Genomic DNA, 66,492 nt, shown 5'->3' with positions numbered 1-66,492 from the left:
TATGCGTGTGACTGCGCGTCTGTGTGCGTGTCCGTGTGCATGCGCGTCTGCTGTTGGGGGGGACGGTTATGTAAGCTAAAACCCACGGCCACCTTGAGTGACAGCCAGCCGCTGAGGCCCAGGCCTCCTCCACTCTCTCTAATTGACTTGTGGGAGAGCTGCGTCAGCCTGTTGGAGGTGCAATCAGACGCACAGCGCACAGCAGGCTTTTACACCCGCCCTGCTGCTGGCCCAGCTTTCCAGCTTCCCGAACAATGCCAAAATCCAACCTTCCAGCTCGCTGACCTGCATCCCCTGGCTGTTTTTTTGTATTTGCATTTTCTGTTCAAACAGTCCTCTTAAGCTGCCGACAATGGAAAGTCATTTGAAATAGCTGTGTGGGCTTTGACTGGAGCAGGTGTTTGGAGACACCGGCTGAGCCTGGCTGAATTATTAAAAGGTTATTACTGTGCCATAGGTTTGCTGGTCCTTTTCAGTATGGAGGAGTGAGATTAGAAATTCTCAGCATTGAATGATTTGGAGGGCCCCTGTGTCGTGGAGTGTGATGCTGTAGGAGGGAGGCCAGGTGCTTTAGTGGAGGTTGCTGAAGACCTGAATGCTGAAGGACTTTCTGCGAAGTCGATTAAAATTTCCAAACCAATAGTGGCCTTCGAGTGTGGTGCGGGCTGGGAGTCTCCTAGCAACAGCGGAATGGCCCCGCGTGTGCCCGCGTGTCTCCGCGCGTGTGACCGCCTGTACTCTCGCCCCGCAGTGCCGGCCGCCCTGACGCTGGACCCCATCACGGCGCACCAGAGGCTCATCCTGTCGGACGACTGCACCATCGTGGCGTACGGGAACCTGCACCCCCAGCCGCTGCAGGACTCGCCGCGCCGCTTCGACGTGGAGGTGTCGGTGCTGGGGGCCGAGGGCTTCGGGTCGGGCGCCCACTACTGGGAGGTGATGGTGTCGGAGAAGACCCAGTGGATGATCGGCGTGGCCAGCGAGGCGGTCGCCCGCAAGGGCAGCATCCAGATCCAGCCCAGCCGCGGCTTCTACTGCATCGTCATGCACGACGGCAACCAGTACAGCGCCTGCACCGAGCCCTGGACCCGCCTCAACGTCAAGAGCAAGCTGGAGAAGGTGGGCGTCTACCTGGACTACCCCAAGGGCCTGCTGGTCTTCTACAACGCGGAGGACATGTCCTGGCTCTACACCTACAGGGAGAAGTTCCCGGCCAAGCTCTTCCCCTACTTCAGCCCGGGACAGAGCCACGCCAACGGCAAGAACGTGCAGCCGCTGAGGATCAACACGGTCCGCCTGTGAGCGGCGGGGGGGCATGGGTGGGGAGGGAGGGGGGGTGGGGGGTGGGTGGGGCGCTAGCTATACGGTCATATAATCTATGGGATCTGTGCCTCGTAATAGACAAAACCTAAAATTGATGTCACAATCTAAACTGCGCAAAAGAGAAAAAAAACAGGAAATCTTTTCTTTCAGTGCTACTAAGAGATTGATTTATTCTTTTTGCAGTGTAAGGCTAGCAAGGTGTGCTGGACTCGGCTGCCTTGAATGTGTGAAATCCTGGCTGTTCTGGTTAGCACTGTGGTCCCCATGCCCTGTGTGAGTTACACCTCAGACACTGTGGTCTCCAGGGCCCCGTGTGAGTTATACCCCAGCGCTGTGTTCCCCAGGCCCTGTGTGAGTTATACCCCAGCGCTGTGTTCCCCAGGCCCTGTGTGAGTTATGCTTCAGTGCTGTGGTCCCCGTGCCCTGTGTGTCCCCATGCCCACTGTGGTCCCCAGGGCACTATTTAACTGACGGGACCCCTGCAGAACTTTATCTGAAGCTGGTTATTTCAGCCTGCCTCTTGTTGGCAGACGGTGTTGTGCATTGTCAGTGATTATTGGGTGGACCTTGAATTTGAACTCGCAAGCATTTCAGGGGAAAATGGTGTTTAACCACGGTGCCAAGCTGGGCCCTGTCATGGAAAAGTGCTCCTTGTGTCGATGTAGTGACTTAAGAGGACAGTGGAGAGAAGTATATAAGAAAAATTGCTGCTTTCAGAAAGAGAGATGTTCTTGCTTCGCTCAGACACAAGTGGTTGAGAAGTAGTGGCTGCTGTTGGCATCCAGGGGGCTAAATGTCCTGTCTTTTGCACTTGTCCTCAGCGAGTCAGTTCATGAAAGGGTATAGCTACTGACTCTCATTATCCAATAAGCTTCTCTCTCCTAGGCAGTAATCAACGATTGGTTCAATCAAGTTGCTGATAACACATGGTGAGTCTGCCTTTATCTGGGCTTCAGGAAGTCTTCTTTGCATCACTGCTGGTCATGTCATGTCTTTGTGTGTGTGGTTTTAAGGGAGTGAAAGCCAGTGTCTGGATGTCCTTATTATGTGCTGCTACGGGGGCTGAGGTTTCTTGTTCAAATATTACATGTATTCATAAAAAATTTTAAGAGGTGCATCAATTTTTTTACTTAACCATTTATTACTCTTTCTTTCAATGTTTGTCAATCATTTCAATGGAATTTTGTGCTTTCTCTTCTTGACACTTGTATGACAGTGTCTAATTTATACTGAATCTCATAAGATTTACTCCCACTGTGGCTCATATAGATTTATAGTTCTGTGGCCTCTAGGCATTGTTCAAATTTTGATCTATTCCAGATACTTTCCCTTGCATGTAGCCTAATGCTATCGGTGTTGATGCAAGTTGCCAGAGCATTCATGAGGCTGTGCTCAGCATCCTGAAAACCAGGGAGTATGAACAGAAACGGTTTGTCATTGCTATAAGGACATGGTTACCTTTCAGTCTAATTAATGAGACCACTCTGGGTACATCTCCCACTAATTAAAGACATTATTCTTTCCCTGTTCCCATCTTCATTTAAAATGCATTGCAGGTTCTGCCACCTCAAAAGATTATGCCAAATAAATGTATGTCATTTTGTATTCTTATCTAAATCTTTGCCACATACTGCCCCCCCTCCCTGCCCATATTCCACTTAATCAATCTCTTGTCGATTAAAGAAAATAATTTTAGGAAATTCTCCATTAACATCATGTTTTAAGTTTAGGTACTTTATTTCCATTCAGTAAAATTCAAAATAAAAAGTTTGTTACTGGGAGTTTTGAAAAAGATCCTTTGTCAGCTTTATGGTTGGGTAAGTTCTGTCTGCAATATGCCTCACTCTTGAAAGGGGAAGTGATAATCTACCAAAAATATATCAGTCATCATTCTTGTAGTGAGCCTGTCGGGCGCTCCACAGTTTAATCTTGTGTGTGTGTCTGTGTGTGTGTGTGTGTGTGGTTTTGTGTAGTGAATTCTAAGGGCTGTCATTTCCATTTAGCATATTGGAGCTGGCTGCCACACTCTGCCAAAAGAGATACAGAGAAACAGCACACCTCCTCTTGCCTATCAGTCCGTATAACAGTGTGTCAGTTTCCCGTTTTGAAAAAGGCGAAGCCGGCTGTGTCATCGATGTTAGTTGTTATACTTCCTTGCAGTGCTCGGTTTTTCAGCCAGAGATTCTGTTTCTGTCTCTTCCCTTTCTGGCTCGGACATATCACTACACGCGTGTGAACTTTGCCCTCTGGTGTGGCAGGAGGCTAATGAAAATGTTCAATTTTAATGTACAAATAAAATTATTGTAAAACTTGTCCGTTGTGCTTGGCGTGTGTGTGTTGTCTGAAATAATTATGTTTTCCTCTCCCTTTCTCCCTCACCGTTATATTGAAGGATCAGAATTTAATTTGGTGATTGTGGATCTGTCAGGCAGTGCATCTATCTGAAGTGTCCATTCTCACTCCAGCCTCCCTCTCTCGCCGCCTCGTTTGATATAGGTTTTCCACTCTAGGATGCCTTCAGCTGTGATGAAATGGAGGTAGCTTGTTCTCTGAGCAAAATGTTGTTTGTTCTTTTACTTACTTTGAAAAGGTTAAAATTGCCCTTGCTGACAGAGATGTGTCCAGCAGGTAAGATGTTCTTTCTCCTCTCCTGTGTATGGCCTATATATATATATATATTATTTTTATTTTTTATTTTTTTTGGAGGCATGTGATGGCACAGGTACCTTTACTGCACTAGCTACGTTGCCTCTGCTGGAACATAGCAGTCTCTCCATTGATGGAACAAGCTGGCAGGTGGGGCTGGATTGCTACTCTGTGCAGAAGGAGTTTCATTACTGAAAGGAATGATGGCTTGAATAGTGCAGAATTCATTTTCTTGGCGTCTTGTGAAAAGGCATTCGAATGCGTGGGCGCTGAGGGACACGTTTTTGGGCCTGGAGGTGCAGTGGCAGGAGCGTGTGATGGTGACAGAGGGCCGTAAATTAGCCCGCATCGTTAGGAAACGAAAGTCCCGTTTCCCACCCGCTGCGTGGCTTCCGTTTCGCGGCGCTCGTTTGCGCGCACCTGATTAATGCGCGTCGCGTTACCGCCGCCTCGCAGGCATCCTAACGGAGGAGCTCTCGCACGGCGCATTCTGCCATAGATCGGTCTCGAGATTTGTTTTTCCTCTTTCCTTCTATCACCGTCACCACGTGTTTACCTTCACGTGCGGTTTCCCTCTAAAGCGGGTTTTCCTCAGAAGCAAAACAAAGCTAACGCCTGGGGAAACTGTCTGCTCATCCGACTGTACATCTTTCCTGTATGGTCTCGTATTTTTAAACCAGTATTTAAACCCAGCTTTGAACATTTTTCTTTGAACAATTTGGAGTGAGTAGTTATAATCATAGACCCCCCCCAACATTCTCTGTCAGTAATGGAGAGAGCAGACCAGAATGCACTTCTCCTCTGAAAGGCATAACTCCAGGGTCTATTCTGTCTGCAGTCCACCATCTGAGTTGCACTGTCCTCTCATCAGTAGAGTACACACCATGCGCAGCCAGTGTAGGAGCAGACTTCTGCTGCCCGATTGGCTGGGAGTCCTTGATCCTTCCCACTTGTAAATGAAATCCCTCCAGTGATGCACCTCAGGGCCTGTGTTCAGGCCACAGTGTGTGAGAGGCCAGTGTGTGCACCAGAGGCACAGCAGGCAGGCTCCAGCACTCCTCAGTGTTAACACCACCCACCACTAGGGGTCTCTCTCTCTCAGAAAGGGACAGCACTCCACTCACAAAGGTGTGGGCTGTGTCCGAATCCACTTATTTGACTTCTATTGAGTACACTAGTTGTCTGAAACTTGTATACTCAGTAGTAGGCCAGTAAGCTATTTCAGACAGCCCTGGGCTCTCGCATCTTGATTCTGTAGGGCTGGAGTATTCAGTGGATATATGTGTGTGTATATATATACACACACACATATATATAAACATATACACCCTCACTCCATTAAACATTGGTGCATTTTTTAGCTCTGGAATGAAGTGACTTTTAATATGTTTATGTAGCCTTACAGCTGTTTATTCTGTTTATGAGCTTGTTTTTTTTTTACCCTGAGAAACTAACAGCTTGCAATAAAGTAACTGACAGATGCTGCAAGAGCAGAGTAATCGTTTGCTTCGTGCTGCAGTTTGATGGGTCAGCTGGTTTTAAGATTGCTTTCAATGAGAAGAAGTGCCCCCCCACCCCCACTCTCCCCCTCCCACTTTGAAATTTAAGTGGAAATGCATTGCAAACAACATAAAAACTGGGCCAAAGAATTATTTTTCATTTTGAGAGGCAGAAAATGTATCTGCTTTATAAAGGGCATGTTTTGGCAGCGTCCTTGGGTTTACGTATTTGATCTGTATGGTGCTTAAAATGATTTATCCAAGCCAAGTATTGAATTGCATGCAACAAATGGAAAAGATGGAGTGTGCTGGAAATTTATTGTCGCCTTTCGATTTATTATTGTGCGTTTGTGTTTGTTTTATCGCTCAGGGGCCCGGCGATGTGGAAACGTCTGCCACACTAGGCAGATGACACAAATAGACATGGTTGTGTAACCCTCCCACACTGTGCCAGCTGCAGTCACTGCCTGTCTGTGTATGGGAATCTGACACATGCTCCGGGGAAAGAACCCTTAAAAAGGCATCCCCCCCCCCCCCTTTTACGTTTGAAATGCTGTTTCATATTGTGATTATATGTGATATGTGTTGGCGTTTGTGTATGACAGCCATGGCACACGTGTGCCTGTCAGCTCTGCACAAATCGGGTGAATTTGGGTTTGACGACAGGAGGTAAATGGGACGTCTCACGGTGTGGGAGGGGGAAGGAGGAGGGGGTCAGTAAACAAAGATCCCTCAGCACCACTTGCAAAATGATGGCCCGAGGCAGCTTTTGAGCATGTCTTTTTATTGCCATGTGTAAATAAGACACTTGTGTGTTTACCCACATTTAACATCAGCCTTCCCTGCTTCTGGACTGTAACGCTGTCATCCACCCACACCCTGTCAAAACTGAATTAACAACCACCCCGTCTCCGCATCCGTGCTCGTGTGCTGTCATCCTTTATTCTGTCTCTTTTGTCTTCCCCTCAGTCTTCAGCGCTTTGTTCTCAGCGCGACGCGGGCAGGACGCGTCTCAGGCTCCACTCTGCGAGCCTCTCCACGCTCCTGATCAGCATGCCGTTAATGGCCATCGTCGGGGGAAACAGGCAGAGCAGTGCGGTACAGACCAGCCCGAACAGCACGCTTCCTTGGTCCCGCCCCCCTCGCCGGCCCCCGCCGCAGGGGTGCGGCTGACCGTGCGGACTGGCAGCGGAGCAAGCTGAGCAGCGTGGCGCGCTCGAGAGCCGTGTGCCCATCTCGGGGATCGCGAGGAGTACGTAACCGTGTGGGGCGCCCCGGCAGGACAGGGCTGCGGCCTCGCTCTTGCCGCATGGTCCCTGCCTGCCGTCGCTGTGCGGCGGTAAACAGTGGCCTGCGCTGGTGAGCATTGTTGGCGATGTTGGCAGCGTGTGCCCGTCCTCTGCCCTGCTGTGGACAGCCACACCAGAGGAGGTGTAGGCAGTGTGTGCAGCGTGAGTCTTTACGCCATGGCGGACGGACGCAGGGACCGCCAGCCCCACTGGTCCTGCATCGGGGGTGTCCGTGTCCTCTTTGCGCTTGTCCGTCTGAGCGCGGGGGCCTCCCTGGCCCCACCCTCCTCTGAGCACCCCCATGGTCAAAGCCAGGACCAGGGAGAGGGCGAAGGTGGCCAGGGGTCGAGACGGACTGCCCAGCGTCTGCAGCGCTACGGTGAGCAGGTCGGGGAGGCAGGAGGAGAGCGAGCCGCCGGCCTGCAGGCAGGCTCCCACCAGCCGTCCCTCTGCGCTCCAGTCCCGCTCCCCACTGCAGCCGCAGAAGCTCCAGACCAGCAGGCTGCACAGGAAGCCAGGCAGGTGCATGAGCGAGCCGCTCTGTCCGTGCCCCGCCCCCTCCGCCCCCGTCTCTGAATCGCAGCTCGCCCCCGTGCTGCGATCCTGCGGGCACTCAGAGTTCAGAGGAACGGGGTCACCCGCATGGACACCCCCCTCACCCCACTTCTCACTCTCCAATGGCCACCACAGCCTGCAGGCTGTATCCACAGCAATGAGAGGTGCGGTCAGCAGCATCGCTGCCCCATAGGTGTGGTCCAGGAACAGCAGGAGACGGGGGACGATGACATCACTGGACGCCCAGGAATGAGGTTGCCAGGGCTTAGCCAACCACAGAAAAGTGAGGAAGGCTGAACACAACAGAGAGAGAAAGGTTACCATGCGCTCAGACGGATGTGGTCTCAGAAAGACAACAGAGAGAGAGAGAGATACTGACTTTTTGTACAAGTTTTTAGTACACCCACCCAACCACACACAATCAAACGTGGTCACATTTCGTCACCCAGCTGAAAGACTGAGAGCGAGAGAGAGAGAGAGAGAGAGAAACAACAGAGAGAGCGAGACATCATCCCACCTCAGCCCTCACCTGTGACGAGGAGATCGGTGAAGATCAGCAGACAGCTACAACAAAAGCCCACGGGATTGAAGGGGCCTCTGAGAGCAGGAAAACACAAAAGACTGCAGACGATCTTCATCAAGCCCAGAGTCACTGCTGCCTCCAGAACCCCAAAATCCATAACTGAAAAAGAGGGGGAGAGAACGGAATTGAGAAGGACTGAAAGGAAGGTATGAAGACATCACAGGATATTAAACAAACTGCATTTTACTGTCTACTGTCAGTCACGGCCTGCCTGTACTTCCACCAAACAGTCAACTACAGTGGCCTCCAAAAGTATGGTAGCTGTGGAGTGAACTGTGTTATTTTTGCAATATACCCAAGGCATTTGGATTTGAGAGACGATCTGCTCTTATGTCATGATATTTACATGTGTATATGTTTTACCATTCTATAGAAGCTGAAAATGGGGATCACAACACAAAAACAGTTGTTTTTGTAAAATGGTAAAACACAGATGTGGTAAAATAGCATGAAATAAAAGCCGATTGAATGTACTTCGGTCTGAAATTCATCATCTGATCTAAAATCCAAATGCCTTAAGTATACACAATTCACTCTACAGACCCCATACTTTTGGAGGGCACTGTATGGTACTTTTTTTTAATAAATTCTTTTGGCAGTTACCAATAGCCAATACACTCAACATGTCATTCCAGTCCAAAATGCCCTTTCACATATTTATTTCTTTATTTAAAATGTTCTTTTTCTTCTTTGGAGCATAGAGGTGCTTCTATTAAACAATCTTAATATAAATACAGTATGTGTATTTATGCATATCTAAAGGACGGTATATCACAGATAGTATGTCTTTTTGATTAAAGGTAGGTAAAGTCAAAAAAAATTACAGTCCAGCCTAATAACCTGGAATATTTAGAGTTTCAAAAAAATAATGAATGTCCATCCACAGTCATCAGGCATGCATGCACACACACCCTAACATTTTCTGCAGAACTTGAGCCAAAGTTACTGCAACAGTGAATTTTGAGAAATCAGGAAGTACGCCTACAATCTGGTGCAAACTCCTTTGCACACCCTGCTGTGCTGTTCCATAGAATGGTACTGTGTCCTTTGAGGAGCTGCACAGAGCATGGCAGCTTACTACATCACATATGCATTTACTCACTTTACATTTACTTTGTGCCATTTAGGCCACAGTGGTTTACCGGCTACAACGGCACTAGACCTAGAAAATCTGTTGAGTTGCAAACACATCTGGAACCAGATTCCAGACTCTGACCACTGACCTATTTTTTTTAAAATGCCCAAACGGCTCGAGAACATTACAATATAAATTATATATAAACCATATTCAAGATTAATTTTCGGTAGCAGTCAGTCCCACCTGCGGTTCTCAGCGTGGCTCCTTCCACACAAGCATGCAGTCAGTTTTGTTTAACCATCCCATCTTTTAGTCTGCTGTTGGGCGCAGTGAACGAGCGGCAGCCGCCGTAATAAGGAAGAGGACCACCTTTGCGCGTGTTGAGTAATGCGTGTGGATATGTGTGGTAAGTTCTTTTGTAATATTTTCATGTCATTGGTTGTTTGGTTGGTAGTGGCTTTTTACTGGCAAGTGGCCATCATTTCGCTGAGCATTACCACCACCTACTGAACTGAAGTGGATCGGCATCTAGATCTGATGAAATAATCCTTTCTTTCAAATAGGTGGATACACTATTAAAAACTTAATTTCCAGAATACTGGCTGACAAGTGTAGTGAAACATATTCCCTTCATTCTGCCCCTTTGTAATTCTTCATAAAAATCTTTCTCTCTTCCTAAAATAACTGGTTTTTTTTTTTTTTTTTTTTTTTTTACATTCTCCTGTTGGATGTTTTTTTTTTTTTCAATAATTGTAAAGATGTATTTAGTCTTGTGTGTCCAAATCTTAATCTGCTGTCCACATCTGGATTTAAAAGACCTCATACTTATTAGTACTGAATTTGTATCAGAGCAAATGATCACTCTTAAAGGTTGCACTTCTACCCACTGCAATACCAGGAGGATAGCATAATCCCAGGAGGATAGCAGATCTTCAATGATCTGATTCTTTACATGATTATTTTATATACACATTTAAGGCTGATACACTAAAGGCATATACCATATTCATCCTGTTACAGGGTTTTTAGGTCCAGTTGTACAGTATATATTCGAAAATATGGACTATATGTAAAATAGTTTATACAGTTTCAACCCAATTCTCCTCTCAAACACATTTAATGCAGTATGCTAAAAATCTACTGATGGCTGAGGTAAAATCCATTTAATTTAATTTACAAAACTTTATAATAATGTTTAGGTTGCATTATTCATGAACAGAGAGTACGTGGTGTGTATTGCTCAGGAATGTTCTCAGGTGAGGCTAATTGTGGGCCTATTTAAGGTCAGCTGTGCTAACTAATGGGCTCATCTTGTAGTAGGATTGGGCAGTGTGTAATCCAAGTGGTTTCTCACTTTGCCTAAATTTCTAAATAAATAAAAAAAGAAATCTAACCGCAAATTCAATTAAGTGTTTGGTGATGGTGATGTGGCGGAATGAGAAACTTTTTTTAGCCCCGTTGACATTCTGACATTTTAAATTATCCTACATTTCCTAAACCCGGAAGTTCACTGAAACCTGTTTAATATACTGCACACAAGGTTTTGCTTAGCACAGTGGGGAAAAACACTCTTGGCCTTTTTACATTTCAGATTAAGAAAGTACATAGGCACACTCAGAAGTATTTGTAATTGTTGAATTGACATAACAATGTAGCTGCGGTATACTGATTGTACATGACACCAGATATATTACCATTTTCATGCAATTGTTAATCTGCTCCATAATTTAATAATAATGTAACTATGTTTTTATTCCACAAATATTGACAAAGAGGATATTATGATTATCTGACTATAACATTACTGTACCTTAAAGTTGTTGTAGACATTAATGTTGTTAAATGGGACTTGTGGGGTTTTAAAACATTCACATTTATCTGAGGAAGTAAGTACTCTCTTGGGGGGGAGAAGTATCTGGACTACCTGGGGAAGTAAAAATAATCTTTGAATAATGCAAAAATAAAAAATAAAATAAATTAAAAAAAGACCAACAGTTTACAGCTACATCCACCTGCTCTTGAAGGAGCTACATTACAGCACAGGTCAAACCTTTTTAGGCTGCCAAATGGCATCAACATAACTACAGGATGTGGTTTTTTGGCACATGCAAAAGAAAAAGTACCCATAGCTCACCAAGTCTGCACTGAATCTACAAAATATATTATGATTTCAAATCATATGGAATTACCCTTTTAATGTTCGTTGATAATTGCATGCCATTGTGTGACTCCCATAACTAAATCATAAGAACAATATACAAAACATCAACACGAGTAATAATACTATCACCATCCAATATCATATATGATAGCATATACAAATTATGAATAATTGTCGAGAGAGAGAGAGAGAGAGAGAGACCTCTGTCAGCACTTTATTTATTTGGCTTATTCATTGCGCGTCATGTACAGAACCAGTAAAACCGCACTCGTGAACGAAAAAATTAAGAACAGCAGTGAAATAGACAAGCGAATCTAAGGCAAACTGAACCTTACCTGTCCACACGGGAACCTGCAGCTCTTCTGAATGAGTCAACACTTTTCACTCTTATTTTCACCCTGCTCTCGTGGTGTTTCCTTTCATCTTTTCGGGCGTGTCCCGACCCCTCGCCCCTCACTCCTCACCTGTGTATGTGAATGCTAATTTGCATATGTCCGGGGCTGTTTCAATCGTGGACCAACTCGTTTGGCAACGTACCGCTCTAGACTGGAGACGTTGACACACCTGCGATTATCCACAAACGTAGGCCTACTTCTTTGTTGAGAATAGGCAGACAGGGTGACAAGTGCGGGGAGATTTGTATTGACAGTTAATGATCTTATTATATAACAGTACGTACCTAAACACCAATCCAGATAGTTTTTAACAGTGACAAATATCAAATGCGGTGGCTTTTGAACTTTTTTTTTTCATTTTCATAATGACAGCATTTGCCCAAACATGTCAACAGGAATTTTCTAACAAATTGGCTAGGCCTAGGCCTACTGCCATCTGCTGTTTAAAACTGTAGCCTATCTACATATCTGTACTAACAAAAGATAGTGAATTTTTGAAATCGTTTAATTCACTCTTGTTACTTGTGCCATATCTCAGTAGCCTAGGTTAAATCAATATGATATAGTAGAGCGGTGATTTATTGGTGACCGTACACGATTTAACAAGACTTCCGACGATTTAAGTTAAACTGACGAAATAAAAGATTTTGATGACCAACCACATATAAAACCTTCTCTTAAAAAATGCTTATTTCATGAGGGGAATGGCCAACATTTCAGATTCTCGACTAGCTGACTGGGGCATTTAAAAAAGAAAGATTCGCCTGTTTGAGATTTCATTACAAAGTAATAGCCTAAACTACTATTTATTTCACACGCACACACGCGATACATCTGAGATAGGCTACTAAATAGCGATTCACAGTAATTTTGCACACATAGGCTAATTTTACTTTTTCCAAAAGAGACGGAACTGTTTTAAAATTGTTTGCTACATCGAATCAAAGAAAACAAAATTGTGAAAACAAATCGCCATGATTTGTAGCATTGTCTACTCAAGATGGTAAATATATAGTCTGACATAGCCTATATCCCCGGTTGAAGCACAATCCGAACAGGCATAAAATAGCATATAGTTTCTCGTCACAGTAGCCTACGTGCCGTAGCCCACTGGCTATTGGTTGGAATCAGTGTGTGATGTTGATACGCTTAACATATGCACGCGAACACAAATAGGAAAGGTTAGAGACTTTCTTTTTCTAATAAAATTTAAAACGGCATTCTTTCACTTGTTTGGAATATGTAATCTTTTTCAGGCGAACCACGGTAAATAAAGACGGTAATGAAATCATATGTCTGCCTGCAGAACCCAGAAGTGAACAGTAGGCGACCCGGAAGGTCTGAACTCAAGCAGAAGGCAGGCAGAAAGAACATCAACCTTTTTAATATATTTTTGCGAGAAAAATCTGCAATCGGGGCACCAGGTCTGTATGCAATTCGTCATTTATTTTTTAAAGCAACTTCTGCTAGATTCGCGGCACTTTGTTTGATTTAAATGAGTTGTTTCGGTCATTTGAGTCCCTAAAAAGTTGCAAATCAGAGAAATCACTAAAGCAAGCGCATGTTTGTAAAAGGAAACCAATGTATGCTATTGTGAAATATTTTACAATGTGTGGTACGTATAATGAAAGAAGAAAATGCTCGACGGTGGCTTATTTGATAGTGAATTTAGCGAAAATCCAGCGTCTTACCAAATGCAGCGCAATTCTGCAAGGCATGATTGTTGTAGGAAGTGTCTAGTTTTTTTTTTTTTTTTTTTTTTTTTTTTTGAGCCGGGCTATTCAAACCTGCAATTCTTCGTAAACAATCATTCGAGCACTTAATGCAAATACACTGGTGGCATTTACAATCACCTCTATTTATCTTTTGGTTTAAAAAAAACGAAATGTGACTAAATTTGGGGTCTGCAGAATATGGCGTCCTGTCCTTATAAAAATAAAGAGAGGCTGCCATTTTTGTTTTTCTTTTGTCTGAAAATTTTAATAAAACTGTCTGAGAATGTGGGAGAGGCGCTGGAGAGAGGCACTGAGGGGGATTAGAGTTTCGCCGACAACGAACGAATTGCTTTTGGTGTGTAAGAATTTTACACGTTAACAAGTAAACTATAAATGTGAAACAAACGTATGAACCCGGCAGCAAGCCCGATAGAATATAATCAAAAGTTGGGCAACTTTTGTTTAAGTTTTAAAGTGTGAGATTTTGCATAGAAAAATCAATTTGAATGTATAATGAAATAATCACCTTATTTTTATAAGGTATATTGCTGACGTTATTTTGTGAACATAAGCAGAGATCATATGCGCTGTAATTTTGCTCAGAGCGTACAAGGAAATATGCGCTCGCGCATTCAGCTCTTCAAATTTAGGCTATGTCCCGTTCCTTTTTTTTGAACGTATGTGGTATACATACAATCCGTGTATGCTGTTATAGAATGGAATTACGACCCCATTTTGTTACTGTACGTTTCTTTAGCTACTGAATAGGCTACAATGAATTGCGCGTGCGTTTCCTGCAGACTAGACTTGCCTGGAAGAAAAGGTAGAATGGCTCAGAATGCAATGCATTACTCTGAAGGTAAAACGGCACGGCAATCGGGACATGTTGCTCCTTGCTTGGTAATCCGGTTGTAGGTGGAAATATATTTAAATTCGGACTCGTGGAAGTGGATACAGAACCTTCTGGGAAAAGTTCATCAGTTTAGAAGTTTGTCAATATATCTATGTTTGTTGTTAAATGCAGCCATGTTTGGGAAAATGTCACTGGTAAAGAATATTTGCATATGGGCTGCGCTGAACAGATAAATGGGAAAACTGAGGACGTGCACCAAAATGGTTATGGGAATTGTCCAACAAATTTAGCCTATAGCACGATCAGCTCAAATATAACTTCACATTTTTGATCACTATTTTCCTTATTCGTGAAACTGGATGCTCTGTTCTTTACATTTTGGCCGATAAAGATGGTTTACATTCTGCTTATTTTAACGAAATAATAATATTTTGTTTAATCGTGAAACAGGCCTCCTTCGTATTGTTATTTTAGTTTTTCCCCAATAGAGTGTAGTAGAGTGTCTGGTTACTGTGGAACCGATTCTGATCTAAAGATAACAAGGCCCATTGTTTTACATTTTGTTCTTTGTGTGGGTGCTTCTGACGTTTCGTTTTTTAATGCCAATGCTTCACCAGTGTTGTTTTCTTCATGCGCAGGTGATTTGTTTCAAAAAGTAGGGCCTCCTCTGTTTTTTTTTTATTTATTTTTTTAAGCAAAGGTAAAACAACTTATTCCAGCTGAATTGTGTCACTGACGATTACTCGTTATTTTCTTGTGTTTTTGTGGAGAAATGTATCTCTTGTATCAGTCTGGTTGCCTTTGCAAGAAGGCCTACGGCAGCTGTTATTGGTCATGGTCTTTGGTCTGTAAGTTGAAATATATGCATTTCACTTCAACTTTCTTAATGTGACAGTTTTCTACATATTTTGGCGCAGTGGTCCCATGCAGTCTGTGAGCCTTGGCTAAATGCATGTGGGTCTGACAGAAAAAAAACACAAACTACCTTTCTTGGCATATGAAACTAAATATATGAAAAAGATACATCACGGTCTTAACACAGACATAGGAACATTATGTCCAGCCTCTGGGGGGGACTCAGTGTCCTCTCTTGTCCAAACTGGAGGGCTTTGTTTTCCTTTGTTTTCCCTTTTGATTTCTTTTGGGTTTTTTTTTTTTTTTTTTTTTAAGATGACAACCTGCCTTTTCACTTTTTGAAGCCTTGTGTGTTTTTTTTTTTTTGGCTGGACCGCAACAGTGGGACCCAGCCCTATAAACACGAATGTCTGTGAATGAGTGACTGAGTGATGAAGTTACACCATTGGTTGGCCGAGTTATGAAGTTACACCATTGGTTGGCCGGTCCAGCCATATACTAGGTTTTGACCTGGTCTTGTTTTTCTTTTTCTTCTCACAAGTAATTGGCAAAGCAAACAAGTTTGGTTTCATACCCTTGCCTTTGATCATGGATGCTTTAATCGTTGGTGTGCTGCTTCTGAAAGACATCAGGGAAAATAAATATTGGCTAATTGTTTTTTGAGGCGGTGCTGAGTGGTTGGAGGGGTAGGTTTGATTGGACGGTTTTGGTTGATGATGTTGGGTAATGTTACAAACTGCTCCGTGCTCCGCCTTTCAAAATCTGCTCAAGGATCAGCACTAGAGCATGAACAACATGCCTCCTGACACTTGCTTAATCGCTGCTGTAACAAGTGTGTAGTATACTGTACATTCCTCTAAGAAAGAGGATGGGTGGGACACGTGTTGTCTGCACTGCAATGCGTCTCCTGCCCTGAAGCGTTCAACCACAGCCCCGAAGCAATCTAACACTTTTAAACGATCCATTTTCAATATTGGGGTGGGGGGTGGGGGGGGGGGGGGATGTGCTTTGCATAAACCAAGCAGGTCTTGATGTGGTTTTTACTGGTGATTAAAACAGAGGCAGGAACGCTGATGTGTTCCGAAAAGACCTCTTTGTTCTTCTTTTGGGGTGACATTACTGATCTAGATTTTTGTGCCAAAATGAGTGTACAGGGCACTCTGCGTTTTTGACATGATTGTACATTGTGTTCCATATACCACAGTTCTTTCTTTAGATGACAGTGTAGCTGCAATGTAGCTGTAAGTGTTTAGAGAAGCGGTACTGGAGTTAATGCAGATGAGCTAAGATTTCAGTGTCATACTTGGAGGGGTCATATTCTGCTTTTGGGGGTAATAATGGCCACCTTTCTCTCTTTAAAAAAAAAATTGTTTCTTTCAGAATGCTTTCATGTTTGGAAAAAGGTGACTGCAGTCAAGTCAAGATTTGTATTTGTCAGACATTTTGACTAGTGCAGGGATATTGCACTTTTTTAATGTGCAGTCTGGTGTTATTTTCGTTCCTCTGGAGCCTCTGGTGTTAGTCTGGATATTTCACACAGCCCTCCTGTGGAAATGTCTTCCTGAGTGGGAGTCTGTTCCACGTCTGTCTGTGGCCAGAATCTTCACACACACACACACACACACACGCGCACACATACACATACACACACGCGCACACACACACACTCTCCTCCATTCTAATCTCTCCCTGTTCCCTTCATCCGTTGCCTGTCTCTGGGTCAGCTGCTGTGGTCAGCCCGTTTAAACTGGACTGCTTTGTTTTGTTTGGTGAATTGTGTTTTGAGCGATACCAGGGAGCTCCACAGTTCTGACGGGATTACAGTGTGAAATATTTTGGGTTGACAGACACGTGATCCCACTGTTCAGTTGTAGCAAAAGATACGGGCTGGCACTTAACTTAACCTGTGTCTCCCAGGTAAGGTGGCCCGTAAGCCTGTGTTTGAAACACCACTCTGACCATCTATCAGTGACCTTCAACTTCTTTGACTCATTAGGGAACAAACTAAAGCAGATTCTTGGCAACAGTATTTTTAAACAATCTTATCTATGCAGAAAAATTAATGAATAGCTTTTTAATAAAAAAATAAAGGTTTTTAATGCAAGAATTCCCTCTGTGTGTGAAGAATGGAGTGGTGAGGTTTGAAAAACTTGGAAACCAGTCTTACTGCGAGTTAAGAAAAGAAAACAACAATCTCTCTCGGTCATTTCCGTCTCCAGTGAGACATGGTGACTCACAGCACCTTCTGTGAAAAGGTTCTGCTGTATCAAGCAGAGGGAAACTTTAAAGCCACGTTTCTCTCGTGGTTTTGCGCTCTGCTTGCCTCAGAAACGTTTAGCGTGTCGTATGCGGTCAGAAGATGTATGCTTGAGCGGTTGGGGATGTCCCTGTTTCTGTGATGAAGGGACAAAAAAAAAAAAAATGCAAAAGAAATGTGAGGGCGATTTGTTTTGCGGTGGGGAAAAATGTTTTGTTTGAATGTGTGATGCTGCGCTTACTAGGGCTGTCAAAAATATTCTAAGTTCGAAAACTATTTGAAATTCTTTTTTTTAAGTTCGAACCTAAATTTGAGAATTCAAATATTAGTTTTGGATCCCGCGTTTTGTAATTAACATGAATATACAGGCTTTAATTTCATGCGGCGAATCATGTTCATGCACGCAAAGTTCATTTCCTGTGCTAACGTTACTTCCTCTGTCAACAAAAAACGTTCTGCCCTGGATCCAGAGCAAGTGGATCGTCTGGTTTTCCTTGCCAATAACCGTGATACTTTCAGCTCCATGGACACCTAACGTTACTGGTCAGCTAGCCTCGCAAAGTTGATCTAAAATACGTTTTATAAATGAGGCCCCAGATGTAGTAACCTAGTATGAAAGTTCGCCGATGTCCTCTATTCTACTGCCCGCTTGTGGAAAATAACGCGCAGGCCAGTTTGGAGGGAGCGTCCACGTGCATATTGCGCCCGACACTAAGCAGCTTATTTTTGTGAATTATAGGCAAATGATATTCGAACTCTAATTACAAAAGATAATATTCGAACTCAATTTCATGGCACTTTTGACAGCCTTAGCGCTTACTGTAACATACAAGCTTCTTATTGAACTGTATTCAGCGTGCCTTGGTGAACTTGGTGAAATATGGCCAGCTGCTTAAGAATGAACTCCAGGTAGAAATGTGATTGACACTTATTGTTCCCTCATACATGTCCTGTGTTCGTATTTGTTGTGTAACAATGATTTCCCCCTGTGTACAGGGGTCATAACAAGGAAAGAGGTCCACCCTTGAAATTGGATGGATGTGCAATACAACTGAAAACTGGAAATAGTCATTTTAATTAATTTACTGAATTGCCTCCACCCATACTATGGGTCATGTTTCTTAAAGAGGCGCCGCTCCAAAGAGTGTTGTGGTTCTGTGCATCAGTATATAGCATTTCTCATTGGAATATTTCTGAAATGTTTTTGTTTTTTTAGGCTGCTTGAAGCAGTTGAAATTGAATTGTTTTATTGTCATTGAATGCCTCTTTCTTTGCTCTCATGAAATGAGGCCTGTCTGCTAAACTACAGTAAAGAGGTCCCAGTCTGTGCTTTGCTTTTCCTTTACCGTGCAATGGAATCTGGGATCCCCGCGCCAAGAAAAACAGAGCTTTTAACAAAGTTAAAGTTTTGAGGGGTGGGGGGTGGGGGGGTAGGGGGGGGGGCGGGGGGATGGAATTAGCCAATGCGCTGCAGCAGCAGGATGAAGAAAGCCCTCAATCCGAGAGAGAGCTAAGCCGACAACATTTCAGCTTGCGGCTACACCCACGCACCCCCTCCATGACTGAGCACTGTATAATCCTTGTTTGTTTTGTCTCAGGAGGATGGCCGAGCCTCGGTTTAATAACCCCTATTTCTGGCCACCACCTCCATCCATGCCTGGCCAGGTAAGAACGTCCACCATCGCTCAGGTTTTTATCCGTCTGACAAATGAAAGCTTGACAGTCATCGCGGCTGCAGCGCTTCTTGTGTCCCAGGGAGAGGAGGGGAGGGGAGGAGGGTGGGGTGGGGTTGGTCGCAGCTCTCTGTTTTTGGGCTCGCTGTCGTACTCATCTGGATGCTGCACCCCACCCAAACTGCCTTCTCAGTCCTGCATTTGACTCGCATGTTTGGGGTCAGAATCATCTCCTCCTTTGCACTGAGGGCTGTCTTGGTCCCTCAGGAACCGATTCCTGGCATCAATTTACTATCCGGTTAATCACATTTTAAATTATGTACACATGCGCACACACAATCACATACTGTATAATTATGGAGGGTGAAATGGGTGTAGTAGTTTTTATTTTGATAATTTATACAGGTGAATCATGGAAAGGATTGCCAAATCAGCTTTAATATAGAAAGTAATCTCCTGTTGCTTTTGGTCCTATTCACTGTGTAAATTAATTCAAGGTGCCATATTAACACAATTTGCCTTCAGCATTTCCATGTTCCTTAAACAGGTGAAACTCCAAACACCTGAAGCCTGTTTCCCATCAGGTCTCTTGTAATTTTTTTCCCCCCACTTTCCACGCTTCAGAATGTGGAAACCAATTTATTTTCAATTCACGCTCCAGAATGTGCCAGGTCACAGCTTTTTGGGAAACCCTTATGTATTGTGAAGGGGCAGGTGGTGATTTAGTGTGTTAATATTGGGGGGGTCCCCAGGTCCTGGACACTGCCTGAATCCTAAATTATGGTCACACGTCCACTTTTCACCTCTGTGACGGTGTGGCACAGCGCCCTCTGCTGTATCCTGAAGGGAGTGCCATGCATGTGCCATGCCTCTTCTGTGGCAGCAGCTCCTGCAGTAACTGTGGGACCGAATACAGACAAGAGGAGGAAGTTAAACTAGGTCAGGACACTCAGGCTGGTGATGCCCTTACTACAAAGACCTTTGAAGCTTGACTTAGTTAATTGGAGCATGTCATGCTACCAACTCATTTACCCGAACATTTGATTATAATTAAGGAAATTGCCGCTACACGTGTGATACACACTACATTTTACTTTTAGAAAGGCAAAGCGTACTGTCTGTGGGAATCAGCAATGGGACAAAGACATTTTTTTTGTAAAGTAGACTTTGTTGTGAGAAGCAGTGAGAACCAGGTGGCGAAGCGTACGATAGATGCAGTGGTTGTGGTTTCTTTATAAGATGAAAGCTGCATAGCAATTTGAATAGGGGAAAATCATTATCTGTTATCTGAATTTTTTTGTTTTTTTTGTGGTCATTCTTGGAACTCGCGTGTGATTTTTGGCCTGCTTTTGATTGACACTGGAGCGGAGTTTGGGCCCATACAGCTGACACATCAGCGTTTTGAGACTTGACTGTCATAAGCTGACTGACTAGGACTTTAAAGACACCGGGTCACAGTTTTAAAGTTTTTTTTTTTTTTTTTGAAAGAGTGGCTATGGCTCCTTGACTTACTGCTGCGTGAGTTTCTCCTCCAGTGTGTCGGACGCCAACACACAAGCCGCTTGTTTCCGGGAGAGCTTTGCTTCTCCAGCATGCGTTTTCTCTGCTGTTGGTGGCCTGTGGTGTGGAAAATAGTTGTCTCCTCAGAACTCTGTGTGCCTGAGCTGCACTTCTCCGGGGGGAGTGGGGTAAGGGAGGGTTGGATCAACAGTAAATTCTGAATCACAATTGGCAATTCCAAACTTGGGGTAGAGGAAAACCAACTTTCTCACACACACACACACACACACACACACGTATGCAGCAAAGTATTTTAAACCTAAATTTTGTTTCAGAATCTTTGTTGAAATCTAACTTGAAGCCAGCGGCAACTCCTCTTAACAATAGGCCTACCTGACAATATAGCAGTAAATATGATCGAAATTCTTTCGACGGCTTTAGTTGTTCTCTGTATTCTGCAAGCCTTTTCAGAATCAGTTCAACAGGTGAAATGCTTAAATGGCGATTTCAGAAAGAGTTTCAGTCTTACTACAGTACTTCTAGCAGGTGTAATTTTTGTTCTGGCCACTAGAGGGAGGCAAGAACGCACATATTCGAAAGAACACTGAATACCGTGTGCTTGGAATATATTATGAAGTACTATGAGGGGTAATGATTTAATCATTCAGGGGTTTTTATCCACTCTAACCGCAGAATAAAACATAAAATGGTACCTGCAACATGTCAACTTTCATGCCTTTATTAAAAGTCTACTTGAAGGGAACATATAGGCTATGGCTTATTTTTCATTATGGAGATATGGCTGTGTCACAAGTCTCCACCACTCTTTACAGTCACACCTCCTGTGACGGCAAAGCTTTCTTACAACAAGCAGTAGAGCAGCGCAGTAGAGGCCCTGGGATGAATCACTGTGAGACTGTGACATCTTTTTTTGTGTGTGTTTTGGAGCAGAGAATTGTTCTCCTCCGCCGTCTGCAAAGGGTCACAGTACAGCACCGTGAGGGAATAAACACGCCAGAGGGATGCCGCTGAGTAGGTCTGAGCCAGCAGACTGTAGCAAGGAATGTGTGGATGGTCATTATTCATAGACTCGGTACACTGACTTAAAGCATGGGAAAATGTAACGCATAAGTTTATATGGCAGAGCCAAGTGTGGGGAGCCTGTAATTATGTGTGCAGTTTCTTTTGATATGAGATTCAGGGGGAACTGTCTGTATTCATACTTATGAAGTATATATACATATTAATAACGTTCATACTTCACAGTCTCAGAGACCTTATTTCAAACACTGAATACACTAAATCAACAGTTTCCTTCTCTTGCATGTTTTGGTTCATCTGGCCCACAGCATCATTTTTTCCCCTTTAGTTTTAAAAATAGATTTGGCATAGCTGCCTTCCCCACAGCGAGTACTGCTCCAAGGAAGGCATTCAGCAGCTAGATATGTTACTAAAGATAAGGGTCTTTTAGAGGCTTGCTGTGAGCAGTGCGTTTAGTCATGCAAGCAGATTTAGGTAAATATGAGTTTACAAATGTCGTTGCCAAGACAGCGTGTACTGTTTCATCCATTATATGTCGTGAAGCTTATTTTAATATTTCTAAAGATTATTATTCATTTATTTTTATTTATTTTATTTTTTTGAATTGATTTTGGCAAACAGAATTTTGCTTACTCTCTAGGCATTTGATTAATTTATTTTGTTGCAATATTGAATCATGTTTTCCAAGTGCACAGCTTCCATTATGATGTTATTCAGCGAATTATCCCAAACCACAGAAAAGGCAATGAACCCTCCAAGGGCGCTTGTTAAAAAAAGGAAGGAAAACTGGCCATGTCGGTGTGTGGCAGGGTAACATGGGAATTGGGGGAAACTTTCCTTTCTGCTGTATTTTGTACAGGAGTACGCATGACAAGGGTAATGGCACACATTCCTTCAGATACTTCTGCCTTTAAGCAATAATCGCATGAGGAGTCTTTATTTTACCCAGGTCTGCCTGAAAACATTGAACTGCAAATGTATTACTTCTTGTGCACGTTCCATCAATCCTGGCCTCAGTTTGGGAATATCGTACAGTCACAGTTGTTCGCTGGGTCTTTGAAAAGCAGTAGAGTTTGTGTTTTAGAGGCTGTGCTTTCTGACCCGGTCTTAACAGACTTGACCCCACTGGATTCGCCTCATTAAATTGGACACTGTTCTGGACTCTTGCAGCTGGATAACCTGGTGCTGATTAACAAGATCAAAGAGCAGCTGATGGCGGAGAAGATTCGGCCCCCGCACCTGCCCCCCACCACGGTGCACTCCCAGCAGCCCCTGCTGATGAGCCCGTCGCCCTCGGAGAGTGGGCAGCAGGTGATGTCCATCCCCAAACTGCAGCACGTGTCTGGACTCCATTCACACAGCCCGTCCCAACCCGACATCGCCCTGCACGCCCGGCCCGCGTCCAGCATGGTGGCAGGTAGCGTACCGCTCCAATATCGGAGAGAGACACCTGCACACACACACATACGCACGCACGTACACACACACACTCACAAACGCAGACGCGCACACATGCACACTTGCATTCACACACAAACGCGCACACACGCATACATTCACATGCACTCTCACACACAGACACACACAGGGACTAGTGATGCACAAGAAAAATCAGATAAACTTCATCCATGGCTTAGGTTTTAAATGAGAATTTCACAGAATTGATTCAAACGATTTTCTCTGGTGGATGCTTGTGTTTTTGCAGTTGTGTTTTTTGCATGGTTGATACCTCTCCCTTTGGTGGTGAGATACTTGCATTTCTGAATGTTAGTTCCCGTCAGTGCAGTTTTTGTCTGTGGATGGGAGCTTTGGGTGCTGTCTGTGTCTGTAAACTCATAGGTCCCTAAGCTGGAAACATTTTCTCCCTTCTCCACAACTTCCAGTTTTGTCCATTTCCTTTGCTGGCTGGTATTTGCTGTGAATGTCAGTTTTCTTTCTGCGCGTCCTTGATAGGCCACATTCTTGGTGACGTCAACATGAATCTGGATGACAAGTCGGCGGTAAAGGCTAAGGGGTTGTGGGAGGACTGGCGTCTGCGTCAAATAATCGACCACCCTTCTAGATCAAACCACCTTTCCGGTAATAATCCTCCGTTCTTTGCCATGGCACTTGATTTTTATGAAAAGCCTGAGTGCCATTTCCTGCTATAATAATAAAAACACACATTTTTGTGACAGATTTGTACCAAAGATAAGCCAGGAAGGAACTGAGGAAAGGGAAACCGACATTTTAATTCATGGCATGCTTTATTCAGAAGTGCAGTAATTTCAATAGAATTTTACATGCTGTAAATAATGGAATTAAGAGCTGTAGTACCACAACGTTCTTTACCTGTATCAGAACAGCTGTAGGGGGAGTCACTTGAAAGGCCCAAAGTTTATTCCGCAGATTTAAACATAAAATCGAGTTACTCCAGCTCTTAATCGATAGGCTGTCTTCTAGCTTTAGCGCCAATCACATTCCTCTGAACTGTGTTAAAACTTTAATGGCCTTTGGAGTTATAGAAGACGTTTGTGTGGGAACCCTGTTGCCCGCCCTGCCTGTGCCCCGCAGGTCTGGCCCTGTCGTCCCGCTCGATGAACCCCGGCGTCTCAGACGCCGTCACCCCCACCACGCCCACCTCCGGCAGCCAAAACCGGCTGGGTGGCGCCCCATCTCCAAACATCGTCTCAGGATTGGCCAGTGCCCCCAGTATGGAGCAAATTAGGAGCGGGGGTCTGTCCGGGCTTTTGGGGCCACCTCCAAAGATGGAACGGGGTCGTAAGAAAATCAAGGCGGAGAACACGTCTGGCCCCCTGCTGGTGGTTCCCTACCCTATCCTGGCCTCTGGCCATGACCAGTCCGGAATCACCATCACAGCCAAAGAGGGAAAAACCTACAGGTCAGTCACGGCTACAGAGAACAACGGGCTGGTTTCACTACTTATGATTTTATTTGAAGTAATATTAGTCTTCTCATAATTGCTCATTACATTTTGTATAATGAAGTTATGCTTAGGGTGTGTGTGTACGTGAGTGTGTACGTTTTGTGCAAGTGTAAATCATATATTGGTGAGTTGTGTAGCCCTGTTTCCAATTCCGGTGTAAATCGTGTTTGCGGATTGTGTGGGTGTGTGTGCGCTTTATAGGTGTAAAGAGAGTATATATTGGACATGTGTGAAGTGTGTTTACATTGTACAGTGGTAAAGAGTATGTGTGCGTGTGTGTGTATTGTATAGGTGTAAAGGGAGTATATATTGCACGTGTGAAGTGTTTTTCTATTGAACAGGTGTAAAGTGTGTGTGTATTGTACAGGTGTAAGTTGAGTGAATGTGTTTTGTACAAGTGCAAGGTGTGTATGTATTGTACATGTGTCAAGGGTCCAAGGTATCAAATGTGTCTCAAACCACCGTGCTGCTGCCAGATATACAGTAGATACTACAAGCATTGTTTCTCCTGATTCATTTTCCTTTTGAACTCAATGGAAAAAATATTCAGGAGAAACCATGCTTGTAGTATCTACCGCATATCTGGCAGCAGCACGGTGGTTTGAGGCTCATTTGATACCTTGGACCCTTGAAGACTTAAAGCCATTTAGCCAACAAATGTGTTCCATACTATATCAGCATAATTTACAGCTGAATCTAGTCCCACCCCCCAATTCCCATAGAGATCCATTCAAATGCAGAGAGTTTTTGTATAGCTTGTAGGACAACCTGAATATAAGATATCCAGACTGATGATGTTGATAGGTCACAGACAGCAGGAAGTCATGGCATGCAAATGATATGCAAACAAATACAAAACATCACTCTTATTTTACATTATGTTAATTTGTCGACTGTACAAGTGAATTTGCTCACTGCAGCAAAAGTAAACATTACATTCATTTGGCAGATGCTTTTATCCAAAGCGACGTACAAAAGTGCATTTCATGGTCGTAGACAACTGCTAAACACGGGTTCAGTAAGGTACAATACTTATTTTGTACAGCTATTTCTAGCCGAGAACAGTGAACACTATTCTGGCCTAACATCTGCAAAGCCAACTAGGCAGAAGAATAAGCTACAGTATTAGGACAAATACAAATTACCAAGAGGTGTTGGGATGGGTGTTTTTTTTTTTTTGTTTTTTTTTTAAATAAAAAAGTGAAATATACAGCGTGGTGGTGGTTAGTCTAGGTATAGTCTGAAGAGATGAGTCTTCAGGCCACGGCGGAAGATGGGTAGTGAGGGGGAGGTTCGGAGAGGGACGGGGAGTTCGTTCCACCACTGGGGAGCTAGGGTGGAGAAGCTCTGTGATCCCTTTGGGCAGGTGGGAGGGGTTACAAGGCGCCCTGCTGCCGCAGAGCGGAGTGGTCGAGCAGGCACATAGAATTGAGTCATGTCCTGCAAGTAGATGGGGGCTGTCCTGTTGGCAGCAGTGTAGGCAAGGGTCAGGACTTTGACCCGGATCCTGGCGGCGACCGGTAGCCAGTGAAGTGATCGCAGCAGAGGAGTGATGTGGGAGAATTTGGGGAGGTTGTAGATGAGTCGGGCAGCGGCATTCTGAATCATCTGTAGTGGCTGTATGGCACAAGCTGGTGGTTGCACGATGAGAGGTGATGAGTTGTAATACATCGGAGTCCTCCAGCATTTCAAAGGAGGTCAGTGTGGCTGTGGGTTTGTCCCGGGGGGTTGGGGGGCTCACTGGATGGGCGAAGGAGTTCCGGATTGTAGCCACCTTTCCTTCAAAGGCGGCCAGAAAGGCATCTGCGGAGAGGGAAGAGGGAGGTGGGGGTGGAGGAGGAATGAGGAGGGAAGAGAAGGTGGAGAATAGTTTGCGTGGATTAGAGACACATGCACTGACTGAGCAAATGGTGGCACCGGAGGTCTCAGGAGTGCATTTGTTTAATTCTTGCTAATTTTCTGACCAATGATTTGTTGCTAAGACCATTAAAAGCTTAATATTTTGCCATTTTGGGCTTGGCCCATTTTTTTGCCCTGGAGTGTATATATTGTACAGGTCAAAGATGTGTGTATTGTACAGGTGTAAAGTGTGTGTATGTATGTGTATTGTACAGGTGTAAGGTATGTATGTGTATTGTAACGGTGTAAGGTGTGTGTGTGTATTGTGCTGTACAGGTATAAGGTGTGTGTGTGTGCTGTACAGGTTTAAGGTATGTATGTGTATTGTACAGGTGTATGTTGTGTGTATTGTGCTGTACAGGTATAAGGTGTGTGTGTGTGTGTGTGCTGTACAGGTTTAAAGTATGTATGTGTATTGTACAGATGTAAGGTGTATGTATGTTTATTGTACAGGTGTAAGGTGTGTGTGTGTGTGTCTTGTACAGGTGTAAAGTGTGTATGTGTATTGTACAGGTGTAAGGTGTGTGTGTGTGTGTCTTGTACAGGTGTAAAGTGTGTATGTGTATTATACAGGTGTAAGGTGTGTGTGTGTGTGTGTCTTGTACAGGTGTAAAGTGTGTATGTGTATTATACAGGTGTAAGGTGTGTGTGTGTGTCTTGTACAGGTGTAAAGTGTGTATGTGTATTGTACAGGTGTAAGGTGTGTGTGTGTGTGTATTGTACAGGTGTAAGATGTGTATATGTATGTGTATTGTACAGGTGTAAGGCATTTGTGTGTATTGTACAGGTGTAAAGTGTGTATGTGTATTGTACAGGTGTAAAGTGTGTATGTGTATTGTACAGGTGTAAGGCGTGTGTGTGTATTGTACAGGTGTAAAGTGTGTGTTTGTGTATTGTACAGGTGTAAGGTGTGCCCGCTGACCTTCTTCACCAAGTCAGAGATGCAGATTCACTCCAAGTCTCACACAGAGGCCAAACCGCACAAGTGCCCCCACTGCTCCAAGTCCTTCGCCAACGCTTCTTATCTAGCTCAGCACCTGCGCATACACCTGGGGGTCAAACCCTACCACTGCTCCTACTGCGAGAAGTCCTTCCGCCAGCTGTCTCACCTGCAGCAGCACACCAGGTTAGTTCACCATGACAAACTGGCCACTCCTCTTTTCAAACCCTCCCTGTTTCGACCTGCCAGTCATTCAATCATGAAGAGGGGGGAAAAAAACTCATCCCTGTGCACTTACCACATATAATTTGTAAAACTAATTTATTTTCAGTGTAACGTAATTTGCAGTCTACTGTAACGCTTGAAATGGAAGAATTGATTCATTTGAGAGGCTCATTTGAGATCATGTCTGTCACAATGCATTTGTAAAAACTGTGATGAAAATGTACCGAATGATTTCTGTTTCCTGCTTTGTTTTTCCCCGCCCTCTGGGAAAAAAAAAAAAAAAAAAAAAGAATTCACACTGGTGACCGGCCATATAAATGTGCTCACCCTGGATGTGAAAAAGCCTTCACACAGCTCTCCAACCTTCAGGTGGGTGCCAGGGGGACCAGAGGCGGGGGGGAATGGACTGGGGAGCCATTTTAATTTTATTAATTTCACTGTCATTATATTACATTACATTACAGGCATTTAGCAGACGCTCTTATCCAGAGCGACTTACACAACTTTTACATAGCATTTACATTGCATCCATTTATACAGCTGGATATATATACTGAAGCAATGCAGGTTAAGTACCTTGCTCAAGGGTGAAACGGCAGTGTCCTACCCAGGAATTGAACCTGTGAACTTTCGGTTACGAGCCCAGTTCCTTACCCACTGTGCTACACTGCCGCCCAGTAGTCCGTAGTCATTCTCTAGCTCAGGTGCTGTGATTGATAATTGATCATTTTTCTATGAACTTCCAATAAAGACCTGTGTGTTTGATGCTTTCGCTGGCATCTTTTCAGGTTACCAGGTATTCAAGGCCATTTTTACAAAATAGTTTAAAAGCCTTTTTGGATTTGCCTCTTGTCCAATCTAGCGTCCATGGAAAAACATTCTAACGCTACTTTTCTCTTGAATCTGTGTTGAAATGAGAGGGATGCGAGGAAGTGTGTGCATAACCTGAATAGATGTGAACTCTTAAACTCTTTCCCTCCTTTTTTTTAAGTCTCACCAGAGGCAGCACAACAAGGACAAGCCGTATAAGTGTTCGAATTGCTTCCGCGCGTACTCGGACGCCGCCTCGCTGCAAATACACCTCTCTGCGCACGCCATCAAGAACGCTAAAGCCTACTGCTGCAGCATGTGCGGCAGGGCGTACACCTCCGTGAGTACCTGCCCTGGGGGAGGGAGGAGGAGGGAGGAGGAGGGTGGAGGGAGGCAGGAAGGGAGGAGGAGGAGAAGGGAGAGGAAGTGAAGTATTGGACTCCACACTGGAGTGCATCATGGCAACCAGCAGCAGTTCTTTGGCTGGACACAAATCCCAGAGGCCTGAAAATAGCCTTTTGCTGTACCTAGGTGTTAAAGATGAGGAAAAGGAAATCCAGAAATTAAAGATAAGGAAAAACAGGAAGATAATTCAGATTTTTTTAAAAAGTGGAATCAAACATGGCATACACACCATAAAATGTGGACTTGGTGTATGGATGGTATTACCCCCTTTCCACATCTCTCCTTTTACTTTCACTGGTGTTAAAGCTCACAATTGGTCTGCTGATAACTGAGGCGTTTTGGTATAATTGAGTGCGGGTGTCATTTCAGTTGTGTGTGTGTGCCTTAACAATGGAGGGGGTTTTGCCATTTGAAAGTGCAAAGTGAATTCATTGAGCTGGTAGTTCACTGCCGATTCATTCTCTTTTTGCAGGAGACATACCTTATGAAGCACATGTCCAAACACACGGTGGTGGAGCACCTCGTGAGTCATCGTTCCCCACAGAGAACGGAGTCCCCCACAATCCCCATAAGGATCTCCCTCATTTAAAAATACACCCTCCCCTATTGCCATAACACCATTAGCTCTCTTTTCCATTTCAGAAGCCCAAATACCAATTGCTGTTTGTTTGTTTGTTTGGTTGGTTTAGTCCCTTGTGCAGGTTTTTAAAAATGTGCCAGATTATATTTGTACTTTATCAAAAAGATTTTTTTTTGTCCCATTTTAGTTTTCGTGAATGAGAGGTTTGGATGGGACAGCCAAAGATTATTTTATAGCACTTTCAGGCCTTGTAGTATTGGCCCAAAAAGGTTTTTGGTCTTTTTTTAAGACTGAAAATATAAAGGCATTGCTTAAGGCAGCTAAGAATTTTGACCATAGGTATTGCATTTGAGGACTCTTTTGTGTCCCTCCTTCCTTCAGTTATTCAATTGTTTAATTGTTTACATAAGAATACTTTGTTATGCTGAGAATCAAAATCTTTAATGGTCAAAATCTTTAATCACCCCTTAAGATATATTGCCAGTTTGTAAAGTTATTTCACAGCCCAGTACTTATAAGACGAGTCTACATCACAATGTAATTACATATATATATTATATATAATATTATTAGCTAATATTTTTCCTGACATGCTGTTTCTGTGAAGACAATGTAGAGAAGCATTTCTTCAGTAAATGTCCTATAATAGTTTTTGAGAAAAATTACATATAGCTATGGAGGTTTTTCTAGACAGTAGACATACCTTTAGCATCTGTGGATGTTAATACCTTGTCTCTATGAGAGAGCCTGTCGGCATTTTTTTCCCCCAAGATGTCAGTCACTTCATCAAATCATCTTTCATTATTTTCTTGTATTATTGGCCTCTGAAAAATAATGTAGTTGTTTTCAGACAAAAGGTAGCATCCAGTTGTGTGCAGGATTTAACTTCATTTAACTTCAATTCATAATTACTCTGGAGACATTCCAGTAGGTGACAATGGTCCTGTCAAGTATATTAGCGTGACAATACTAATTGTGACATTTACAAGATAAGCTGCAAGAAAACAGGTGCAACATGAAAGATATCGGTCAGTATTTACATTCCAGGTGGTTACCGTTATTACTCTTGGAATTTTACCGTAAGTACTATTCTTTGTGTAGCTTTGATTTTCCCCACTGTGTGGTGTGTTTCTTGCCTGTCTCGATCTCAAACCCTTTCCTTTTCTCTTCCAGTGACTGCTGAACCATTAGTGTTTTATCCTGTTCAGCAGTAAGAATATGTTGAAAGACATTTAAAATGCGTTAACATTGGAGAACATGAATTGCTCCAAAGAGGCACATAAATCAAATGTAGTTCAGAAGTAATTGAAAAATAATTACATTTATTATACATCTTTGTAGCTTTAATGTCATATAACATTACCCTCCATTTAGGTGTTACATTACATGGTGTTGGTTTGTGTTCTTTTCATCAAAGTATTCTTTTCATCGTACAGAATGTGTGGAATTACAACATTTATTTTTAAATCATTTTAAAAGAAAACTGAATTATCACTTGAAATGATTATTTGAAAAGCAAGTCATTTTGAAACGTAACGCTAATGTGTTTCCCTGGTATTCACTGCTGCAACTTCACGAAAGCCTATTTTCACAAAATTTGCTAAACTTTCCTATGCTTATAAGATGCAATGTGTACAACAAATTTTGTGAAACCTGGAAACAAAAATTGTCAAGTCTAACAATATTAACATTGCTGTGAATGATGAAAATTTGTAGTAATGTGCTGTTTATTGTCTCCAGGTTTCAGTGTTACATGCATGCATTGTATGGCAGAAGAAATATATAGGGTCAACTATAGGGACAGAACCTCGGCATGTTTACATGTCAAAATAGCTTTTCTAAATAAAAATAAAATAAGCTGTCTGGCTATTTTCTGGACTCAAAATCCTAATGCCAACTACAACATATCCTGCCTCGTCACCTTTGCCGTCTCCCTTTATGGAGTAAATGGTGAACTGTACATCTATGTTACAAATGTACTTTATGCCCTTCTTATATTTTAAGGAATTTTAACAGAGAATTCTTGTTTTGGATTTCTCATTAAATTCTATATAGATGCATTGTTTATGTATTAAAACAAAACCTTGACTATTGAAATCCTTTACTCTGTCTAAATATTAATATTTGATTTGTTATTTTTATACACATTTAAGCCTTAATTATTGTTGTATGGCCACGTTTTATTTTCATTTTCATACTGGTGTTCTGTATCAAGTACTGTATGCATTTTCATTTCTTAGCATGGAATATCCTGTAAATAGCCAATATATTAACTGTTAACTCATTTTCTATATTAAATAATTATATAGGTCTAGCTATTAAAATTAATTTTCCTTTGTCTTGTATTGTGGTATCACATAAAGATTCACTCGGCTGCAAACGCAGCCTAATCTTAAGAGAAGGCTGCGTTTGTGTAAACCAAGCGAAAAATAAAATGATAAAAAGCTTTGTATCTTTTTTCTTGTTTAATAAATTCAAACTGATATAAGTGTCTCAGTTTATTTATTCGCATGATCCTAGAATAAAATGTGAATGCATTTGTCATACGGCGTCGTCTATTGTGTGTATAAAATATAATGTTGAGGAAAAACATTTAAAATGTAGAAGGGTAATCCAGAAGCACTCGCCACCAAATTTGCTTGTTGAATCTGTGTGCGCAGTCTGTGAGGAGGCTGTTTAATGTAGTTCTTTTTGAATTGATGTAAAATGTGAAATGTATACCTTATACCCCTTTCACACAGAATAAAAAATGAGTTTTCGAGACTGCTTCAATACCGTACTTATGTCTGTGTGAACACGTTGCGACGGCTTTTAAAATACCGCATCGAAAACGCCTCTCCCAGTGTTTTCGAGGCGTCTCGATTCCCGCATTTTTCCCGTGGGAACGGAAAGCAGCATCGACGACTGCTTTTCTGGGCGGCGTTCGAATTACGTTACAGATCTGCGTTCACGCCTTTTTTACAGTCTCTGGTTCACGCGCACCTATCTCTCAACCGAAAAAATGGCATACAGAGGAAATACCTGGACCCATTGTAAATGCATTAAGACAGCGAAAACTAATAACATAAAAAATGTGACCACTTGCAGTTCAAAATGTAACATGTTTGTTTGTTTTGCCGGAAATTACAAGAACGAAAATAAATAGCAAGCAACGTTAGCTTTGGGCCTACATCATGTGTGTTACTATGGTAACGGAACATAAACAATTCATTCACAAGAGTTGTGTTCTTGTGGCCGCCGCCTGCTCTGCCCAGTCTTCCGCACGGGCCGTCTCCGCCTGCTCTGCCCAGTCTTCCGCAGGGGCCACCGCCGCCGCCTGCTCAGCCCCCTGCCCCGCAGGAGAAGCGGCCTGCCCGGCCCACTGTCCCACAGGAGAGGCGGCCTGCCCAGCCCGCTGTCCCGGAGGGGCCGCCGGGTCTGCCCAGTGTTCCCGGGGCCCCCAGTGTGCTCGCGTCCTCCAGCGTGCCCACGTCCCCTAGTGCTCCAGAACCATCGCTGCCCAGGGCCCAGAGACCTCGGCCATCCAGCTGCCCTGGAGCATTCCCGCGGCCATGCCCTGGAGGGTCTTTCCCTTTGGGGATGGGACCGATCTTTCCCCCTTGCTGTTCACCTGCCCCCTTGTCTTTTTGTCTGCCTGCCTGCCTGTCTGCCCGCATGTCTGTCAGCCAGTGTTTTGGCCTGTCTGTCTGCCCCCCAGGCTGTCGGCCCGTCGGCCAATCTGTTTACTCGTTACTCTGTCTGTCCCTTTGTGTGTCCGTTGGTCTAGCCATGAGCCTCCCCGCCTGCTTGTCACTCTGTCTGTCCCATTGTTAAGTCTCCCTGTCTTGTTTATAGGTCTGTGTCTGTCCGTTCCGTGTTTTTTTTTGTCCAGTCCAGTCTAGTCTGTGTTGAGTCTGGTATCTGTGAGTCAGGTGTCTATGTTGAGTCTGGTTTCTGTTTTTGTTCAGTCTAGTGTTCTGTCCGCGTTCAGTTCTGTGTCCTCTCTCCGTCAGTCTGTTCCTTGTCTGTGTGTTAGTCCGTTCCGTGTCCGTGTCTGTCTTGAGTCCAGTCCAGTCCAGTGTAGTGTTTGTTTCAGTCCCGTTCCATGTTTGTTTGAGTCCAGTTTCTTATGTGTCAGAGTTTAGTCCAGTCCATTCCTGTCTTGTCTAGCCCAGTCCACTCCTGTCTTGCCCAGTCCGGCTTCCGTTCCCACGCCTGTCTCCAGCTCCCACCCTCTGTTTCACTCCCTCCCCAGGTCGGCCTTCTGGGACGTCAGGAGCCATCCCTTGGGGGGGGGGGGGGGGTACTGTCATGGTCCTGTATTTTCTGTTTCTGTTTTTCCCCTTTTGGCCACCAGATGGCGGAACTTCAGCTTTATGTTTCAGTTCGTTCTCCCTCCCTGTGTTAATTGTATTATTGGTTTTAATTATTCTATCATTGTTCCCACCTGTGTCTTGTTATCCCCTCCTTTTCTGGTTTGATTGTTCTTTGAGTTCACCTGTGTCTTGTTACCCTTGTCTATTTGAGTTCTTTGTTTCCTGGCTTGGGTGCTGGTTCCTTGCATTTCATATGTGTTTCTGCCTATTTGTGTGTGGTCTGCCGATGTTTCCTGCCTGTGTTCAGCCTGTCTGTATTGTGCCCTAGCTGTTTGTTCCTTGTGTCTTTAGTATTTTATTTTTGAGGAGTTTTGAGTTCACTTGTCTAGTTTTTTTTTTCTGTTTTAAGAATTTGAGTTTTCTTCTTTTCAAAAATTCTATTGTGCATTGTAGCTGAAGTCCTGGACTCCATGAAGCAACCTTAGATTAAAAACGCATGGCATACGCCACTCTTACGAATTTGTGGTAAGGACTGTTATAGGATAGCCTACTTCATTTGTGTCAGTTCGCGAGAAATTTTAGCTTCACTCTCCCTAAAGGTTCTATTATCTGATTGATTAAGTAGTGTATTTCTGTTTTCTTCTTTGCAGCCTGGAATGAACTTCGACTTGTACGTCGGTAGACGAGTGCTTTCAAAAATGAGGTTTGTGAAGCGGCTTTACTGCAGTTCACCACCCAGTTCAATTTATCGACCTCGGTAGAATTTCAGTTACTCAATATACCGTACGTGCTTTTTGAATCTTGTACGACGTGTTAATCAAGTTTCGTTAATTTCACGTCATCTTGCCATTGTGCAGAACTAGGTAGGTACTTCTAGGAATGAAGGAACCAATCAAAATTGAACGGTTTCTGGCGAATTCCATATGCGTATAAATGATCCTACAGTCAGATAAGATTGAATTTGTGCCTAAGCACTGGGGTTGAATAAGGCCGTGTCCTATGTATGAATAGTTTCCTTGAGATTTCAAAATAAATAAGTGAATACAGAAATTATTATTGTTGTCCTTAAATCAATGGAACACAGCATCTGCTAAATTCATAAATATGAATGCAGTATTTATATTTATTCACTTGTTAATTTATCTGGAAGCAGGTAAAAAGTGGGACTTGCTTCTGAAAGGTTAAATTCCCAGGTGGGGTTTTGTCTTGCACCCTGGAAATTTACACTTACTATACAGTACTGGTCCTCAGCACTAGTTCTGGAGGGCTGCATGGTCTGCACAATTTTGCCAGCCTGTAATACAGCAATTTAAGCTATTAATTATGCAGCAAGACCACAAAGAGCTTTACATGTTGTGGTGAGTAGCTGTGATGTATGTGCTGCTCTGTGCGCAGATTTTTTGATGTCTGTTAGTACCCAGGTAGCTGAGTTCTGGACACACATGCCTTTATGGAGAGTTTTGGATGGGAGGCTGGTGAAAGGGGTGTTGCAGTAATGTATGTGTATGAATATGAACGCATGTATTAGATCTTCAGCATCAATGAGGTTGAGAGATTGGTGGAGGCAAGCAATGTCGCAGTGCAATTTTTGTGATAAAGTTAATGTGAACTTTCAGTAGGAGAGTTTAGTCAAAATGACTCCAAGGTTGCAGACTTTGGTTGATGAAGCAACAGAGATCTCATCAATGGCGAAGCAAGACAAATCAGTGGGGTTTTTTTTTTTTTTTGAGGGTGGATTTTTGTGCAAGCAGCATGTGTTTTGTTTTGTTGCAATTTAGCATTAGAAAATGAATAGATATCCAAATTTTTATCCAAGCTGGGAGTGAGGGAGTAGGTAGAACTGAATTTATTGGGTGCTAACCTATATCCCTGAATGTGTATGTGTGTATACATGTATAAATATAAAATGTAGGTATGTGAATGTCATCAGTATAGCAATGAAAGTGTAGAGCATGTTGATGGGGGATGTAACCAAGAGGGATCATTTGCATGATAAATAGGTTGTTTTCTAGGAAGAAAAAAAACATTATAAAAATACTGAAAGAACAACAAATACAAAACAAGAGCCATGTACATTGGTTTTAGAAATGCATCTCTCAAAAGTGCCCTTCCTCTTTTACTGATTTTAAAATAGGTCAGTTTGACCCAAATTGTATTGTTTGACCAAAGGGTTGAAGTATGTTAATGGTAGCGCTTGCTTAAGTGGCTGTTTCTTTTGAAGGAATAGATGCCCCGAGTTTCAAGCTTGTCGCCTTCTTAGGCTGCTGCCATTTGCTGACTTGCTGTAAGTTGACTCGATATCTACATTCTTACTGTCACACAGCAGAAAAGGCTACTTGTGGACTGCCAGTGATGCAATTGCGAACAGGCAACGTCAGTTCTGAGGAAGGAGTAAAATGTGTAGCAAAGGCTCTGTCCAACCGTATTTAATATCTTCGTCTTTTATTCTTCTTTCATTGGCTACTGTATATTTGAATGTGAATTGCACCTGTTAAATGATCTGTTAAAAACATGGATGTGTAATATGCAGTTTTATGTCCAAATTGCCACTGACATGGCTATTTCAGGCCGTTTGAGAGAATGTACTACTCACTTCAGAGTGGTTTGCACTTTGCACATTTAGGATAGCAGATATATTTTGAAAAGCAGTGTTTTGAAAAACGTTGTCATAACAGCATGAGTCGTATAAGAGTGCAGAGGTAGTCTTCAGTGGCTAAATGACATCCACATTGATAAACTATTTATTTATTTAGGATCCCCATTAGCAATACGCAGTGTGCAGCTAATCTTCCTGGGGTCCGAACATAAAATACATACTATACATAAAAGATTATATAGTGAGACATAACATCAAACAGACAGAATAGTACGAAACAGTAACATTAGAAAAAATAAAATAAAAATAGTAACAAGAAGGGGATAGGAGAAAATACTGTTGGACTACATAAAGTATTGTAAATACAATGTAGGGATGGATGAGATGAATAAATTAATTGAACCGCATAACCAATATCCTAAAATATAATTTCTGTGATTTTCAACAACTTTTCAGTGACTGCTCCTTTATCCAATATTTCCCCTGACAAAATTATGACCCCCCATATTCGTAGCAGCTGTAATTTTCTGCATGCACCCACGATGAAAAAAACATTTCATTTCTTCTTACTCGCCCCAACCCCCCACCCCCCCCCCCCCCACCCCCCACCCCCGCACCCCCGCCCCATGCCATTTAATTTTCAAAAGCGATTAGGAGTCACTTCAAACCTGTTCTGTAAGATTTCTCGGAAGCACTCGTCAGCCTTTCCGGATGGCCCACCTCTTTTTCTGTTGTCATATAAATTTGAGCAAGGTTGCTTCTGTGTTTCAGCAACATTTCATGTATTCGGTGATGTCAGAAGTCTTCTCCCATTTCACCCTTTGTATGCCCCCCAAGCCATTGTCCTCTTGTGTACTCACCTGTCCCAGTAAATACACCATTAAAAAGTCTTTGCGTCCATAGTAATATTAATATATATATATATGTATACACACAAAAAATGACTGAATGTACTGAATGACCATGTTATCCCATCAATGGACAACTTTTTCTTCCCTGACGGCACGTGCATATTCCAGGACGACAATGCCAAGATTCATCAGGCTCAGAGTGGTTCTGGGAGCATGATGAATCATTTTCACACTGATTGAACTGGCCACCAGAGTCCTGACCTTAACCCCATTGAAAGTCTTTGGGATGTGCTGGAGAAGACTTCACGGAGTGGTTCGACTCTCCTGTCGTCAATACAAGATCTCGGCCAAAAATTAATGCAATTCTGGACGTAAATAAATGTGACGTTGAATAAGGTTGTCGAAACAATGCCACAATGAATGCGCGCCGTAATCAAAGCTAAAGGCGGTCCAATGAAATATTAGTATGCGACTTTCTTTTTGGCCAGGCAGTGTATATTATTATTATTATTGTTTTGCTGTAATGTGATTCTCCAGACATCTCTTACCAAATCAATGGACAGTGTTACATATCTCAGTTCTGGAATTGTTTTAAATGAAATCGTTCTTATACCCATGAGCTCTACAAATGGAGGATATGTTTGTGTATAGCAGCTACATACACAAGCACTGCTGTACACTACCGCATAGCAGTAGTTGTACATTAGTGTACAGCAGTTTGCACCTAATTTTTTAGAAGGCATTTTAGTTTTATATGTAGAACAATTTTGGCCATTAAGGACAAAGACTATACATGGCCAAAATTGTTCTTCATACAAAACTAAAATGCAAAATATACTAAACTAAAAAAATTCTAAAAACTAAAGAAATTCTTAAACTGCTTGTTACGTGATCATTGTCAAAATGCGCAACATGTTGGCAAACCATTAAATTCCCATGGAGGGAGCACTGATCCCCAACTGGTGTAAGCACACAGTTCAAAATTCATGCAGAGTCGTGATCCTCGAAGTTGTTTGTTGAAACAACTTAATTTATTTCCCTCTGAAACAATGCTGATTTGCTGTTGTTTACAAGACAGTTTCTTAGTTAACTGTGTGTCCTTCAGTTGCTTTAGATGTTTAAATGCTTTTGGGTGTTAACATGAATAACAATGTCATTCCTTTATCAAAATCAGGATCATCAGACCCTACACACCAGCCAGACCTCTCCGTTCTGCCACCTCTGGACGCTTGGCACCTCCCCCTCTTCGCGTCTGTACTTCCCGCTCCCGTCTGCTGTCTGTCCTGGCCCCTCGCTGGTGGAATGACCTCCCCGTGGCGGTCAGAACAGCAGAGAATATTACCACCTTCAAACGCAGACTGAAGACTCGTCTCTTCAGGCTGCACCTCTCCCCACCCCTCCCTGGCCTATAGTTTAGCTCAATATACCTAGCTAGGATAATACGATTACGTTAGTTTATTTGGCAGGATTGTTGTTGTTGTTTGTCTGATTAGGCAAATGTTATTCCAGTGCTAGTTTGTACTTGGTAGGATTGTTTGCTGAACAGGTTACTCTACAGGGTTGGAGTCCTGATCGATGTGGTCACTTCTGGCACTACGATCCTTACTTCTCTCTAGTGTTTCTTTTGCACCTCTACATCGTGAACCAATGCACTTGTTGTACGTCGCTCTGGATAAGAGCGTCTGCTAAATGCCCGTAATGTAATGTAATATCAAAAGGCCTTACATTTCACAAATTAAATAAATTTTGTTTAAGTTGGTTTTCTTCGACACATTTTGACTGTTATATTATCAAAAATGGGAAAACACTTAACAAATTACAAACATAAACAAATGTTGCAGGGAAGATACATGATTCATAGGAGAAAACTATAAGATGTGCCATGTTTTAAATTGTCCGTCTGTTCTAATTTTCAGGTTTTTTGAAAGTGCTGTGAGAGAATTCCGTTCACCTCCAGGTACAAAGCTACAAACCGAATACCATGTAGACAGCTCCCTAGATCTCCGGTGAGTCACATGACCAGAACAGTGGGCTGTGCATTTACAGGCTTTTAGTATTTATCCCTCTCTTCCTTGAACTGTGTTCAGCCCTATGGTTCAGCCTTCACTTTTTGTTATTCATTTTTTTATTAAATAATGTTTGTTATTGATAAACTAGTAGCCCTGGCCAATTTAAAAAAATTTATTAATTAATTTTTAAGATTAAGATGAGCGTCCTGCTGCTAGTCTGCCTTTATTTTGTATTCTTTGCTTTATTCTGATTGGTAGAAATCAGAGAGGGGTTTTGGCAGAGAAGAGACCACAGCTGAGAAAGTTCAATTTCCTGGATCCTGGTTCCGTTTCTTTAGTGCGGAAACTGAAATACCCAACATACCACTATGCCACCAATTTAAACATAACTTGTGGCCTGTGGATTTAAAAGAAAAAAAAAAAAAAACCCTGTGACAGCACACCCACACACAAGCCTACACCTTTCTGATGCGATACTATCCCAGTTATGGAATTTTTATCGTTATCTGTAGTTAACTTTCTCAGTGACTCATTGAGGGTGGGACCCTCATTTGCAACGGTGTCAAGGTACAATAAATCTAAAGGAGAAAAATAATAATACATTAGAGAAGAGGAGTAATGACAGGCATCTGGTGAAACGGGTACAATTCAAATGAACAAGATTCAAGATCAAGATCAAAAATATCCCTGTGTTACAACAGAACCAAGCTTCAGTGTTTTTTTGCTGTTCCTTCCTGGTATGAGTGGCAGAGAATTTAAAAGCTGTTCCAAGTTCAGAGTTAACTTGAGGTACATGGAGCATTAGGCAGTCCTGAGAGCATGTTTAATGATTTCCAGTATTCCAAACCAAAAGTGATGACCGAGAGTTTACAGAGAAGGGCTTTATAAATTGACATAAACCAGTGCTGATCTCTCCTTGTTGAGAGGGCCAACCTACTTTTTTATATACTATGCAGTGATGTGTATCGCCAGTAATAGATCTAAGAGCTGTATGGTAGACAGTATCTAAAAGCTTGAGGGTAGAAGCAGCTGCAGATGTCCCCATAATCAAGGCTGAAAGTAGTCTATTTTCCTTGAATGTTTAACTAGGTTTCAATATGGGTTTTAAAAATGGAGATTTTCATCAACCCAGATAAATAAATATTTATAGTGGGGGACTCTTTCAGTTAGAATACCATTAAGAGTATGAATCTGGGGGTTGTCATAGTCAATGTTCCTGGTTCTGGAGAACAGCATGTATTTAGTTTTATTGGCATTTAATACAAGTTTAATGTTCACTGGTGCTTTTTGCAGAGCATCAAAGGTGTGTTGCAGCTTTTCTGCAGCCAGTTGTAAAGAATGTGAACAACAGTAAATAACAGCATCTTATGCATAGAAAGCCTGTTTTTTGTGATGCTTGTCATAGATGCAGTATCATCTGCATTTAAAAAAAATGATGCCTTGTCATTACCTCCTTTTTTTTCTCAATTCTTTCCCTTCTCACAGGTCCCGAACTGATGTGACTACTTGCACTGACTGGGGAGCACCCATTATGTGGGATGGGATGTTTGATCCTAACATCTACGATGAGCGTCACAAAAAAATGGGCAGCACTGTTGCACTGACGGTATTCGTCATTGGGAGGTTAGCATTAATTGTGAGAGTGATGGGGTTGTCTGCACTGACGAGCCCAGGTTGCAGTTTAAAGTGATGGGTTTTTCAGTGTGTTAGAAAATGGCAGATAAATGTTCTGACTGTGAGAAGTTAGGAACTTGTTCCAACGCTGCATACATTACTAACGCCTACCAACACCACCATTGTAATGAGCTGTGCATTTCTGTGTGCTTTTCCCAGATACCTGGGAATGTACCTGATGGACTTCCTGACCTCGGCAGAACGTCACTTCATGGTGGGTTTACCGGTGACATACTATGTGTTCACCGATGCCCCTGAGAACGTGCCGGGGCTCAACCTGATGGCAGGGAGGACCCTGGAGATTGTACCGGTCAAGCGGCACGAGCGTCTCCATGATGCGCATGAAGACCATTGCGGACGCTATCCAGACACGCATCCGGCACCGGCACCGGTACGTCTTCTGCCTGGACGTGGACCAGGTCTTCGTGGGTCGCTTCGGCTCGGAGGCCCTTGGGGAATCGGTGGCGCTTCTGCACTCTTCCTTCTACAACACCCCCCAGGAAAGGTACACCTATGACCACAACCCGAACTCCACGGCCTACATGGAGAAGGGGGACTTCTACTACCACGCGGCTGTCTTCGGGGGCATGTGGCAGAGTGTGGCGAACCTGACAGACAGCTGTCACCAGGGCATAATGGCAGACAAGAGGAACCAGGTGGAGGCTCTGTGGCACGATGAGAGCCACCTTAACAAGTACTTTTGGCTCCACAAACCCAGCAAAGTGCTCTCCCCAGAGTATTGCTGGAACTTACTGAATGGCTTCAGCAAAGAAATACACGTTCAGCGCCTGCGCTGGGGAGAGAAACACTACGACATAGTCAGGACCTAGGGGTAGGATGGACCAAAAAAAAAATATCATTACTTGCACTCTTGCATTACTTGCGATACAACAAATGCACACTTGCACATTTACAACATATCGCATTTATCAGATTGAGAACTTTGCAATTTAAAAAAAAATCAGTTTAAAAAAAGATTTCAGTAATCAGCACAAAACCAAAACTTGAACTGTACACAACTGTAAACAGCACAGTAACATCCTCCATGGACCTAATAGAAAATAAGATTCTCCACAATCAACCTTTACAGCTGTTAATGTCACTGTTGGTATGATTTCAAAAGGGTTACTATTTGGCATGAATCTATTTCTGATAACTGTTGTTGACTTTCAACAGGTAGAAAGCTTAAACTTTCTATGGGGAAGACCTTAGAAAACCACTCCACCGCCATCTTAATTGTCTGCAGATAGTGTCTGTAACTCACAGGATGAATATACAGTAAGAAATCAACCCAGTGCTTGACCTTTCCATCAAGAATGCTTTAATGAATCCACAGCAGTGTTACCTTTTGTAAACTGTTTTAAAGGACCATGCTGTTGTAAGTGCACCCTCTGCGTCCCCGGCACCATTGGCAACCCTCTATTTCCGGTTCTGTCGCGATTGTTGTGTATCGACCCCTTATTGGATACATGCTATCACATGATTGTGTACTTTGAAAATTTTGCACTTGCGGCAGCCTCACTAGCATGTGAGCTAGTAGCCAAGATGGCTACCTAAGTATCTAGCAATTACACAGATAGCGAATGTTGCTAAGATGGCTAGAAAATAGCTATTGGTTGTGAATTACACAGATAGCGAACGTTAGCTAGCTAGATGGATGCATGTATAAACCTAACGGGATAAACATTTCCATTAAACCTAAAAAGTTCCTATCTAGCTAAAGTGCCTACTTTGCCATTTAGCATCCATTTTAGCTTGCAGCACTATAACTTTAGCCAGCAGGCTAGTAGTGATAATAAATTATGTGAATGAGTAGGTCTACACAATCATGTCATTGTACCCAGTAAGGGGTCAACACATCACAATCCCAATGGTGCAGGGGACAAAGACATGTACTTACACCGGTATTTTGGATATTAAAGCCCATTTACTATAAATTTTCAGCAAATAGTCATGTCAGGGTTAAGAAGACATGGAAGTTTGAATTTAATTTGTAAAACAGTTTTTTCTCCATGGAATACCTTCTGGCAGAAAAACATTCTGCTTTCAGGAAATGTGTTACTAACAGTAAAACTCAACATAACTTCAGAGAATGTCATTAATTGATTAGCCATCCATGCTTTAAAATTCATTATTATGCAACGATGAAGTAACTTTGACAAAAAATTATTTGGACGTCATTTCCGGAATGATGGATTCTCAAGCAACTTTTAAAGTTTCGGCAAGTTGATATTCATACCGTTCGGAAATGAATGAAAACAAATGGCTGCCTGAAAGGTAAACAAATTGTTGGGGAAAAACTAGCTAATTCAAAAATCTAAAGCTGTTGTATGTCTTGTGGCAATGTAAAGTATGCCTACACAAAATTTGTACTAAATGGGCTTTTTATGTCCAAAATACCGGTAGAACGGTTAAACAGGAAGCATCTGGCTGGAAAGCACAGCTTAATGTTTCCATGTCTAGTTCCCTCCCCTATAAAGAGGTCAGTACTGCTGGACTATCACTAACGGAAATACACATTTTAGTGTGCTAGTGTCCATTTGTAATGCCAGGAGAGGAATGAAATTCAAATTCTGTTCATTTCATGTTACCACTCCCACACCTACTTTGTGCTTGTAACTATCAAGGTTATGTCTTCCAAGAGTGGCTAGTACTTACTGTTAATATGCTACCGTACCAAAGAGATTTAAAAAAATATATATATATATCAGGCCAATATCATCCAGATACTCTCTTGTGTATTCTAAATTTACATGGATATGACACGTCTAATTATATGAATAAATACTTAACACAAGGCCACTTTTTTCTTCTGGCACTTTAGGGTGTCTTATCAGCAATGATCTCTTCCATGCCAAATGCAATAGGAGAAGCTTGTCATATGAGGCTAGAGATACTTGATACTTGTTTTGCAAGAGGTTACGCAGATGTCACGATAACCGCTTTAATAATCTTTGTTTCCTGGAAAGAAAGAAAAAAGTGTGGAATGAAGAGATTCGGCATTCTATTAATATTTAATGTATTTTATTCTTGTAGAGTATTTAAACAGAATTTCACCTTCTGTCCTGTGGATTTTAGGTGCTGTATCCAGGTTATTCAATTACTCCTGGGATATTTTTATACTTTTTAGTGTTTGATGCACTGTGTAACAGAATGTAATGAAATTTTATCTATTATAATGAATTCTTTAAGAATCTTGAGATTGGAATGTATTTTTAGGTGGATATAAAATATGATAGCCTTAAACTCATGTGTTTGGTGAAGAAGTGCATTGTGTGAGTTTCTGTGTGTCCACTGCACTATCGTGTAACTTGAGCCAAACCTTTCCTTTTTAGTAGGTGGTCATGTTCGAATGAAGAAAATTTGAATTGCAAATTTGTGGAACCTTTTTTTTTTTTGTTTTTTTTTTTTTTTTTTGTACCTCCACCACAATGGATTATGTGATCACATCTTGGATCTGGGCCAAGGATTAGAATATTCAATTTTTAGAGATACAAGTTTTAACCTTTTACCTTTTGTGTCTAGTCTGCTCTCTGTGTAGCTAGCTTACTAAGCTCAGGAAGCAAAGGCCTGTCTATCTAATACATCTTGTAGGCTATATTTGTCCACCTACAGAACTGACCTCTGGCCTTCATCACTGAAAACCTTAAAGGTACTGCATGGCCATCTTGATCTAATCAAAACTTGATGCAGATTTTACAGTACAATTGAGAAATAGGCTGCATGTGTTGTGTATGCTAAATGTATAGTAAGTACCTAAAGAGACATTTGTTTTATCAGGTGATTACCACTTAAAATGTTCTTGTGTAATAAATCTGACATGCACTGGGGAATGTAATACTGACAAAAATTGGAGAATAAAGAGATTTAGAATTAAACTGCAGTGTAACTGCTTGGTTTGTCTGGGTGAAGAAGACATGGCCGAGCATACTGGTAATGTATGTACTGTAATTCTTTTTTCCATATTGATTCTTTTGTCTTTAAATGTTTACCCATCGTAATTCCTCTCTGGTTGGTTTTCTGACAGGCTGCAACCAGCTTGACTGGTACATACCGCTACCAACTGTAATTCATCATACTGTAAGTGAAACTGTACATGGCAGCTTCAGATGAACTTAAGATGGTGTTTACCATCAACTGTGGGGAAAAAACATTCAGTGAACAATTCAAATAATGGCACCACCCACAAAATACCTCCACCAACACTATTGTGTTTGTGCAAGCATTGTATGTATATATGTATGTACGGTATGTATGTATAGTGTATAACGTACACTTAACCTCAGAAAATTAATGATTCAGTACTTTAGAATCTGGAATTAGAATAATTATGAAAAGTACAAAGTTTTTTAATGGACACAATAAAAACATACAATTCAACAAGAAAACAAAAGAGTAAACAAAAATTACAGTCAATAAAAAAAATCACAGGTTATTTTTCATACCTTCTGCTGCCTCTTTAGCATAGAGCCAAATCAGCATGATTGTAGTGTTGCAAAAACCTCCTTATTATATCAGTAACCTTTATTTAGCAGTTGGATACTGCTTAGCAGAAGTGCGATACAGGGCAATTATCATCTCCGCTAAATCCACCCCTCCCATATGGGTATTGTACTCCGTCACAATCTTCGGGCATGGAACACTTATCTTTAGGGATGCACCGAAATTTCGGTCACCGAAAATATTCGTCCGAAAATAGCACAAATAACACATTCGGTATTCGACCGAAAGAGTGAAAATGGCGAAAAATTTTACCGAATGTATGTGTGTGTTGTTTTTTTTTATTGTAACAAAAGCATAGAAATAAATGTGACACTGTTTCGTTGCTCTCCTGCGGCTATTGATGACGCGTTCAAACAGTGCCGGTGTTGTAGCGAATTCAGTATCCACGAAACGAACTGATTCCCCTGCCCGTGCACGCGCGTCTCGCGCTTCGACTTTCATTTCAAACAGCGCCTTTTTGTGTGCATTTAGAACGGCTAATTCTCGCAGCATGCAGGTAGTAGCCTATTTTTACAGTTATTATGTATTTTACATTTCCCTCGATTAATCAACAATCGGTACTGACTTATCTTTTGAAATTACGTTCGGTAGAAATGAAATATATATTCCACCTTTAGGCTACAGGTGAACATTTGTGGTTGGAAATCATGTTGGTTGAATGATGTGTGTTTTCTCCGTTTATTTATTTATTTTTTTAGTTATTGTATTCTTGTATTGTACAAAGGAAAATAATAAAGATCTTGAATTACCTCCCAAAAAGATTTTTACTGAATATGATATCAGCTTTCTGTGGAACATTCCCTGCCCTCTATGTCCATTACCCCAGTTAGGCCTATTGTGCTTTTTTAGTATAATGTCTGCTGGAAAGGACTGAATGTTCAATAGACTAATGAAAGTTTTTTCATCACCTTGTCGTTTTGTAATTTAATTTTGTCATTGAAAAGCATAAATCAAAAGCAAAATTGATTTAATTTATGCAATGGTACAAATGGGCAAATAAATGAAAAAATACCAGTATTCGGCCAAGTGTTTCCTTATTTTTGGTTTCCGTTTCGGCCAAGAATTTTCATTTTGGTGCATCCCTACTTATCTTCTTCTTTTCCTCTTTTGAGAAGTGCTTAACTTCACCGAGAGGACAGATCGCAGCACAGGAGCTTACCAGGGTGATTACTTTGTTGTCTGCCCATTTTACAACAGCAAGTTGTACATCATTGTCAGTGCGAAAGTCATAACTGCCTCTTCCTCTTCTGAATAGGTTGCGATCCTCTTCCAGACTACAACCCCTCAATCAGTTCTTCCGAATGGTACCCTAACTTCTGAGGCCCATACCCTCACTTAGATGGGTTATCAGAGGCAGAGAGGTGAAAAAGTTGTCGAAGTAGACAACACAGTCTCTGGGGTTCCTGATTGTTTTGCACAACTGCAGAACAACATTGGCACCTAACCCTTTGCATGGAGCAGGAGCACCATCAAATATAGACTTCCCTGTGTACACCATGAAGTCATACACAAAGCCAGACACGCCAGCTCGAACAAAGACCTTGAATCCCCATTTTTTGGGTTTACTGGGTAAATACTGCCGCAGACTTCCAGCCTTTTTTCCTTTGTATGGCACCATCATTTTGTCAATTGAGAACTGGTTCTCGCTTTCAGCTTCCATGCACTTGCTTCTCATGTGGTTGAGTATAGGCCTTCTTTTCACCTGGGGGTCTTCACTGGCGTCAGAGGACATGTCTTGGAAGTGAAGCATCCTGGATGAACACTTGAAGCGTTTAACTGGCATAATATCTGCAACCTTATCATATCTTGCTTCTGCTGCCCAGTAATCCTCCACCGCAGGCATTTTTCTATTCCCATCATCAGCTTCATTCCAATGAAAGCTTTTATTTCGGTACTGGTGGTATTGATGCTGCATCCAGTGAGCTGACAGGCATACAGATTGGTCTGGTTAGCAATCATCTCAAGGACCTCATCGTCAAAGAATAGAGAGAAGTATTACAGTGGAGTGGAGAGCTCATCTGGTTCAGTGAAATTGTTTGGTGTAGCAGTGGACTGGTGGTCAAAGTCAATCAATCAATCAATCAAATTTTATTTGTATAGCGTATTTTACAGTAGTTGTCACAATACGCTTTACTGACAACCCTGGCCTAAACCCACACAGGAGCAAGCCTAAGGCAACAGTGGCAAAGAAAAACTCCCTGTGGCAGATGGGAAGAAACCTCGGAAGGAACCAGGCTCAAGGGGGGAAACCCATCCTCCTCTGGTTGGCTCAGGGTGCCGACTGGTGACCAACATGTCAGTCAGTTTTATAGGGTTTATAATGAGGCTCAGATGATGGGTGGGGCTGGATGGCGGTGATGGGGAGCAGCAGGTGGCGACAGATTTGGGCAGGGTGGAGGCAATGACGAAAGAAGGGCTGGACCGCAGTGGTGGGGGAGACCAGACGACCCTCGAAGCACTCTCGAAGATTGGGGCAAGAGCCCCGCCGGCAGCGTGGGGAAGAAGGTAGAAATGGCAATTAGGGAATTTGCAATATAGCAGACAGTGAGTAAAGTGGCAGTAGTATGCATTGGGGGGGCCCCGCCAGGAGTAAGATATGGCTGCATAGCTACTAGGACAGGGATGGAGAGCCCATGCAGTCATGAGGGGTGGACAACCATACCCACCTATCAAGAGCCAGCCCATGCAAAGTTGGGTCACAGCTGATTGACAGGTGACAGTAAGGAAAGGATTGCCACCCCACAAGGCTCTATGACTACAGGCTTCTCCCACCCTGTCTCCAGACTATAACTGATTATAAGCCTGAGCATAAAGGTGCATCTAGACTAAAATATTGAGACCGAGTCTGACTCCTTTATACATTTTGGAAGCTGGTTCCACAGTAGTGGGGCTCTGTAGGAGAAAGCCCTACCACCTTTTGGGTTTTTGGGAATTCTTGGGACTACCAAGTAGCCTGCGTCTTGGGATCGGAGTGACCTTGTGGGCTTACAAAGTAGGAGCAGGTTAGTTATGTACACAGGTGCACGTCCATGCAGAGCTTTAAAAGTCAGTAGCAAAACCTTAAAATCTATCCTACGCTTAATGGGTAGCCAGTGAAGCGACGCTAGCACTGGTGTTATGTGCTCATACTTCTTAGTTCTGGTCAAGATACGAGCAGCTGCATTCTGCACAAGCTGGAGACTCTTTAACGAGTTATTAGGGCAGCCAGATAGCAGGGCATTACAGTAATCTAACCTAGATGTAACAAATGCATGGATCAATTTTTCAGCATCCCCAACTGACAGGAAATGTCTAAGTCCATTTTCCTCCAACTAAAAAGAAATACACATAATAAAAAGAATATCAATAATGTAGAAAAAGTATCTTGTTTTCCCACTTTCCCAAGGACAAATTTAGTCACTGTATTGTATTGTATTCTACTCTATTCTATCCCATCCCCCATTTACTTACTGTACTGTGTAGGACAGTTGTAAGTTGTTTCTCTGCAGTCCTCTCTCTGAGGGCTCAAATGCTTTATTTCTGCATAAGTTCCCAAATGAGTCTGTGTCTGTTACTTTCAACATTCCAACACTATCTTCCACTTCCCTTCAGGATCGCCAGACCCCTCATGCCAGATACCCATAATTCTAAGATCAAAGCTATAGATGACACTGGGGGGGGGGGATTAACAACCTCCTTGCACATAGTGGAGGCATAGTAAGGAATGTTCATTCGCTGTTAACCACGCTACTGGTGCGAACCCCCCACTGTGTGATATCTCTGGACTGCGCCAACTCTGCGCCTAGATGACTGCTGCGTATCCAGTGCCGGCACTAGTGTCCTTTGGGCCGGTATGCAAAGCGGGTGAAATGGGCCCTCCACAGAGAACAATATTGGGAAATTACCGAAGAGAGATAACCATGACGAAAGTATATGTTACCTTTACACAGAGCTGCAGTACCTCCACTTTGACGTTAGCCTATGTACCAGAATGCTTTTGAAAACAGTCACGCAATAATAAGGTTACTTTTAGTGGTGTAGTGGGGATTTTTTTAGTGGAGGAACGCTATTTTAATTACGTCATCACACATCGCGTTATAATAATAATAATAATAATAGACTGTATTTATATAGCACATTATAATACAATGTCTTCTCAAGTTATGTGGGCATTAAGCATCTCTTATTTTCAGATAAAAACAGATGGATCAACAAACAATTACAAATGCCACAGACCCACACACACACACCCAACCAAATAGACTGTTAAGATAATCGCCAGATACAAAAGTGAGAAGGTAAACAAACTAGCTACAGCATTGCTTCATAACCACACAAATAATCCCAATTAAATAGCATTAGCAGACTGCAGAGTACACAGACAGGATCCGCGAACTAACTATCTAAGCGGTACACAGTTGCCGTGCGTGTTTGTTCTGGGATAACGTTAGCCTCCGTTTGAGTTGCATCTGACGCCAGTGACGTGGACGGTGTCGCCTCCGGTTGAGGTGCATTTACCGTGGATGGTTCAGGCTCCAGGGAAGCCTCAGCATGGGGTAACGTTACATCTGCCGATAGCATTACTAGCATCGTCACCAATAGAAACCGTGGGCGGCAAATTCGCCGCTGGTGCTGCGCCTGTGAACCACGTTGAATAAACCTTTTTGTCATTTCTAGCCTATTTTTCTGTATTTTCAAGTCTTCTGCATTGTCTTTTCGCTTTTGAAAGCCCGATTTTGACTTCTGCATTTTTGAGAAATAACTGTCAAGAAACGTGTAAACTAAATTAGCTAACGTTACTGTAATCTATGGTAAGTAATGCGCGCAGCCGCGATCAAATCATTCAATTAATGACAAGACAATAATGAAAGCTGCTATTGGACAGAGACCCCCTGCGGTTACCGGGCACGCCCTCATTATCAACATATTGTTCTCTGATTTGACAAAATGTGTGGTTACTTTTCAGAGCTGAGATGTTGCGAGTATTTGGCGCAAAGGCTATTCAATACATTTCACCCACCATTTCAACGGGCCCTGTGGGCCCCTGGTCAAGCTCGGGCCCCCGTGCAATTGCATACGTTGCATACCCGCTAGCGCCGGCTCTGTGCGTATCGCTACGGAGCACCACCGGCGACTAGTGGGCACCCTCAGTATTTCAAGGCCGCTTCATTCACACCAGCGAATGGAGGAAAGTCTACAATTACAATATCCAACAGGTCTGAAAAACTCAAAGTGAGTGCAGGCTATTAGAGTATTACAGTATCGCGTTTCTGAGTTCGCTAGCCTGCACGACTTAGAAATAATTCTTCTCGTAACCTGAACCAAAAGTAATCATGTTTGTTATGGGTATATTTTAATACGCACAACGAAAGTCGGGGTACAGAGTATATCCACCTTTCTTGCATTGCTAAATAATTATCCAACTAGATCAAAATTGAATTTCATTTATCAAAGTTATTGAAACCTGCCCCACAATGGGAACGGCGAACGTGATACGAAGGTGTGCCCTCCAAATAGCCAATGACAGCTCAGACCGTCCTATCCCAACCAGGTCTTAAGTGGCCACCGAGGCCACCTCTCTGCTTTCTATCTTTTTCAATTTTTCCTTTGCCTCCGTACCCGAGCCGTGGCTCACGTTGATTTTTAGGGAGCTACCCTAGCCTCGGTGTCCCCACCGAATAACCCTGGATCGCTGGACTTAAGAGTGTTAGTACCGTTTCGGAACCGTGTCTTTACGCCTTGAAGTACCGACGGGCTCGTTGGGAGTTCGGTGTTGCCGACCAAGCTGGCCTGTCTAAAGCTGCATTTTCCAGCGCGTGGCTGCCTCAGCTGGGTCTCGGGGATCACTTTCTCCTCACTCTTTCCTCTCTTCCTCTCCTCTCCACACTCCGACTCGTAAGTAACGCCATACGAGGGTCAATTCCCGCTAAATAATTTAAAGTGTCGAGGTTGATAAAGGGTGATCTCCAGTTATTCTGGGTTCAGTATTCAGAGTGCTGTGCCATTAACAGGGTAGCTGAGGGTGACCCCCTAATAATTAAAATTGAAATAATAAAATAAATCAACTTAAATTGAATAACTCAACTAAGTTCAATCAACCTTATGACAACTGTATGATCAAGTGCAATATTACACTGACACCTATGTTAGTGTTTGACACAAACATACAGAATATACACTGCTGGCTGCCTCGTCTTCTATAGTCCCACACACATCACTATAATACATACAGTGCAATTCAGTATGTGCAGCCAAACCACTACAAACAACTTATGAGTTATATTTTGCTATTTTATCATATTGACTATCTATGTATTTTTGCTCTTTTGTTTGCTCTTTTGTTCTGGTGTGCTTCTGCCTCTGCCTCATCCTCTGAACCACTACTGTCCTCGCTGTTGCTGCTGCTGCTCATGCCACCATCCTGGCCCTTTTCATGAATTGCAACCTCGTCGTCCTCCTCACTTGTTCCCTCATCTGATTCTGATGATTCAGGTGAAAATAACTCAGAATTACGAGAAATAAAGTCGGAATTGCGAGAAATAAAGTAAGAATTCCGAGAAATAAAGTCGGAATTTCGAGAAACAGTCGGAATTGCGAGAAATAAAGTCGGAATTGCGAGAAACAGTCGGAATTGCGAGAAATAGTCAGAATTGCGAGAAATAAAGTCGGAATTCCGAGAAATAAAGTCGCAATTAAGCAAACTTTTTTCTTAATGTGGCGGAAACGGGCTTCCATACACATACGGCTTCGTCTATTGTGTGTCTAAGATATAATCTTGAGGAAAAACATTTAAAAAGTAGAAGGATAATCCAGAAGCACTCGGCACCAAATTTGCTTGTTGAAGATCTGTCCGCAGTATGTCGGGAGGCTATTTAATCCAGCTCTTTTTGAATTGATATGTAAATGTGTACCTTAGTGCAACGTCCTGGTTTGCATCAAGATCCTATTGTTGGAAAACAAAATTCCACGATACTTAACACGGAACCCCTTCAAATAAAACTACGAACATCTTTGAATTGCCGGAACATGCCGCCGAAAGACGGAGAGCTTGTCATTGACTTTAAACAGCTGAGTTTGATTTTAATTACAGGCTTTGTGATATTTTCGGAAGCGCTGACGCGGGATAACTTTAGAATATTAATGCAAAGCATTGCGCCTGGTGTGACATCAGTAAACCTACAAGTTTGTATGATTAATTTACATACAAACCAAATGGTAGCATTTAACGGAAGCTTGTCAAGATTTGAGAATGGGAGCGGAGCTCCATCATGTCCTGGTGTTCCACGTTTTCCCTCATTATTTCATTGGTGGATTAGAAAAATTGATTGTACGGCTTAACGCCTTATCCTGTTGCTTAGGTCTGATTTTTGTGTGTGCCAGTGCCACTGCCACGGACTTTTTGATTTTTTTTGATGATTTCAGTTCACCCTTGCAATGATTAGTCATGGAAATATTGGCTATTTAATTTACAGCATTAGGCTATAAACGTTATGTAGAATGGCTGTATTTGTATGCTAGGCCTATGTCACTTTATTTCACGTGTGGAACATCAATTGCATGCATATGTGACCAATTTAAATCGATGTATGCGAAAGATAGAAGAAATAAGTCAGGGTTCGGTGTGGTTTCAAGTTTAGGTTACCCGATCTTAAAATGACCCAGTTTATTCATTGCGCCTACATCAAGTCACCGCAGGGCCTATGACAAAGCTCAGTGGGACTGTCAGGAGGTGAGCCTGACAAGCCACCGGCTTCGCTGTGCTGGAATCACGGGGGAATTCATTAATTGGGATCCAGGTGTCGAATGCACACCAGGGTAATGGGCTGATTGCGGGTTTATCTGGTGGGGGAGCGGCGCAGCTGAGTTCCGTAGTCTATGTAATTAGTGAATTGTGTGGGTATAAAGGGGAGGCAAGTGACAGTAGCCTACAGAGGAGAGATGGGTGGATGGATGGATGGGGTTCCTCATGAGAGGATTTTTAGCTTCGGTTTTTCGCTTCTTTTTTTTTTTTGGTTTCGCTTTTGTTTGTTTTTGTATGAGTGTGTTGTCTCTCATCTGTCTGGCGGTGGCTTCCTGGAAGGCGGTCCCGGAGGAGGAGGAACGCTGCAGTGATCCTGTGAGGCGCTGCGCTGGCCCTGTGAGCAAAGCCACTGCGCTGGCCCTGACGAGGGGGGAGAATGCAGCGATTCCCCACCTTGGCAGTAACGACTATCGGGACCGGGCCAGAGAGCGGGGTGTGGCGGTGCAGTCCGGGATATAGGCGAAAGCAGACCAGAACTGGAACCAGTGCCTGCTCCCTCCTGCATAGTGTGGGGTGCAGCGAGATCCTCACGTGGCGGTCGGAGCACAGTGTGCAGAGTGTTCCGGGCCGCAGGCCAGAGGCCTAGAGATGAAGTGTGGACGGGTGGAAGGCAGGGCCGGCCCTAGGATTTCTGTGGCCCTAAACAATCTGTCGACTGGAGGGGCGCGTGCGCGTCGGGCAGTTTCCATGGTCAAAATTCTTCTTGCATGTTATCAAATTCGGTTGCCTTTCAGTTTTTATAATACCGCTAGTTTTGTGATACGGGAAGAATTACGTAATTACAAAAATTACATTATTTACCTAAAGTACCATTGGATCGGGTGGGGCCCTAAACAACCGCATAGAGGGGGAAAACAGCAGTGGCCTCCGTGTGTGCTGTGTGTGAGGGGAGTGTGCTCTTACCTGTGCTGGGGCTCCGTGGGAGGGAAGGGGTGTCATAGTTATGTGTTTCCGTCTGTCTTTCCTTGTTGGGCCGCCAGATGGTGGCACTTCTGTTTTGTGTTCTGCTCCCCCTGTTTAATTGTATTATTGCTTTCAATTATTCTATTGTTTGTGGGTTGTCTCGTTTTCCCTTCCCTCTCTGTGGCCTGATTGTTCATGGTGCCCTCCTGTGTCTCGTCAGTGTCTGGTCTAAGTTCCCTTCTTCCTTGGCTCAGGTGCTGGATCCTTGTTTGTTTTTTGGGTGCGTATTGGATTGTGACTCTGTTTTGCCGTGAGTGTTTTCCTCCCTGCCAGTGTTTTGTTTTTGCCTTGTTTTTTTTGTATTTCTGCATTTTCTCTGTTTCTGCGCATTAGGTTTTTTTTCTTCTCCTTTTGACTTGCCCTGCGCGGCTTAGTTTTTGTTCCCTTGTTTTTTGTTCTAATTAAAAGCAACTTGCTTGGTTTTGCGTTCACTCTGTGGATTTTGGGTGTTTTTTGACTCCGCGTTTGGGTCCATTCCCTCGCCCACCTTGACAAGGGGGGTCATCGGCAGGTAGCGGGGTGTAGGAGTGGGGGGGAAGCAGTAAGGGCACGGGTTAGTTCGAGACCGTGGCGTACCCTACTTGTACAAATTGTATAATGAAAAATTTGCCTTTTAGCCTACTTGCCTCGTCCTGGTTTCCTTGTGGTGGGTGGGTTCCTGTGGGAAAAGAAACCTGGTTGCTGTTGGGTGGCAGGAGCTAGCGTGTGCGACTCCCGAGAGGGCTCCCCCCCCCCCCCCCCCGGATAGCCTATATAGCATTGTGAATACTAAGCTAGCAAACAAACTTTTATTTGTACGTCTTATTATAGTTAAGCGTAGCGATCATTAACTGAAACTAGCATAACTTCGGACGAGACTAGGCTTTAATTGCGGCAGTCTGCTGGAAGGGTAGATATTCTACTACGGGTTGAGGATGCATTTGGGTGGCGCTTGATCTGGCTTCTGGTCCACTTTTATTATTGAGCAGTTACTGAAATAGGATACATCGTTTTATGCAAGTCTGCTGACTAGTGCTAGGCTACCACATTATTTTATTTAATGTTCTGTATTTTATTTTTCAAATTTGTCTCTTTTCCCCACTCGAAGACGTACGCTAGTCTATTTCTCTTTCAGGTAAGTAGGCTACATAGGGCTCCTAGCTAGCCTGTACAGAATTTGCCGTACTAAAAGTCTTGTCATGTAACGCTGCTCATTTCTGCCTTAATGAGGGAGTTGAATTTTAGGTTGTTTTTTTTCCAGTGTGTTCGCAAAACCGCTTTATTTCCTAACTTTAATCGGTAGTCTTTTCTGCGTTGATTTCGGTTATTTTTTTATTCCGTGCGCTTTCCACAGGGAATAAGTTAGCCGTCATTTTTTCCAGGAACAAAAACTTGTTGCATATCGTAGCTGAAGTCCTAGATTAAAAACGCATGGCATACGCCACTCTTACGAATTTGTGGTAAGGACTGTTATAGGATAGCCTACTTCATTTGTGTCAGTTCGGGAGATATTTTAGCTTCAATCTCCCTAAAGGTTCTATTATCTGATTAAGTAGTGTATTTCTGTTTTTTTCTTCGCAGCCTGGAATGAACTTCGGCTTGAACGTCGGTAGACGAGTGCTCTCAAAAATGAGGTTTGTGAAGCGGCTTTACTGCAGTTCACCACCCAGTTCCATTTATCGACCTCGGTAGAATTTCCTCGGTAGAGTTTCAGTTACTCGACATACTGTAAGTGCTTTTTGAATCTTGTACGACCTGTTAATCAAGTTTCGTTAATTGCACGGCATCTTGCCATTGTGCAGAACTAGGTAGGTACTTCTAGGAATGAAGGAACCAATCAAAATTGAACGGTTTCTGGCGAATTCCATATGCGTAAAAATGATCCTACAGTCAGATAAGATTGAATTTGTTCCTAACCACTGGGGTTGAATAAGGCCGTGTCCTATGTATGAATAATTTCCTTGAGATTTCAAAATAAATAAGTGAATACAGAAATTATTATTGTTGTCCTTAAATCAATGGAACACAGCATCTGCTAAATTCATAAATATGAATGCAGTATTTATATTTATTCACTTGTTAATTTATCTGGAAGCAGGTAAAAAGTGGGACTTGCTTCTGAAAGGTTAAATTCCCAGGTGGGGTTTTGTCTTGCACCCTGGAAATTTACACTTAATATACAGTACTGGTCCTCAGCACTGGTTCTGGAGGGCTGCATGGTCTGCACAATTTTGCCAGCCTGTAATACAGCAATTTAAGCTATTAATTACGCAGCAAGACCACAAAGAGCTTTACATGTTGTGGTGAGTAGCTGTGATGTATGTGATGCTCTGTGCGCAGATTTTTTGATGTCTGTTAGTACCCAGGTAGCTGAGTTCTGGACACACATGCCTTTATGGAGAGTTTTGGATGGGAGGCTGGTGAAAGGGGTGTTGCAGTAATGTATGTGTATGAATATGAACGCATGTATTAGATCTTCAGCATCAATGAGGTTGAGAGATTGGTGGAGGCAAGCAATGTCGCAGTGCAATTTTTGTGATAAAAGTTAATGTGAACTTTCAGTAGGAGAGTTTAGTCAAAATGACTCCAAGGTTGCAGACTTTGGTTGATGAAGCAACAGAGATGTCATCAATGGCGAAGCAAGACAAATCAGTGGGGGTTTTTTTTTTGAGGGTGGTTTTTTGTGCAAGCAGCATGTGTTTTGTTTTGTTGCAATTTAGCATTAGAAAATGAATAGATATCCAAATTTTTATCCAAGCTGGGAGTGAGGGAGTAGGTAGAACTGAATTTATTGGGTGCTAACCTATATCCCTGAATGTGTATGTGTGTATACATGTATAAATATAAAATGTAGGTATGTGAATGTCATCAGTATAGCAATGAAAGTGTAGAGCATGTTGATGGGGGATGTAACCAAGAGGGATCATTTACATGATAAATAGGTTGTTTTCTAGGAAGAAAAAAAACAAAACAAATACTGATAAAGAACAACAAATACAAAACAAGAGCCATTGGTTTTAGAAATGCATCTCTCAAAAGTGCCCTTCCTCTTTTACTAATTTACTAATTTTTTTGGGTCAGTTTGACCCAAATTGTGTCGTTTAACCAAAGGGTTGAAGTATGTTAATGGTAGCGCTCGCTTAAGTGGCTGTTTTTCTTTTATTTTTTGAAGGAATAGATGCCCCGAGTTTCAAGCTTGTCGCCTTCTTAGGCTGCTGCCATTTGCTGACTCACTGTAAGTTGACTCGATATCTACATTCTTACTGTCACACAGCAGAAAAAGCTACTTGTGGACCGCCAGTGATGCAATTTCAAAGTGCGAACAGGCAACGTCAGTTCTGAGGAAGGAGTAAAATGTGTAGCAAAGGCTCTGTCCAACCGTATTTAATATCTTCGTCTTTTATTCTTCTTTCATTGGCTACTGTATATTTGAATGTGAATTGCATCTGTTAAATGATCTGTTAAAAACATGGATGTGTAATATGCAGTTTTATGTCCAAATTGCCACTGACATGGCTATTTCAGTACGAGAATGTACTACTCAGTGGTTTGCACTTTGCACATTTAGGATAGCAGATATATTTTGAAAAGCAGTGTTTTGAAAAACGTTGTCATAACAGCATGAGTCGTATAAGAGTGCAGGGGTAGTCTTCAGTGGCTAAATGACATCCACATTGATGAACTATTTATTTATTTAGGATCCCCATTAGCAATACGCAGTGTGCAGCTAATCTTCCTGGGGTCCGAATATAAAATACATACTATACATACAAGATTATATAGTATGACATAACATCAAACAGACAGAATAGTACAAAACAGTAACATTAGAAAAAATAAAATAAAAATAGTAACAAGAAGGGGAGAGGAGAAAATACTGTTGGACTACATAAAGTATTGTAAATACAATGTAGGGATGGATGAGATGAATAAATTAATTGAACCGCATAACCAATATCCTAAAATATAATTTCTGTGATTTTCCACAACTTTTCAGTGACTGCTCCGTTATCCAATATTTCCCCTGACAAAATTATGACCCGCCATATTCATAGCAGCTGTAATTTTCTGCATGCACCCACGATGAAAAAAACATTTCATTTCTTCTTACTCGCCCCATTTCCCCCCCCCCCCCCCCCCCCCCTGCCCCATGCCATTTAGTTTTCAAAAGCGATTAGGAGTAACTTACTTCAAACCTGTTCTGTAAGATTTCTCGGAAGCACTCGTCAGCCTTTCCGGATGGCCCACCTCTTTTTCTGTTGTCATATAAATTTGAGCAAGGTTGCTTCTCTGTGTTTCAGCAACATTTCATGTATTCGGTGATGTCGGAAGTCTTCTCCCATTTCACCCTTTGTATGCCCTGCAAGCCATTGTCCTCTTGTGTACTCACCTGTCCCAGTAAATACACCATTAAAGTCTTTGCGTCCATAGACCACAAGTCCAGAGGTCTCTGTTTGGGACTGGGCCAGTGTGTCCACGTTTCTGTGTGACATCATCGTGCTCATGGCAACGGAGATTGAAAGACCATGCCACAGAATCTGTCACTATCCAAACTTTAGATCATCTACCCTACAGACAAATTCGGCTATTTAAGAGGGGTAAACAGGCCTATGTGCCTGTACATGAATGTTGCTTACCCGAACATGACTCTAAACACAAATAAGCATGGCAGCTAACATTGTTTCAGTATATGTGAATACTGAAACATGAGTTTAACTGGAACAAAAAATAATGTTACACAAATAATAGCCTACACTATTCTGTAATTTGAAGTGAATGTACATTATGTAGCATAATGCCTGTACAATCCTTTGAGATTTTGTTTTTCTGTTTCTTTAGGCTGTGTAATAGATTGAGAGTATTGTATGGTCTGTGTGGGTGTGTCATCCTGCTACTATTTTTTCTCATTGGAGCATCTGGAAGGTAAGCATGTTTCTTTGACCATGCAAGAATAAATATTAATATATATATATATGTATACACACAAAAAATTATAAATAATTTAAGTACATGTGTGCATTTTCATTCTGTATTCTCTACTGTGATATGCACTGCCTGGCAAAAAAAAAAAATTGCCGTTTGGATTTTTGGACAGTGCCCAATGTATAACCCTCTGGAGGCAGTGTTATGATCTGGGGTTGCTTGAGTTGGTCAGGTCTAGGCTCAGCAGCATTATGCGGCAATAAAATGAAGTCAACGGAGTACCTGAATGTACTGAATGACCAGGTTATCCCATCAATGGATTTTTTCTTCCCTGACGGCACGTGCATATTCCAGGACGACAATGCCAAGATTCATCGGGCTCAGAGTGGTTCTGGGAGCATGATGAATCATTTTCACATGGCCACCAGAGTCCTGACCTTAACCCCATTGAAAGTCTTTGGGATGTGCTGGAGAAGACTTTACGGAGTGGTTCGACTCTCCTGTCGTCAATACAAGATCTCGGCCAAAAATTAATGCAATTCTGGACGTAAATAAATGTGACGTTGAATAAGGTTGTCGAAACAATGCCACAATGAATGCGCGCCGTAATCAAAGCTAAAGGCGGTCCATCGAAATATTAGTATGCAACTTTTTTTTTGGCCAGGCAGTGTATATTATTATTATTATTGTTTTGCTGTAATGTGATTCTCCAGACATCTCTTACCAAATCAATGGACAGTGTTACATATCTCAGTTCTGGAATTGTTTTAAATGAAATCGTTCTTATACCCATGAGCTCTACAAATGGAGGATATGTTTGCGTATAGCAGCTACATACACAAGCACTGCTGTACACTACCACATAGCAGTAGTTGTACATTAGTGTACAGCAGTTTGCACCTAATTTTTTAGAAGGCATTTTAGTTTTATATGTAGAACAATTTTGGCCATTAAGGACAAAAACTATACATGGCCAAAATTGTTCTTCATACAAAACTAAAATGCAAAATATACTAAACTAAAAAAATTCTAAAAACTAAAGAAATTCTTAAACTGCTTGTTACGTGATCATTGTCAAAATGCGCAACATGTTGGCAAACCATTAAATTCCCATGGAGGGAGCACTGATGCCCAACTGGTGTAAGCACACAGTTCAAAATTCATGCGGAGTCGTGATCCTCGAAGTTGTTTGTTGAAACAACTTAATTTATTTCCCTCTGAAACAATGCTGATTTGCTGTTGTTTACAAGACAGTTTCTTAGTTAACTGTGTGTCCTTCAGTTGCCTTAGATTGTTTAAATGCTTTTGGGTGTTAACATAAATAACAATGTCATTCCTTTATCAAAAGGCCTTACATTTCACAAATTAAATAAATTTTAAGTTGGTTTTCTTCGACACATTTTGACTGTTATATTATCAAAAATGGGAAAACACTTAACAAATTACAAACATAAACAAATGTTGCAGGGAGGATACATGATTCATAGGAGAAAACTAAGATGTGCCATGTTTTAAATTGTCCGTCTGTTCTAATTTTCAGGTTTTTTGAAAGTGCTGTGAGAGAATTCCGTTCACCTCCAGGTACAAAGCTACAAACCGAATACAATGTAGACAGCTCCCTAGATCTCCGGTGAGTCACATGACCAGAACAGTGGGCTGTGCATTTACAGGCTTTTAGTATTTATCCCTCTCTTCCTTGTACTGTGTTCAGCCCTATGGTTCAGCCTTCACTTTTTGTTATTCATTTTTTAATAAAATAATGTTTGTTATTGATAAACTTGTGGCCCTGGCCAATTTTAATTAATTAATTAATTTTTAAGATTAAGATGAGCGTCCTGCTCCTAGTCTGCCTTTATTTTGTATTCTTTGCTTTATTCTGATTGGTAGAAATCAGAGAGGGTTTTTGGCAGAGAAGAGACCACAGCTGAGAGAGTTCAATTTCCTGGATCCTGGTTCCGTTTCTTTAGTGTGGAAACTGAAATACCCAACATACCACTATGCCACCAATTTAAACATAACTTGTGGCCTGTGGATTTAAAAGAATCTTATTTTATCGTTATCTGCAGTTAACTTTCTCAGTGACTCATTGAGGGTGGGACCCTCATTTGCAACGGTGTCAAGGTACAATAAAACTAAAAGGAGAAAAAGAATAATACATTAGAGAAGAGGAGTAATGACAGGCATCTGTTGAAATGGTTACAATTCAAATGAACAAGATTCAAGATCAAAAATATCCCCGTGTTACAACAGAACCAAGCTTCAGTGTTTTTTTGCTGTTCCTTCCTGGTATGAGTGGCAGAGAATTTAAAAGCTGTTCCAAGTTCAGAGTTAACTTTAGGTACATGGAGCATTAGGCAGTCCTGAGAGCATGTTTAATGATTTCCAGTATTCCAAACCAAGAGTGATGACCGAGAGTTTACAGAGAAGGGCTTTATAAATTAACATAAACCAGTGCTGATCTCTCCTTGTTGAGAGGACCAACCTACTTTTTTATATACTATGCAGTGATGTGTATCACCAGTAATAGATCTAAGAGCTGTATGGTAGACAGTATCTAAAAGCTTGAGGGTAGAAGCAGCTGCAGATGTCCCCATAATCAAGGCTGAAAGTAGTCTATTTTCCTTGAATGTTTAACTAGGTTTCAATATGGGTTTTAAAAATGATTTTCATCAACCCAGATAAATAAATATTTATAGCGGGGGACTCTTTCAGTTAGAATACCATTAAGAGTATGAATCTGGGGGTTGTCATAGTCAATTTTCCTGGCACTGGAGAACAGCATGTATTTAGTTTTATTGGCATTTAATACAAGTTTAATGTCCACTGGTGCTTTTTGCAGAGCATCAAAGATGTGTTGCAGCTTTTCTGCAGCCAGTTGTAAAGAATGTGAACAACAGTAAATAACAGCATCTTATGCATAGAAAGCCTGTTTTTTGTGATGCTTGTCATAGATGCAGTATCATCTGCATGTAAAAAAATGATGCCTTGTCATTACCTCCTTTTTTTTCTCAATTCTTTCCCTTCTCACAGGTCCCGAACTGATGTGACTACTTGCACTGACTGGGGAGCACCCATTATGTGGGATGGGATGTTTGATCCTAACATCTACGATGAGCATCACAAAAAAATGGGCAGCACTGTTGCACTGACAGTATTCGCCATTGGGAGGTTAGCATTAATTGTGAGAGTGATGGGGTTGTCTGCACTGACGAGCCCAGGTTGCAGTTTAAAGTGATGGGTTTTTCAGTGTGTTAGAAAATGGCAGATAAATGTTCTGACTGTGAGAAGTTAGGAACTTGTTCCAACGCTGCATACATTACTAACGCCTACCAACACCACCATTGTAATGAGCTGTGCATTTCTGTGTGCTTTTCCCAGATACCTGGAATTGTACCTGATGGAATTCCTGACCTCGGCAGATCGTCACTTCATGGTGGGTTTACCGGTGACGTACTACGTGTTCACCGATGCCCCTGAGAACGTGCCGGGGCTCCACCTGATGGCAGGGAGGACCCTGGAGATTATACCGGTCAAGCGGCACGAGCGCTGGCAGGACATCTCCATGATGCGCATGAAGACCATTGCGGACGCTATCCAGACACGCATCCGGCACCGGCACCGGTACATCTTCTGCCTGGACGTGGACCAGGTCTTCGTGGGTCGCTTCGGCTCGGAGGCCCTTGGGGAATCGGTGGCGCTTATGCACTCTTCCTTCTACAACACCCCCCAGGAAAGGTACACCTATGACCACAACCCGAACTCCACGGCCTACATGGAGAAGGGGGACCTCTACTACCACGCGGCTGTCTTCGGGGGCACGTGGCAGAGTGTGGCGAACCTGACAGAGAGCTGTCACCAGGGCATAATGGCAGACAAGAGGAACCAGGTGGAGGCTCTGTGGCACGATGAGAGCCACCTTAACAAGTACTTTTGGCTCCACAAGCCCAGCAAAGTGCTCTCCCCAGAGTATTGCTGGAACTTACTGAATGGCTTCAGCAAAGAAATACACGTTCAGCGCCTGCGCTGGGGAGAGAAACACGATGACAGGAGGACCTAGGGGTAGGATGGACCAAAAAAAATATCATTACTTGCACTCTTGCATTACTTGCGATACAACAAATGCACACTTGCACATTTACAACATATCGCATTTATCAGATTGAGAACTTTGCAATTTAAAAAAAAATCAGTTTAAAAAAAGATTTCAGTAATCAGCACAAAACCAAAACCTGATTTGTACACAACTGTAAACAGCACAGTAACATCCTCCATGGACCTAATAGAAAATAAGATTCTCCACAATCAACCTTTACAGCTGTTAATGTCACTGTTGGTATGATTTCAAAAGGGTTACTATTAGGCATGAATCTATTGCAGATAACTGTTGTTGACTTTCAACAGGTAGAAAGCTTAAACTTTCTATGGGAAAGACCTTAGAAAACCACTCCATTTTAGCTTGCAGCACTATAACTTTAGCCAGCAGGCTAGTAGTGATAATAAATTATGTGAATGAGTAGGTCTACACAATCATGTCATTGTACCCAGTAAGGGGTCAACACATCACAATCCTAATGGTGCAGGGGACAAAGACATGTACTTACACTGGTATTTTGGATATTAAAGCCCATTTACTATAAATTTTCAGCAAATAGTCATGTCAGGGTTAAGAAGACATGGAAGTTTGAATTTAATTTGTAAAACAGTCTTTTCTCCATGGAATACCTTCTGGCAGAAAAACATTCTGCTTTCAGGAAATGTGTTACTAACAATAAAACTCAACATAACTTCAGAGAATGTCATTAATTGATTAGCCATCCATGCTTTAAAATTCATTATTATGCAACAATGAAGTAACTTTGACAAAAAATTATTTGGACATCATTTCCGGAATGATGGATTCTCAAGCAACTTTTAAAGTTTCGGCAAGTTGATATTCATACCGTTCGGAAATGAATGGAAACAAATGGCTGGCTGAAAGGTAAACAAATTGTTGGGGAAAAACTAGCTAATTCTACTAGCTAGCTAAAACTAAAGCTGTTGTATGTCTTGTGGCAATGTAAAGTATGCCTACACAAAATTTGTACTAAATGGGCTTTTTATGTCCAAAATACCGGTAGATCGGTTAAACAGGAAGCATCTGGCTGGAAAGCACAGCTTACTGTTTCCATGTCCAGTTCCCTCCCCTATAAAGAGGTCAGTACTGCTGGACTATCACTAATGGAAATACACATTTTAGTGTGCTAGTGTCCATTTGTAATGCCAGGACAGGAATGAAATTCAAATTCTGTTCATTTCATGTTACCACTCCCACACCTACTTTGTGCTTGTAACTATCAAGGTTATGTCTTCCAAGAGTGGCTAGTACTTACTGTTAATATGCTACCGTACCAAAGAGAGAGATTTTTTAAAAAAAATATCAGGCCAATATCATCCAGATACTCTCTTGTGTATTCTAAATTTACATGGATATGACACGTCTAATTATATGAATAAATACTTAACACAAGGCCACTTTTTTCTTCTGGCACTTTAGGGTGTCTTATCAGCAATGATCTCTTCCATGCCAAATGCAATAGGAGAAGCTTGTCATATGAGGCTAGAGATACTTGATAGGTTTTGCAAGAGGTTACGCAGATGTCACGGTAACAGCTTTAATAATCTTTTAGTTTCCTGGAAAGAAAGAAAAAAGTGTGGAATGAAGAGATTCGGCATTCTATTATTATTTAATGTATTTTATTCTTGTAGAGTATTTAAACAGAATTTCACCTTCTGTCCTGTGGATTTTAGGTGCTGTATCCAGGTTATTCAATTACTCCTGGGATATTTTTATTTTCATACTTTTTAGTGTTTGATGCACTGTGTAACAGAATGTAATGAAATTTTATCTATTATAATGAATTCTTTAAGAATCTTGAGATTGGAATGTATTTTTAGGTGGATATAAAATATGATAGCCTTAAGCTCATGTGTTTGGTGAAGAAGTGCATTGTGTGAGTTTCTGTGTGTCCACTGCACTATCGTGTAACTTGAGCCAAACCTTTCCTTGCCAGTAGGTGGTCATGTTCGAATGAAGAAAATTTTAATGGCAAATTTGTGGAACCTGTTTTTTTTTTTTTTGTGCCTCCACCACAATGGATGATGTGATCACATCTTGGATCTGGGGCAAGGATTAGAATATTCCATTTTTAGAGATACAAGTTTTAACCTTTTACCTTTTGTGTCTAGTCTGCTCTCTGTGTAGCTAGCTTACTAAGCTCAGGAAGCAAAGGCCTGTCTATCTAATACATCTTGTAGGCTATATTTGTCCACCTACAGAACTGACCTCTGGCCTTCATCACTGAAAACCTTAAAGGTACTGCATGGCCATCTTGATCTAATCAAAACTTGATGCAGATTGTACAGTACAATTGAGAAATAGGCTGCATGTGTTGTGTATGCTTTTTAGTGTTTGATGCACTGTGTAACAGAATGTAATGAAATTTTATCTATTATAATGAATTCTTTAAGAATCTTGAGATTGGAATGTATTTTTAGGTGGATATAATATATGATAGCCTTAAACTCATGTGTTTGGTGAAGAAGTGCATTGTGTGAGTTTCTGTGTGTCCACTGCACTATCGTGTAACTTGAGCCAAACCTTTCCTTGCCAGTAGGTGGTCATGTTCGAATGAAGAAAATTTTAATGGGACGGAGTGTGGCACAGTGGGTAAGGAACTGCGCTTGTAACCAAAAGGTCGTAGGTTCGATTCCCGGGTAAGGACACTGCCGTTGTACCCTTGAGCAAGGTACTTAACCTGCATTGCTTCAGTATATATCCTGCTGTATAAATGGATACAATGTAAAGTGCTATGTAAAAAGTTGTAAGTCGCTCTGGATAAGAGCGTCTGCTAAATGCCTGTAATGTAATGTAATGTATGCTAAATGTATATAGTAAGTACCTAGAGAGACATTTGTTTTATCAGGTGATTACCACTTAAAATGTTCTTGTGTAATAAATCTGACATGCACTGGGGAATGTAATACTGACAAAAATTGGAGAATAAAGAGATTTAGAATTAAACTGCAGTGTAACTGCTTGGTTTGTCTGGGTGAAGAAGACATGACCGAGCATACTGGTAATGTATGTACTGTAATTCTTTTTTCCATATTGATTCTTTTGTCTTTAAATGTTTACCCATTGTAATTCTTCTCTGGTTGGTTTTCTGACAGGCTGCAACCAGCTTGACTGGTACATACCGCTACCAACTGTAATTCATCATACTGTAAGTGAAACTGTACATGGCAGCTTCAGATGAACTTAAGATGGTGTCTACCATCAACTGTGGGGAAAAACCATTCAGTGAACAATTCAAATAATGGCACCACCCACAAAACACCTCCACCAACACTATTGTGTTTGTGCAAGCATGGAATTTGTATACTGCCGCAGACTTCCAGCCTTTTTTCCTTTGTATGGCACCATCATTTTGTCAATTGAGAACTGGTTCTCGCTTTCAGCTTCCATGCACTTGCTTCTCATGTGGTTGAGTATAGGCCTTCTTTTCACCTGAGAGTCTTCACTGGCGTCAGAGGACATGTCTTGGAAGTGAAGCATCCTGGATGAACACTTGAAGCGTTTAACTGGCATAATATCTGCAACCTTATCATATCTTGCTTCTGCTGCCCAGTAATCCTCCACCGCAGGCATTTTTCTATTCCCATCATCAGCTTC

General features: G+C 42.2%; 4 protein-coding genes and 1 pseudogene across 13 annotated transcripts in view; 4 read left to right on the top strand and 1 right to left on the bottom strand.

Annotated features, from left to right (window-relative positions):
- Positions 1–1,318, top strand: part of LOC118208168 (E3 ubiquitin-protein ligase TRIM62) — a 33,437-nt gene extending 32,119 nt beyond the window's left edge. For all 3 annotated transcript variants that reach the window (XM_035382567.1, XM_035382565.1, XM_035382566.1), the window contains one exon: positions 752–1,318. In XM_035382567.1, coding sequence (XP_035238458.1) covers positions 752–1,302 — 551 coding nt within the window. In that variant the 3' untranslated portion in view covers positions 1,303–1,318. The remainder of the gene's footprint in view (positions 1–751) is intronic.
- A 4,900-nt stretch (positions 1,319–6,218) lies between these two features.
- Positions 6,219–13,263, bottom strand: LOC118207948. Its single transcript, XM_035382170.1, has 3 exons — positions 13,221–13,263; positions 7,842–7,994; positions 6,219–7,605 (listed from the first exon to the last, which is right to left on the bottom strand). The coding sequence occupies exons 2-3, from the start codon at positions 7,990–7,992 to the stop codon at positions 6,455–6,457; spliced, it is 1,302 nt and encodes a 433-aa protein (XP_035238061.1). The 5' UTR covers positions 7,993–7,994; positions 13,221–13,263; the 3' UTR covers positions 6,219–6,454.
- On the top strand, positions 12,463–31,693 carry znf362b (zinc finger protein 362b). Of its 5 annotated transcripts, XM_035382165.1 has the most exons (10): positions 12,463–12,710; positions 12,836–12,953; positions 18,808–18,874; positions 22,594–22,840; positions 23,377–23,502; positions 23,977–24,304; positions 27,150–27,374; positions 27,704–27,782; positions 28,405–28,563; positions 29,101–31,693. In XM_035382165.1, the coding sequence occupies exons 3-10, from the start codon at positions 18,812–18,814 to the stop codon at positions 29,215–29,217; spliced, it is 1,344 nt and encodes a 447-aa protein (XP_035238056.1). In that variant the 5' UTR covers positions 12,463–12,710; positions 12,836–12,953; positions 18,808–18,811; the 3' UTR covers positions 29,218–31,693. The 5 variants fall into 5 exon arrangements, with proteins under 5 accessions (XP_035238056.1, XP_035238059.1, XP_035238055.1 ...); XM_035382168.1 differs by lacking the exon at positions 18,808–18,874; XM_035382164.1 differs by having other exon boundaries at positions 12,463–12,953.
- Positions 31,694–33,613: 1,920 nt separating this feature from the next.
- Positions 33,614–43,320, top strand: LOC118208256 (annotated as a pseudogene).
- A 7,246-nt stretch (positions 43,321–50,566) lies between these two features.
- On the top strand, positions 50,567–63,352 carry LOC118208254 (alpha-1,3-galactosyltransferase 2-like). 4 transcript variants are annotated; one of them, XM_035382746.1, is made up of 7 exons: positions 50,567–51,010; positions 55,440–55,492; positions 57,031–57,093; positions 58,698–58,781; positions 60,322–60,411; positions 61,812–61,949; positions 62,160–63,352. In XM_035382746.1, the coding sequence occupies exons 2-7, from the start codon at positions 55,446–55,448 to the stop codon at positions 62,836–62,838; spliced, it is 1,101 nt and encodes a 366-aa protein (XP_035238637.1). In that variant the 5' UTR covers positions 50,567–51,010; positions 55,440–55,445; the 3' UTR covers positions 62,839–63,352. The 4 variants fall into 4 exon arrangements, with proteins under 4 accessions (XP_035238637.1, XP_035238635.1, XP_035238636.1 ...); XM_035382744.1 differs by lacking the exon at positions 50,567–51,010 and adding an exon at positions 51,035–53,252; XM_035382745.1 differs by lacking the exon at positions 50,567–51,010 and adding an exon at positions 54,637–54,993.
- Positions 63,353–66,492: the final 3,140 nt, after the last annotated feature.

Source organism: Anguilla anguilla, chromosome 11 (assembly GCF_013347855.1).
Source record: "Anguilla anguilla isolate fAngAng1 chromosome 11, fAngAng1.pri, whole genome shotgun sequence".
NCBI classification, from domain to species: domain Eukaryota; kingdom Metazoa; phylum Chordata; class Actinopteri; order Anguilliformes; family Anguillidae; genus Anguilla; species Anguilla anguilla.
The sequence above is the reverse complement of the archived record's forward strand: the minus strand, read 5'-3'. Positions and strand labels throughout refer to the sequence as shown.

Bases quoted from the DNA above. Each gene is read 5' to 3' on its own strand.
- LOC118207948 (XM_035382170.1), bottom strand. From the start codon at position 7,992: ATGGATTTTGGGGTTCTGGAGGCAGCAGTGACTCTGGGCTTGATGAAG. The intron at 7,606-7,841 runs GTGAGGGCTGAG...TGTTGTGTTCAG, and splicing joins CACCGATCTCCTCGTCACAG to CCTTCCTCACTTTTCTGTGG.
- znf362b (XM_035382165.1), top strand. From the start codon at position 18,812: ATGGCCGAGCCTCGGTTTAATAACCCCTATTTCTGGCCACCACCTCCA. The intron at 27,783-28,404 runs GTGGGTGCCAGG...CTTTTTTTTAAG, and splicing joins CACAGCTCTCCAACCTTCAG to TCTCACCAGAGGCAGCACAA. The intron at 28,564-29,100 runs GTGAGTACCTGC...CTCTTTTTGCAG, and splicing joins GCGGCAGGGCGTACACCTCC to GAGACATACCTTATGAAGCA.
- LOC118208254 (XM_035382744.1), top strand. From the start codon at position 53,070: ATGGGGTTCCTCATGAGAGGATTTTTAGCTTCGGTTTTTCGCTTCTTT. The intron at 60,412-61,811 runs GTGAGTCACATG...CCCTTCTCACAG, and splicing joins GACAGCTCCCTAGATCTCCG to GTCCCGAACTGATGTGACTA. The intron at 61,950-62,159 runs GTTAGCATTAAT...TGCTTTTCCCAG, and splicing joins ACAGTATTCGCCATTGGGAG to ATACCTGGAATTGTACCTGA.